Raw genomic sequence first — 71,762 nt, forward strand, 5'->3', positions numbered from 1 at the left:
ATTTAGGGTTTCTTTTTTTCTTTTTATTATGTTTATTTCATGCTCGGCGTGTGGACGTTTAATAGTATATATATATATATATATCATTTTACTATTTATGTTTATTTTCATTGTTTTTAAAATATTTAAGTCCAAAAGCGGACAAATGTTTTAGGTTCGGTGGCCGGTTGGGCGCAGCGATGGCCGGACAACCGATACCAGATGCGAGCGTCTGTTTTGCGGACAAACCGGACATCCGTTTGCAGTCACACGTTCGAGTTTACCTTAGGGCATGTTTGGATGATTGGCTCACATCTGGCTTGCACCTGCGATGCAGTTTTCAGCCCTGCAGAAAAAGAGAAAGGTCCACATTTCAACCTTGAACTAACCACTCGGTTTAATTTACAATCCTGAACTACGAAATCGACCAAAATACATCCCAAACTAACCCCAAGGTCCAAAACTCAACTCTCATCTTGGTTTTGAGTTGGTCAAGTGGTTTTGACCACAGTCAATGCTTATTGGACTGTTGATTGGGCACTCCAGATTTTTTTTATTAAAGACCTCTCGCTCCCTCTCTCTCTCTGCCAAAGGGTGCTGGACGTCAACGGCGGACGGCTGGAGCCGGCCCTTGTTGTTTCCGTCGCTGTTGTCCCAAGCTCCCGTGGTGCCCCTCCCGCCCGACCATCGACCAACTCCCCTCCAACTGCCATGCAGCAATGCCACCTCAGCGCCGCCAGCGCGAAGCAGCTCGGTGGCGAGGTCAACGGAGACCACACGGTGCAGTACGAGCACGTTAGCGCCCTTCAACCAGCACCGGACGGCAAGCTTGTATGGCTTGTCAAGGTCCACCCGTGGAGATAGCGTCCATGAGGACTCGCCGGAGTCGACGAAGACGATGCGACATCAGTTCATGAAATATACTAAAAGTAAGCCCCTTGGAGTTTTCGGTGGTATAGTATCCGAAACCGCGAACCAATCTGTGCTTGGATGTTTAGGATGACTGTGGTATCCCCAGTCCACCAGGATTCAAATCCTTATGCTCACATATTCTTGGATTTATTTCAGGATTTATGGCGATGCACATTAAGTGGGAGGAAATGTTCTCATTGACTACGAGGCGCTTGTGGTGTCTTTGTCAATCTCAAGATGATATATCGACTCAGTTTTTCGGAGGTGCTTATAGGGATAGGGTGTGCGTGTGTTCACGCTTATCAGCCTGAGTGTATGTGTATATATATAAGTGCTTGTGTCTGTACTATGTTCTAAAAAGATATAGAGGCATGGTAGAGCTCAGTGACACTCGACCATCTGATCAAAGATTCTTTGTGCCGTTGTCGAATTTGGGGCTGATTTGGTCTCAGTCGTCGGATTTTTACTCTGACTGCTCTCAGCCATCTTATAAACTTTGAATTGCACCTTTGTGTAATTTTTTTTAAAAATATAGGTGGGCTTTAGGCACATATAAATAATATTTTCCATCCATAGTTGTGAGGTGTATCCAAATGCCCGTGTCGTTCGCTCTATGGCGACATGGGCGGTTCCTGATCTACAGCCGCCGGTCTCCTCTCACCATCCAGGCCCCTCGCCGCCAGAAGAGGAGGCTGCCAGGCAAAGCCAAAAGCGGCGAACGATGGCGAGGACCATCTGCTCAGGGTGCAACATGCTCGAGGTGACTTTGTGGGGCACAACGAGTCTTGGTGGGCAGCGGCCATGGCCTGGTTGCATGGCTAGGTGGTGTTCCTGGTTGAGCACGGTGGCGTTTGGTGGCTAAGGGCTCCATCGTGGTGGATCTGCCTTCTGGTTTCTGATTGTGCCATGGGGGATCGGTTCTGGGGCGGTGACACATCAGTTCCGACGGTGTTGTCCTCTACTCGTTTCTTCCCCTTGCGCCCGTTCTTGGTGACCTCTAGTCTACGTTAAGTGGCGTCTGGGCTCCTTGACGGCAATCAGACCAATTCTCGGGACAGCAGTGGCGAGGTCGGCCGTGATAGCATCTATGTGTGACATTTCATGATCACCTCGGCTTGTGGCATTGGTCTCGCTACAGATTGTTGGGAATCGTTGCATGGAAAAACAAAAAGAAAATTATACGCACACGCAATGATCTATTCATAGAGATGCATAGCAATAAGGGGGAGAGTGTGTCTATATACCTTCATAGACCGTAAGCGGAAGCGTTAACACGGTTGATGTAGTCGAACTTCTTCACACTTCAACCGATCAAGTATCGAACGCACGACACCTCCGCATTCTGCACTCGTTCAGCTCGGTGACGTCCTTCGCCTTCTTGATCCAGCAAGACGTCGAGGTAGTAGATGAGTTCCGTCAGCACGACGGCATGATGACGGTGATGGTGAAGTGATCTCCGCAGGGCTTCACCTAAGCACTACGAAAATATGACCGGCAGTGTAAACGGTGAAGGGGGCGCCACACACGACTAGGCAATTTTCTGGTGTGTGCTAGGCGCCCGCTTCCCACATATATATATATATATATATATATATATATATATATATATATATATATATATATATATAGGTGGGAGGGAGGGAAGAGCAGCCATAGGACGCACCCAAGTAGGAGGAATCCTACTTGGAGTCTCTCCCAAGCCGCGCCCCCCTGCCATATATAACCGAGGGGGAAGGAAAGAGGGGGGAGAGGAAGGAAGTGGGAATCCTAATCCACACTTTCCTTTCCCTTCTCCCCTTTCCTTCTCCTCCTTAGGCCGGCCCATATGGGGGGAGCACCAGCTCCTTGTGGTTGGTGAGTTTCCCCTCTTGGCCCATAAGGCCCATATCTTTTGTCGGGGGTGCCCGGAACCCCCTCTGGTGACCTGATAAGTATCTGGTACCCCTAGAAACACTTCCGGTGTCCGAATACCATCGTCCTATATATCAATATTTACCTCTCGACCATTTCGAGACTCGTCATCATGTATATGATCTCATTAGGATTCCGAACAACATTCGGTCACCAAATCACATAACTCATATAATACTATATCGTCATCGAACGTTAAGCGTGCAGACCATACGGGTTCGAGAACTATGTAGACATGATCGAGATACTTCTCCGGTCAATAAGCAATAGCGGAACCTGGATGCCCATATTGGCTCCTACATATTCTACGAAGATCTTTATCGGTCGAACCGTTATGACAACATACGCAATTCCCTTTGTCCATCGGAATGTTACTTGCCCGAGATTCGATCATCGGTATCTCTATACCTAGTTCAATCTTGTTACCGGCAAGTCTCTTTACTCGTTCCGTAATACATCACCTCGTGACTAACTCGTTAGTTGTTTGCTTGCAAGCTTATGATGTATATTACTGAGAGGGTCCAGAGATACATCTCTGATACTCGGAGTGACAAATCCTAATCTCGATCTATGCCAACTCAACAAACACATTCGGAGATACCTATAGAGCATCTTTATAATCACCCAGTTATGTTGTGACGTTTGATAGCACACAAGGCATTCCTTCGGTATCTGGGAGAGTTGCATAATCTCATAGTCGAAGAAATATGTATTTGACATGAAGAAAGCAATAGCAATAAAACTGAACGATCATTACGCCAAGCTAACGGATGGATCTTGTCCATCACATCATTCTCCTAATGATGTGATCCCGTTATCAAATGACAACACATGTCTATGGTCAGGAAACCTTAGCCATCTTTGATCAACGAGCTAGTCTAGTAGAGGCTTACTAGGGACATGGTATTTGTTTATGTATTCGCACATGTATTTAGGTTTCCAATCAATACAATTCTAGCATGAATAATAAACCTTTATCATGAATAAGGAAATATAAAACAATAACTTTATTATTGCCTCTATGGCATATTTCCTTCAAAGATTGCAATCACCATTGAAAGGTCTTTGTGAGAGTTTCATCCCTGTAGATCTGGTGGATGACTTTGGTGGTGAGATGCAAGCTATGGACGAAGTCTTGACGCGGAGGGGTGGTTGTAAAGTGGCAATGATGTGTCACATGTAGTTGTTGGGATCAATGAAAAGTGGTGACAATAACACAATGAGTGACTAAGGTGGTGATGCTACTTGAGAACCCGATCTCGAGCTCCGGGGTGAAAGCCTAGGTCTGGCTCAAGTTGGGTATACTAGTCAATGACCATGTTTTATGTCGTTACCTTGTTCAAAGAATTGCTCTCAATGCTTGGTCTAACTTTTCAGCGTGAAAACCTAGATTATCGCATTGGGTTGTTGGATCTGGTGATGGTGGCGCCCCCTTCCTGAAGGCGTTGTTGTTGAAGAGCCTCGTCGTCCGTGTGGTGTCATCAGAAGGTCGGTGCAGTTATAGTTTGCTAATATCAGATCTGATCGCTTTGTTTTTCTCTTATTTCCTCGCTTACACATAACTTTGATCTTATGTGAATTTGCTATTTGCCAGCGTGTTTTTATGTGCGTGTGTTGGTGTTGTTGTGTGTGTCCTAACTATGCAAAGGACAGGTGTGTGCTGATTGTGTTTGTATCCTCTTGATGCTTCATTTTTGAGTCAATAAAATCCACCCTTTATCAAAAATATAAATAATAATTCCATAGAATTTCAAAGGTCCATGTGGAGTGTCATGACATGGTGGTTGGAAGTTTAGTACCAGCTCATGAGTGGATGAGAGTTGAGCCCCTTTATATGGGATTCTATTCCACATGTTATTAGAGCTTGAGAAGAGGAGTGGCTCCTGTGTGATCCTCCTCCGCCTGCCTCACCCCACAGACGTCGTGTTTCGTGAATGGGCTCAGCTCATACCTCATACTATGTCATGTGTGCGCTTATTTTTGCCATTCTGGAATGTATAATTAATTTGGCAATTAATTGCAAGTCATTGTCAGATACGCTACGAATCCGAGACATCGGATCACGGGGTTGTTACCGATTCGGGTGTGAGCCTAACCCCACGTCTCCCTACCCCGACCTCTTATATATTAGTGGGTCGGCAACCCTAGTCGTCACGCAGATCATATCACATCTGTTATACCTCCTTGTGCACAACCCATTGATGTCCGACGCTCATTGTTGATGCTTCTGCCTACACAGTTGTACGAGGGAGCACACCTTCGAGACTCTGCCTTTTGCGACCCTGCAGCGGGGAAAGGGTGATTAGATCTTTGGGGAGCGTCTCAGGCGCGACTGGTCGCTAATGTTCGTATATGTTCTCTACTTCGACTACATCCTTGACATTCCCGGCTTCGACATGGGTGAAAACTTCGAGGCCGCCAAGAAGAAGGCTATCGAGGATGTTGTCGCTGTAGTGGTGGTTTTAACCTGGATGAATCCGCTCTATGAGTAGAAGTAGCGCTACTGCTAAGTACTAGTACTAGTAGCACTATTATTGCTGGTTGTTGCCCTGCGCTACTACTAAGTAGGAGTGGCGTTCCTAAATTAGCCCGCGTTAATGCTAAGATTTTATCTATAAGCTTTCTCCTAGTAGTGTGGCCAACTGTTAGGTATGATCTCTTAAGCCCTCTGATGTTTATTCTTGTGTTAGTCGTACTAGTTGTTTACATGGATGAACCTGCTCTATGAGTAGTACGTTCTCACCTGGTAAGCTATCCGTATGAATCCATACCTAATAATAAAGTGGCTATTGTTTCTTGCGATACGTCACGGTAATTGCCCCTAAACTTGTAAAATACTACCCATCAATGCCACCTATAAGTGATAAAAAATGTTTCATACGGGGAAATTCCCAGCCTGGGCCGGCCCATGCAGTAGGGACCTCCTTTTTTAAAATAAAAGTAGGGACCTCATATACTGCGCTTTGCGCGCTGCAAGAAGACGCATCCCCCATTTGGGTCGGCCCAAGTCCGGGCGGCCTGTTTTTTAAATTTCGTTTTAATTTTTTATTTTTATTTTCCTTTTTTATTTTTTATACTTTAAACAATTTGGGAGTTCAAAAAAGTTCCGAAAACTGAAAAAAGAGAATTTTTAAATAAAATATTTAATAAATCATAAAATTTTAGTGGATTCAAAAAATGTTTGTGATAAAGACTGTTTTCTTATTCGAAAAAAATTCAAAATTTTGAAAACAAATGTTTGAGAGATCGAAAAATGTTCATGATTTTTTTAAAAGTCTGCGTATTAAAAAATGTTCATGAAATTGAACAAGATTTCGCCAATTCAAAAAATGTTCATGAATTGAAAAATATGCTATAAATTAAAAAAATCGTGACTTACAAAATATTTTATTCATTCATAAAATGTTCGCCGATTCAAAAACTGATCATGCATTTTAAAAAATGTTTATTAAATCAAAAATTGTTCCACAAATTTCCAAAAATATGTTTGTCCATTTTAGAAATGTTCGCTGATTTAAGAAAATTGTTAAAAAAATGTCCACAAATTTTAGAAAATGTTTGCAAATAGTATTAGATGTTCATGAATTCAAAAAATGTTCTTGATTTTAGAAAATGTTTGAAAATTTTTAAATGTGTTCATGAATTTTAAAAATGTTCACGATTTCAAATATGTTCATTAATTTAACAAAAGTTCATGATTTCACGAAATTGAGAGTGTTAGTGTATCTCGATGATGTAGCAAAATGTGATCATGGCCATTGGAGATTATGATTTTTTTTCTTCCGTTGCAATGCACGGGCCCTTTTGTTAGTTTAATATAATATTGCAATCATTATTATTTATTATGGATTAAATTAGTTGGAAAATCGCTAATTTGTCCAACATTTTCCTTATCCCAAGTTTTGTCATAGGGAAAGGTGTGACAGCTCCCGGGTGCAGGGGCACCCTCATGAACAGTAACTTCAAACAATATGAAAAGAAAATCAAAAAAATCTGAAATTTTGGGGGATCAAATATGATAAAACTTTTGATGTTTTTTGCAAATTTTCAGCCAGAAATAACACTCGAGGAGCCCTCATCAAAAAAACAAAACTACTGCTCAAAACTACACATAACTTTGAACACTGATTTTGTGTTTTTTTTGTGAGGGATCCACAAATGTTTTTTGATGCTAAAACTTTGCATGAACGTTGAATGTTTGATCATATTTGATCCCCCAAAGTTTCAGATTTTTTTGATTTGTTTTTCATATTGTTTTGCATTTACTGTTCATGAGGGTGCCCCTGCACCCGGGAGCTGAAAGTCCAGTCTCTTTGTCATATCACGTAACGGCATATATCTACTCCTACAATGGTATGGATTTCTGTACTCTTATCGTACTGTATAGGCATAGTTACTTGGATAGATAAACGGATTAATCCGTGATTAATTAACTTCATTCACATGCTCTCTAGCTGCAGATGAAACTTGCAGGAGATCGTTTCATTGATTAGCCTGATACTGCAGATCGGCTACTCGTTCTAGGAAGCTCCCCTCCAATTAACTTTGCACAACATGAACTATCCATTAACTCAAGTCAAATCTGACATGGTTTTTTAAGTCAATATATGCATGGCACGATGTTTCAGTGATAACCATGCATGTAAGTTTACTCCCACTATGCCACTATGGATATGGGATAACCCTAGAAGGAAGCAAAGGTGCAGGAAGTTGCTGGCATACAATGGACATTAACCAGTTTACTTTCAGCTGCCAAGTCGTCGCCTACTCGGTCAAACAAGATTAGCGTGATCGGAGCCGATCCGCTTGACATAAGAAAGAACCCACTAGGTCAAGTAGATGCTCGAACATACATTTGCAAGATCACCTCAATGCTATATATACCCATTCATTTCCATGGTCTACCATCAGCCGATCTCATCTAGCACTTGGCTACACTCTCACAATGGCTGCCATTAAGCTTGTGTCACTTAGCTTGGTTGTGCTGCTGAGCATTGGGTTAGCCAGCGCCACTAGGGTAGTTAGATACGCCAGCTCCACGGGGACAGGCTCGGGAGTGGGGAATGGTGGTGGCACTGTGAACGGTAGCGGTGGAGGGACTGGGAGTGGCAATGGGAATGCCTACAGTGGTAGTAGTGGAGCCCATGCAAATGCGGGAGGGGGCGGTAGCGGGGGTGGTGCGTCGCAGGATGGCGGCACCGGACATGGCGCTGGGTCCGGCGACGGCTCAAGCTCTAGCTATACGAGCGACGGAAGATATACCTATGGTGGTGATTCTTATGCAGGCGGTAATGGTGCCGGCAGCGGCGGCGGACAGGCAGCGGGCCCTGGTTCCAGCGGTTACGGAGCCGGTGGTGGTGCTGGTTCTGGCTCTAGCGCGGCAAGTGGTGGCTGGTACCCATATGCGAATGCCAATGCTAATGGTAACGGTGGAGGCACAGGAACTGGTCAGAACGGCGGCGGCGGTGGCGGCACAGGAGGTGGCAGCGGTAATGCTGGTGCATACCCTTAAGTTATCTTTGTCTATGTGATAGATCTGAAGATGGAGCCCAGACTTTCATGTTTTTTTTTTCTTTCTATTTGCACCTTGTGGCCCCGTTAGTTTGCGGCGTTTAAGTTCTTGTATGCTTTTTCATGTATACTAGTAGTATGGATGAATCAATAATGGGCCCCATCAACTTGTGTTATTACTCTTCGCTACCTCGGAATTTCCATTCATGTTTCTTGTCTCTATATATCAGACCGACAAATGAAGTGTTTCAGAAAACGGTTAAATACCTGGAATGCTGGAAACCAAGCCCCTTGCTCTAGTTGGGTAGAAGGCCGTTTTGGCTCTTGGGTGCATATGCTCCCTAATGAACAGTGAATTTAAAATAAATAGTAAATAAAATTAAAAAATTCTGAATTTATTCGTAGATGTTCTTGTTAGTGTAACAAGTGTGCTTGTCAATTTTCGTGTGAAATAGAATGACGGTGCTTCGTCGGTAAAAAAAGCAAAATAAATGTAACATTTGGAGGTAACATTTGTCGTTCGACTTGTGTTTTTTGCACAGATCAAAATACTTGGGCTATCCTCCTAAAAATTTGTAGGTAGCGTTTTGGTGTGACAATGGTCACATCTATTCTTTTCAAAAAAAAATACATTTGGAAAAAAAATTGATGGGCAGGAGCATATGCTTCCAAGAGCTGAATTGGATTTCCGTATAGTATACAGCTAAACGAAGAATATGAGGCCGTAATATTTCAGGGCGGAGGGAGTAAGTAGTTAGCAAAAGCGTAGAAAAAAATTTGTTTCGTGTGCGGGTTGAGAAGGAAAGGCCTCTGAATCAATCATTGCATTTCTTCGTGTGATATTTTCTTTGCTCCCTTGCTTGGGCTAGGTTGTACACGTCACACATACAAATACAAATTATTCACTACCAGCTATATCTTTGTAGGTTTACTCCATAAAGTTTTCCTATTTTATAGTTTTGTAGGGTGGGGGGCATATGTCCCCTATCCGTGATGTATGTAACACCCTGATAATCAAGCTACAGTAACCTCATCCTAATATGCCATGTCATTATGTCTCCTAGCCGTGACTTATTTTACATGGATCAAATGGGATGTTGACCCATGCCAAGTTCCACAAAGGGGTCTCATTCTCGATTTCGAAGAGGAAGGCATCCACGGGTCGGGCGGCACCTCTTGGCGTATTGGTACAAGAATGCAGCTTGCAAATACTTCTGCAGAAAAATGTATTCTCTATCAGAAACAATCTAACATGTTCAGGTAACTCATATATGGATATGATTAAGTACCTCCCGATGTGGGTGATGCGGAGGAGGAAGACCCAAATGAATAAGGCGACGAGGAGCACTAGGAAGCCTTCTTTCGGGTCACTCATGTAGACCCCAAAAATGAAGGAACAAATGATGCAAATGATGTAGAATATGCTGATAAAAATAATCCCTATCATGCCATCATTCGTCTTGTAGAATTTTTCATTCATTACCAACACCATTATAGCCGCCGCAGTGTAGAACGCCATCGTGTTCATCATCTTGAAATAATAGTATTTGTTGTTGAATTTGTTTTGCAATACAGATGCGCCCGTATCGTGTCCTTTGGGACCGTCCGTGTCATCTTGCCAATAGCCTCCTGGGGGGCTCATGCCGGCTTGGTAGGACGACGTCGCCACAAAAGACGCAATGACCAACACCAAATTGACCTTCTACTCTAACAATTTCCTCGGCCCGTCGACAACGTCATACCCTTGTTCGAGCATGAGCTCCTCAACATGGTCCTAACCAGTGCATGCACACAACAGCTAATGAACGTGACCAACTCATCGGCATGGATTACGTGAAAGAAAAGAGTTTTACTTGGGTTTAAAATAAGAAGTCGATAATGCAACCTATAATGGTAGTGAATGTTAAAATACCTATGAGTTAGTGGTGCCATTAGCATGAAGTAACGTTCTGCCATTAGCATGAATGACGTTGGATAATTAGTGCTTAGTGCTAGAATTCAGAAGGACTAGAGTCCTCTCTTGATTATCCATTATCTATTCATTTGTAACTTGTGTTGTAACTCAAGCTATATAAGCAGAGCTCTGGCTGGTGATGTGTATCACGGCTTAAACAGCAATACCTTAGTTTACATGGTATCAGACGCCATCTGACCAATGTCCACTCCTTCCTCCTCTCTCATGGCTTCCGTGCCAGCAGCCACCATCGTCGTCACCGCGCGTCTCTCCCGCGACAACCATCTCATGTGGAAGGCGCAATTCCTCACCTTTCTACGCACCTACAATCTCCTCGGCATCGCGTCCGGTGAAGAGATGGCCCCTGCTCCGACCATGGAACCGACCACAGGCACAGGTGATGGCCGCTCCACCACTCAGGTGGAGAATCCTGAGTACACAATCTGGTACCGCAAGGACCATACGATCCTCGGCGGCATCCTCGCCACCGTCAGTGAGGACATCTTGCCGTACGTCATGGCTGCGACCTCAGCGGCCGAGGCGTGGGGGCAGCTTGAGCGGATGTTTGCATCGCGCTCCCGTGCTTGCCTCGTTCAGATACGTGCACAACTAGCTGCTCCGAAGAGATGCGACATGACGGGCACAGACTACTTCAAGATGAATAAGACATTGGCTGACACACTTGCATCCATTGGACAGGCCCTTCATGCTGATGAGATAGTTTCTTACATGTTATCAGGCCTTGGAGCGGAGTACGAGTCCCTTGTCGACTCACTGAATGTGAAGCCCAATTTGACTCTTGATGATGTCTATGCTTCTCTTCTTGGCCATGAGCATCGTCATGAGCAGTACAGCTCAGATCTCCAGCTTGGCTCGAGCTCCTCGGCTAGCTACGCCGGTGTCGGCTCCAACCACTCCGCCAACTTCGTACGCAAAAACCCAGGACGTAGCAATCAAGGTGTACAAGGCCGCGGAAATTATGGTGGCGGTCGAGGCCGCGGCCACAGCATTGGCGGAAATGGTCGAAGCGGAGGTCGTGGCTATGGTGGCAACAACGGAAATGGTGGGGGTCAGCGCCCTACTTGCCAGCTGTGTGGCATAAAAGGGCATGTTGCCCTGAAGTGCCGCAAGCGCTTTGACTCCTCCTTCCATGGTGACGAGGAGCAGCACTCAGCGAATATCGTGGGAACTAGTGCCGGGTATCAGGTTGATCCTAACTGGTACTCGGACCCGGGCGCAACGGACCATATCACCAGCAACTTGGATCGCCTCTCCTTCCGTGAGCGCTACAATGGCAACGACACCGTCCAAGTTGGCAACAGAGCAGGTTTGCACATCGAACATATTGGTCAAAGTTCTATTAATACTTCCGCTGCTAAACCTCTTGTTCTTCGAAACATACTTCATGTTCCTCATATAAAAAAGAATCTCATCTCCATCCATAAACTTACCAAAGACAATGGTGTGTTCGTTCAATTTCACCCTCATTTTTTGTCATTAAGGATCAAGCATCGAAGACAAGCCTGCTCCAAGGCAGATGTAGAGCCGGCCTCTACCCTATTCTGCCATCCACCCTCCACCATGTCAAGGCGGCCATGCTTGCGTCGGTCAATAAAAAGCAATGGCATCATCACCTCGGTCACCCGTCGTCCCAAGTCGTTCAGTCAATTCTTAGTTTGAATAAACATCCGTACAGTTAGACTCATGATGCATCTGTCTATGATGCATGCCAACAAGCAAAGAGTCACCAACTTCCATATGGCTCATCTGATTTTTGTGCAAAATTTCCTTTGGAACTCATATATTCCGATGTATGGGGGCCTGCTACTATTTCAGTTGGTGGTTATAAATATTATGTCTCTTTTATCGATGCATTTAGCAAATTCACTTGGATCTATTTGCTGCGTGCTAAATCTGATGTTGAGGCAGTTTTTATTCGTTTTCATGCCCATGTTGAACGCCTTGTTAACAGGAAAATTCAATGCATTCAATCTGATTGGAGTGTCGAATATCAACGTTTGCATAAATAGCTTCAAGCTCAAGGCATTGCACACCATGTTTCATGTCCCTACACCCATCAGCAGAACGGCGCAGCTGAACACAAACATCGGCATATTGTGGAAACTGGACTCGCTCTTCTTGCTCATGCTTCCATGCCCGTTCACTTTTCGTATGAAGCATTCCTCACAGCTACCTTTATTATTAATCGTCTACCAACACGTGTCATAGATAATGCATCTACCATCGAGCGTCTTTTTGGCACCAAACCCGACTACACTATGTTGAAATCATTTGGTTATGCATGTTGGCCACATCTTCGCCCTTACAATTCTAGAAAACTTGCTTTCCGATCCAAAGAATCCATCTTTGTTGGTTATAGTTCACACCACAAGGGATATAAGTGTCTTATGCTAGTACTGGACGCATATATATTTCTCGTGATGTGGTTGTTGATGAAGGGGTTTTTCCATTTGCTCGTAAGTTTGAAGCTACGCTTGCACCTGCCAATTCATCAACACTCCCATACGTCCAACTTTTCCCTCCCATCACACATTCACCACCCCATGTTCCAACCCCAAGCAGAAGTACTAATAGTTCTAATGATCTAATGGCCAATGTGCAGTATGTTTCTTTTGATGTTCATGCAGATTCTGCTGCTGATTCGGCGTCAACGTCATCTGTGCCTCAAAGCATGGATCATGAAACAACAGTGGCTTCTCAACAAACATCGCGTGGATCTGCAGCGGCCGACTCTGACACTTATGGGTCGTGTCTTGGCTCAGATTCTCCCGCCACCTCGAGCTCAGGTTCTTCCGCGGCCGCTGACTCCGCGGCTCCGACGCCTCCTGTCCGGAAGCAGATGCGGCCGCACACTCGGTCTCAGTCCGGCATTGTCAAGCCGTACATCCGCACTGATGGCACCGTTACGTATGTGTGCACAACATCTTCAGACGACAACGTCGGTCCTACCAACTACACTGAAGCTGCACAGCATCCATCTTGGAAGGCTGCAATGGATGACGAGATGGCTGCTTTGCATCGGAATGAAACATGGAGTTTGGTTCCATTTCGTCCAGGACTCAATATAATTGATAGTAAATCGGGTTTTAAGCTCAAACACAAGGCTGATGGCTCTGTTGATCGGTACAAAGCTCGTCTAGTTGTTAAAGGATTCAAACAACGCCAAGGAATTGATTATGATGATACTTTCAGTCCGGTTGTGAAGCCCAGTACAATTCGTGTTCTGTTATCACTTGCAGTCACTCATCAATGGAGTATGCGACAACTTGATTTTCAGAATGCATTCTTGCATGGTGTGTTGACTGAAGACGTGTATCAACCGCGGGGCTACATCGATCAGCGGTTACCTCGTCATCTATGCAAACTTCAGAAGTCCCTTTATGGCTTGAAACAGGCGCCACGTGCATGGTTTTCCCGCCTAAGCTCTCGTCTTCTCGATCTAGGCTTCCGCGCATCGGCTGCTGATGTCTCTCTATTCATATTTAGGAAAGGGGGGCTCCACATGTATTTCCTCATATATGTTGATGATATTATTATCATCAGTTCATGTGATGCAGCCATTGGTCGTTTGCTGAATCAGCTTCGTCATGATTTTGCCATCAAGGATCTTGGAGTATTGAGGTACTTCCTTGGCATTGAAGTTCAGACTATTGAAGATGGTCTTGCTCTTTGCCAGCGCAAGTATATACCTGATCTTCTTAAGAAGGCCAACATGGCAAAGTCCAAGCCATGCATTACACCGATGGCAACAACAGATAAGTTATCCAAACAGCCTGGGACACCCTTGTCTTCATTGAGGCCACACGCTATCGCAGTGTGGTTGGAGCACTTCAATACCTTACACTGACGAGGCATGATATCTCGTATAGCGTAAATAAGGTCTGCCAGTTCTTACACTCGCCGACCGAAGCTCATTGGACAGCCGTGAAACGGATCCTGCGATATCTTCAGGGAACATCGTCATATGGACTCCTACTCCGGCTTCTCCATCCATGATGCTCAGTGCCTTCTCTGACGCTGACTGGGCCGGGTGCCCAGATGACTGACGATCCACCGGTGGCCATGTTGTTTTCCTTGGTGGTAATCTAGTTGCATGGAATTCTCGAAAGCAGCCTACTGTTTCTCGTTCAAGTACGGAAGCCGAGTACAAGTCCGTAGCAAATGCAACAGCAGAGCTTATGTGGATACAGGCGTTGCTTGGAGAACTTGGTATTCCAGAGAACAGACCGCCGTCCTTGTGGTGTGATAATATTGGTGCGACGTATCTCTCCATGAATCCAGTTTTTCATGCTCGCACGAAGCATATCGAGATTGATTACCATTTCGTGCGTGAAAGAGTTGCGAAAAAGGCATTTGAAATTCGGCATATCTCAACTCATGATCAACTCGCAGATATACTAACCAAACCATTGATGAGTCATCAGTTTGAAAGGTTCAGAAGCGATCTCAATGTGCTCCCCGCATTTCGATCGAGGGGGGATGTTAAGATAACTATGAGTTAGTGTTGCCATTAGCATGAAGTAACGTTCTACCATTAGCATGAAGTAGCGTTGGATAATTAGTGCTTAGTGCTAGAATTCAGAAGGACTAGAGTCCTCTCTTGATTATCCGTTATCTATTCATTTGTAATTGATGTTGTAACTCAAGCTATATAAGCAGAGCTCTGGCCGGTGATGTGTATCACGGCTTAAACAGCAATACCTTAGTTTACAGTGAACTACAGAGAACAAGTGCAAATAAAGTATAGATGTAGTTGAGGGCTGTCAGAACTAACTCTAGTTGCTCTTCGTCTGAGGAAAGCATGATGTACTCATAGATGTAGTCGACAGCGTTGTTCACTCCAGAAAAATTCGGCATTGCAGCCATTGCCGCGGGCAGAACGTCTTCTTAGCACCAGGATTACCGAGCGAGGGGCAGTGGACGATGGTGGACTCACAACCAGACCATATACATGAGGGTCAGAGGGGAATCGTCCGGCACAGTGAGGCAGTATGTTGTTGTATGGATCGGAAGTTGCCCCATATCCTTCCATCCGGGCATGTTTCCATTACAAAACCTATCAAATAATAGGAGAAGCATTTATTGGATAACCTGAGGCCCTATAACTTTTAATAGAAAAGGAGGATGCCCCCGGCCTCTGCATCTAGGTAATGCATACGGTCACTTTATTAATTATTCTCACAAGACCTTACAAAGTCATACAACAATAAGACTAAAGCCGTCGTCTAAGCAACAAATTATCGCTACATCTATCCAGTTGATGAAGGGGCACAAATAGTCTGGGCCTAATACCAAACAAACATCACAGCCAAGCCTAACATCTAAGACCTGAGACCCCAACCTAGCCACTTGCCAGGTCTAGGGCACACACTGGTCCGGCGTGCTCTCAGAGGCCGCCGCCGCCAACTGCCACCGCTCCATCTTCAGAACTATACTGATGCATCAACCTTGCTTGGTCCAGCTATCGTCACGCCACCACGGCGCCCAACGGCACCTCCTCCCTGCGCGCAAACAGCTGAACACGTCGCGGTCGTCACGGATACACCTCAACGCCATGCTGCCAAGTACCACCAGCGGACACAGCTTGAAGCCCTTGGAGGATCTGTCGTGCGTAGCACCTACCGACCAGGCATGACCAAGCGTAGCACCTGTCGGTCAGGCATGACTTGACATCTCCACCGAAGCTCCATGCAAGACGAAGCCGCTCCACCTCCTGCCTCTGATGACTTCCAGTGTTGCTCCACAAAACGATGCTCCCAAGAGAGAAACGACACCGCAGTGCTGCCATCGTCCGGTCTGGAACGCCAGATCCTAGGGTTTTCCCCGGAGCAATACGAGTGGGTTGACAGTACTCACATGACGATGCCTTCATCAAGGTAACAACGTGGAACGCCGCCATCGCCCGTCGTCATCTGGGTTTTCACCGGCAACTACGCCTCCCCGACTCACAGCTGGTGCCAGATGACGGATCCCAAGATCCGAACACCCAGCCTCAGGCTGACCACCTATGACGGAAGAGATGACCACCACCGCCGGCTGCACCGGTCAGAACAGATCTGATAGGAGGTGCCGCCGACGAGACCACCAGGCCCTCCACGCCGCCGTCGCCGATCTGAAGGCAGCATGCACGCCACCGCAGCCAAGCCGGCCGCCGCCGCCCGAAGGGCCATCCGCAGCGCCCAGAGCCCTGGCCTCCGCCGCGCCAAGCCATCGCCGTCCGAGGACGAGCCGGCCTCCCACCGCCTGCAGCCAACCGCCGCGCCGCAGATACCAGATCGGTCGCGCCACCACACGCCTTGGGGTCCGCCCCACCTCGGAGACGCGCGAGAGAGGAGATCCCCCGCCACCGCCGTTGGCCCCCAGGCTTAGCCTGGCGGCGTCTTCCGGTAGCGGCGGAGGGAGAGGAGGAGGGAGTTTGCAGCGGCAGCGGCTAGGTTTCTGGCCGCCCGAGTCGCCCTAGGGGGAGGACGACGTGAGACGATTTGTACTTATCAGTTATTGTTAAAAAAACAAGTACGAAGGTCCGAGGCCCCATAACTTAAACATCAAAAAAGTTGCCATTGTCCGTGTTTCTATATATAAAGTGTCCCTTGATTTTCTACCAAGATTATTCCAATTTGTTGGATCATAAATATGTATGATAAGAAGTGTTCTTCATCCAGACTACTAGATTCTATAGATAGAAGATAAATTAAAGGACGTGCATGATTACTCACAAGATTATCATCTGTGTTGATATTAATATTTTCTTCGTCATCTTGTTTAACAATAGTTTGCTTCCATGTCATCTAGAAATAAAATCAATTTCTATAATCACTGCCAGATGCATACTTCGGGAAGACATGATAACACGCAATGCTGAAAATAAATAAGAGAACTGCATCAGTTGTTTTTTTCTTGAAAGATCCAGCAATTGCTGGCTTTTCATTGCATTAGCAGGGAGCAGTGGAAAAGAAACAAATGGGGGTTCGGGTCCTAGGACCGGTTACAAGTAAAGTGGCCTACTCCTCACGGTGGATCCCAGAAGGGGCTCTGCAAACCAGTGGCTCCGGGCTGTCGCCAAAGCTCCATATTGCCCAGCAAGTTAGGAGGATGATGGTTTTTGCTCCCTTTCTGAAAGCTGCCGGCGTTGCTTCAACCATCCTCTCCATAATCTGAACCGAACTCGAGGTCTTCCAAGAGTCGCTGAGGAGGAGATTTGAGCAGTTTTCTCTACTTCCCACCGAGCTCCATACGGCCAGTGCGGTGGGGAAGCACCAGAACAGGTGGTGCACCGATTCCAAGCTCCGGACACAGAGTTGGCAGAAGTAACTGTTGGGCCAACCGCATCGTTGGAGGCGATTATTTGTACAGAGACAATCCTTGAGCAGCAGCGAAGTGAAGAACTTGATGTTTCCCGATGCCCATGTTCTCCATACGAGGTCGCATGATTCAGATCGAAGCCTGCCCTGAAACTGCATTGCATAGGCCGGTCGTGCTGTGTACTGACCCTTTGCTTCCTGATTCCACCGGATGGTGTCTCGAGTGCCTTGTTGAATACTGTGGCAGCAGCGGTGATCTGACGGTTGTCGGTTGAAACTGCATCAGTTGTGGAACAGCGCCACGCCGGTGCCGGCTACGCATCCAGTGAACGACAATATGAATAATGATATACCTCCGATCGATGATGTGTGTGTGCTTGCACTGCTACACAACGCTAGAATCTGAAGACGGATAGCAAAGCGGGGGGCGGCGAACTGAATATTACGAAGGAAATTAGAATTTTGGAGAAAACAGAAAAGGAGCACCGAGCGGGCAGCCGCGAATAGACGAAGCGTCGGCGGCCGGTGGGAATTTTTGCGTGAATACATGATGGAATAGCCGAATAGGAAGGGATCAATCAGACCCTTTTTTTACGTGGACAAAGGAAGGGATCGATCACTGCGCTGACTGCGTGCGTATTTACGCGTCTGCCTGCGTTTTGCATGCGTTCCAGCCCATAGAATTTTTTTCTGTCCATCTGACACGGCAAAGCGGTCCCTCGCAAAAAAAAAAAGACACGGCAAAGCGGTGAAAGAGGAGGTTCCCCACGTGACCGCTAAGGCGCGTGGGCACCTCCTCCACTGCCTTGGTGGCTGCAACGTCGGTGGCTCCTCTTCATCGCGGAGCATCGTGGCGACTGAGGAGAGGGTGGTCATGGAAGTAGAGCCATAGGAGTGCTGCAATGCTCCCCGCAAAAAAATAATAGGAGTGCTGCAACGCAGCAAATCCCTCGGCCTTCGTGAAGTCCTACGAGGGGCCGGCTTCCAACCCCGTGGAGGCCTGGGCCTACGACCGATCGCTAACCACCGCGGAGACATTCGCGGCGACATCGGCGCCTCGGCGGGGACCTCGGCAAGATTTCCTAGAGTGGTCACTCAGCAAGACCGCCGCCGCTGCCGGTAGGGGAAAGAGTCGGACTCCCTGGCAAGGGTCAGAGTTTTCCAAGGTGACCCCCGCACATCGCAGTAGGAAGAAGAGCATCAGCCCAGGCGGTGGCTGGCGGTGCTTTTGCGCCCTTCCAGCACTAGAAGGACCACTCCGATGACGACGACGATGAAGGCACGTACGGTGACGGAGGTGCCGCCGTCCAGCCCGGCCACACCTCTGAGGGCACCATGCGCCACAAGCCAATTTAGGTTTTTTTAGGTTTTATTAGTTGAATGGATGGAATATCGTCCGGTTTATGTACAATATATTGAACTCATTTCCATTTGAATGAACTCCATTGTTTTTGCATGGATTATGTTCAAATTTGTTTGTATCGCGGGCGTTTACGACGAGCGTTGGATGACCGACTTTGGTATCACTATCGGGGGACGCATGTCGACGGATAATACTATGTCCGTATTGAGGACCGACGTTTGGAGACGCCATGAGCCGTACTATTTGTTGGCATGGATGTGTGTAGTACGTACTCACCTGTAAAGCTATCAATGTGATTTTAATATTATTTTCATCATGATCTATTATGGATTAAATCAATCAGAAAATTGCTAATGTATCCAACAATTTCTTGCACCCACTAGGGTAGTTTTGCCTTGTCATATCACGTAGGGCATATATATAAAGAGGGCAGTGTCGCCGTGGTGGAATATATCTACAATGATACGGATTTCCGTACTCTTATTGTACTGTTGGAGTAGTTACCTGGACAGATAAACCGATTGATCCGTGATTAATTAATTTCAAGCTCGTACGTGTCCCCCTAGCTGCAGATGGAACATGCAGAAGATCGTTCCATTGATTAGCCTGATGCTGCAGATCGGCTACTCCTTCGAGGAAGCTCTCCTCCAATTAACTTTGCACAACATGCACTATCCATTAACTCAAGTCAAATCTGACATGTTTTCTAAGTCAATATATGCATGGCACGATGTTCTAGAGATAACCATGCATGTAAGTTTACTCCCACTATGGATATGGAGTAACCCTTGAAGGAAGCAAAGGTGCAGGAAGCTGTTGGCTTACAATGGAGATTAACCAGTTTACTGTCGGCTGTCAAGTCGTCGCCTACTCGGTCAAACAAGATTAGCGTGATCGGGAGCTGATAAACACTTGACATAGAAAAGAACCCACTAGGTTAGAGGCACAAGCACGGCTCCAACGTACATTTGCAAGATCACCTCAACGCTATAAATACCCATGCATTTCCATGGTCTACCATCAACCAATCTCATCTAGCAGTTGGCTACACTCTCACAATGGCTGCCATTAAGCTTGTGTCCCTTGGCTTGGTTGTGCTACTGAGCATTGGGTTAGCCAGCGCCACTAGGGTAGTTAGATACGCCAGCTCCACGGGGACAGGCTCGGGAGTGGGGAATGGTGGTGGCACTGTGAACGGCAGCGGTGGAGGGACTGGGAGTGGCAATGGGAATGCCTACAGTGGTAGTAGTGGAGCCCATGCAAATGCGGGAGGGGGCGGTAGCGGGGGTGGTGCGTCGCAGGATGGCGGCACTGGACATGGCGCTGGGTCCGGCGACGGCTCAAGCTCTAGCTATACGAGCGACGGAAGATATAGTTATGGTGGAGATTCTTACGCAGGCGGCAATGGTGGCGGTAGCGGTGGAGGACAGGCAGCGGGCCCTGGTTCCAGCGGTTCCGGAGCCGGTGGTGGTGCTGGTTCTGGCTCTAGCGCGGCAAGTGGTGGTTGGTACCAATATGCGAATGCAAATGCTAATGGTAATGGTGGAGGCACGGGAGATGGTCAGAACGGCGGCAGCGGTGGCGGCACGGGAGGTGGCAGTGGTAATGCTGGTGCATACCCTTAAGTTATCTCTATCTATGTGATAGATCTGAAGATGGAGCCCAGACTTTCATGTTTTTTCTTTTTTTCTGTTTGCACCTTGTGGCCCCGTTAGTTTGCAGCGTTTAAGTTCTTGTATGCTTTTTCATGTATACTAGTAGTATGGATGAATCAATAAAGGGCCCCATCAACTTGTGTTATTACTCTTCGCTGCCTCGGAATTTCAATTCATGCTTGGACTGATTCTTCAATGTGAAAACCTAGACTCTGGCTTTTGATGGTCGGATCCGGTGATGGCGGCGCTTGAACGTCGCTCCCTTTTTGAAGGCGTTTCTGTTGAAGAATCTCGTTGTTTTTGTGGTATCATGAGATAGTTGGTGCGGATATGGTCATTGTTGCAGATTGTCGGTCGCGGAATTGATCGCTTATGGGTTTTTTTACTGCTTGCTTAGGTATGGCTTTGGTCTTATATGACTTTGTTATTTGCCGGCAGCTTTTTGTGTGTGTGTGTTGGTGTTGGCTGTGTGCATCCTAGTTATGCAGAGTCTGGGTGTGTGCTCATTTTTATTGTATTCACTTGATGCTTCATTTTGAGTAATAAAATTCACCCTTTATCAAAAAATATCAGACCAACAAATGAAGTGTTTTAGAAAACGGTTAAATACCTGGAAACCAAGCCCCTTGCTCTATTGGATTTCTATATAGTATACAACTAAACAAAGAATATGACGCTGTAATATTTCGGAACGGGGAGAGTACGTAGTTAGCAAAAGCGTAGAAAAAAATTGTTTCGTGTGCGGGGTGGGAAGGAAGGCCTCAGAATCAATCACTGCCTTTCTTCGTATGATATTTTCTCCGCTCCCTTACTTGGGCTAGGTTGTGCATGTCGCGCGTACAAATACAAATTGTTCACCAACAGCTATATCTTTCTAGGTCTACTCCATAAAGTTTTCCTATTTTATAGTTTTTGTAGGGTGGGGGGCATATGTCCCCTAGCCGTGATCTATGTAACACCTCGATAATCAAGCTACAATAACCTCATCCTAATATGCCATGTCATCATGTTTTACTAAGCCATTTTGCCACTTGCTGAAAACCCCGTCCGTGTCATCTTGCCAATAGCATCTTGGGGGGCTCATGCCAACTTGGTAGGACGCCGCCGCCACAAAAGAAGCTATGACCAACACCAAATTGACCTTCTGCTCCAACCATTTCCTTAGCCTGTCGATAACGTCATACCCTTGTTTGAGCACGAGCTCCTCAACATCGAGCGAATGGTGTGCCATCCTCTTATCTGAGAACAAAAGTCGGCAAAATGACATCATTGCAATATCAAGCCTTCGGTTTTACATCTAGCGGCCATAATATTTTTGCTGTTATATTTTCCTTTGAGGTTCTCTTGCTGCTATAATAACTAGGCATTTATCCATGAAAAATGTTTACTAATGGGCTAACCAATCGAAAAATGCATAGGAGTGCTCGTCCTCGCCTAGTCACGGTATTACACACCGTCGCATGTCTCAAGATTTGGGATAGGATAGGCTCGTCGGTCAGACGACGTGCTTTAATGTTTCCAGCTGGCCCACATGTGTCGTCACGTTTTTTTTGAGCAACTGTAACCTTTATTAAATAGTGAGGTTTATAGGGATACAGATGATGGCGGGCAAAATAGTGAGCCACAAATGGCGCCCAAAAGAAAGGGAGGAAGCTGCTTTCGCAAGGGCATGAGCTTCTCCATTGTGCTCACGTTTCTCATGAACAAACTGAACTGATTGAAATGATCCAGCACAATGATTGATCTCCCTTAAATAGTAGCGTAGTGGTATGGTGCTGTCGACCCAATATTAGCAATCACTTCCAAGTAGTCCAAAGCAACGCAAACTGAAGTAAGGTTCAGATCAGCCGCCAGGGACAAGGCCTCATTACATGCATGAGCTTCAAGCGCAGCCGCGTCTGTTATACCATCAAACACCATGGCCGAGGTACGTGCCATGCTTGTATCGACATACCATTGCTGCAGCTCCTCGCGTACCACTCCTAGATAGGCCATGTAACATCCCCAGCATCACCCTAATGTGATCTCCTCTCAATCATGATAAGTCATCGTCATTGCAATGCTTGACCACAGTGGTGAAACATCTTATTTCAAAATCCTTATCTGAGTTCAAATTCAAATGCAAGTGGAATTAGAAGTTGCTCAAATATTGCTGCAAAAATGTTCATCATTTGTCAAAAATTCTATAACAAATGATTGTTAAGGAAAACAACATCACCATATACTACAAAATGGTCCTAAGCATTTTAAACAGTGCCAAAATAGCATTATTAATGCCTTTTCCATTATTGAAAACCCCATTTGGAATCAAAACTTGTCCATACTTGTTATGGCAGAGCACATTATTCCCTAGTAATTATTTTGGCCAGGCACACAATTTTACTAAGTCATTTGGTGGCTAGTTTAATTGCAAAAGCCTGCTGCCAAAAAAAAAGAAACAAAGCCCCCCCCCCACTGCTGAGCTGTGGCCCAGCTGGCCACCAGGCCACAACCGGCCCACCTCTCCCCGCTTAAACCCCCCCCCCCCCACGCCTCCTCGAACCCTAGCCCGATCCACCACCACGCCCCCCCACTTTCCCCACAATCCCTCGCTCCTCTCCCCCACCCCACGATCCGATCTGGATCGGGGGCGCCTCCAGCCCCGCCCGAGCCAGCGCCCCCATCGCGCGATGCCGTCGCCCGTCTCCCTCCTCCATGGAGCCCATCCTCGCAGCCATCGCCCGGTGTTGCCTCACCGTCGTCCTCCTCGCCCCTCCACTTCCTGAAGCCACGGCCTCGCCTCGTCATCGACCTCGACCCCGTCGTCCCTCGCCGGCGCCTCGACGCCCACCGCCGCCGCACGTCGTCCTCGTCTCCTCCTCGCCGGACGCGACCACGAACCCTTCCTGAGCCCACTGCCGCCTCCCTATGCTCCGCTGTGAGCCCCTCGCCGTTTCCCCTTTTCCCCTGCCGTCCTCCGTCACCGAGGCCGCGCCGGGCCTTGCGCTCGTCGCGTCCGTGCCCGTGGTCGCGTGCTACGCCCGAGCTCGCGCGCCCCGCATCGCAGTCCCTACGCGCCTGTGCCGCGCCGGCCACGCGCTGCCCTCCCCGGCGCGCTCACCGCGTCCCCGCAGCCCCAGCGCTCGCCGGCGTCGCCCTGTACCGCCGCCCTGCGTCGCCCTCCCGCTCCACCACAACTGCCTGCCCGTCTCCACCTAGCGCCGCGCCGCCCCTGCCTTGCAGCCCCGCCGCTGTCGTTGTTGCTTCGCCGCGCCGGCCGCGCCTCCTCGTGCCGCCTACCGTCGCCTCCTGCTGGCCGCCGCTCGTCGGCGCTGGCGCTTGCTGCCGTGGCCGGCGCCTCCCCAGCTGGCCTGGGCGCACGCCCGTTCGGGTGCGGCCCCGAACGCCAGCGCCCGTTTGGGCATCGCCTGCATCCGCCGCCCGGCGCCCGATAGACCCCTTTGGGCCTAAGACATGTGGGGCCCTGCCTTGGAACGGTTAAAAAAAAGTTTTTAAAAAATATATAAAATAATAAAAATAAAGTTAATTAATTAATTAATATAATTAATCATGTTAATTAACCTGTTAACTACATAATTAGTCTAACTAAATTTGTTAGTTTACTAGTCAGTCAATGACAGGGGGCCCCCACCCTCTGTTGACCAGTCAAACTTTGACTGGTCAACTGGGTCCCCTGGCCCACATGTCAGCCTCTGTGTACATTCTGTGTACACAAGGCTGGGTACCCATAGCATTTTTCCTATTAATTTTGAATTAATAATAATTTCAGAAAATGGGTAAAACTTTGAAAATTCATATATAATAAACCGTAGCTCGAATCGAAAAACTTTGTACATGAAAGTTGCTCAGAACGACGAGACGAATCCGGATACGCAGCCCGTTCGTCCGCCACGCATCCCTAGCATAGTGAACACGCAACTTTCTCCCTCCGTTTCATCTGTCCGAAAACGCGAAACACCGGGGATTCTTTCCCGGATGTTTCCCTCCTTCGCCGGTATCACCTCCTACCGCGTTAGGTCACACCCAGCACATCATATTGCCATGTTATGCTTTGTGGTGCTATGTTTGCTTTATATTTACTGTTTCTTCCCCCTCTTCTCTCCGGTAGACCCCGAGACCGATGATGCCGCTGTGATCGACTACGTCACCGACGACCCCCTCCTTGTCTGAGCAACCAGGCAAGCAAACCCCCCTTGAGCATTCCAATATCGCCCATTTCCTTCCCTCTCATGCTTGCATTAGAACTACTACTGCTTTCTGTATGATCCTACTCTGATGCATAGCCTGTTGTTGTTACCTGTTTTCATACCTTACCTGCTTATCCTAAACTGCTTAGTATAGGTTGGTTAGTGATCCATCAGTGACCCCCACCTTGTCCTTGTTGCCCCTGCTTCATCATTGAAGACCCGATCAACGGGATCAAAGACCAGGCCTCGACACCGCACATCAACCCCCCTAGTTGTACGACTACAGAGTTACCATCGAGTGCCGAGGATGGAACCTCTTACATCACTCCTGATGAGATCTCTATAGTGTAACTAACTGGTCGAGGTTATCGAGCGTGATTTCCTCCTTAACCACTTCCGATACGACTCTGTCGTGCAACCCCTCAAGTGTGAACCTCGAGGGTGGATCCTCTTACGTTCACCTTGATGATAACATCGAGTGGAATTCTTCAGGGGTGATTCCTCGGGTTTTCCCCTTGGTGTTAGACACACGGTTACTATGGTTACTATGACTTTACCCTGAGCCATGTTACTAAAGACGGGTCGTCCCCGAGGGGTACCCGCACGAGCTTAATAGCGAGTGATGTGGAGTCGAGCGGACCTGGAAGGTGCCCGCGAGATACTTACGAGGCGTGGCCGGGCATTCTTAGCCCTTGTCACAAGTACTCGAGACGGGGCGACGGGGTCACATCGATCGTGAGTCTCTGCTCGTTACCGCGCGTTCCTAATCCACTACGATTTGGATATTTGATCCGAGGGGCCTCTGGCCTGATAGCACTAACCATCACGTGGGCATAGTATGGGCGTTCTGCGTCGTATACATCAGCCAAAGCTTAATAGACGTTAGCGACTGAGCGGCGCGCGCCGGGTTGGACTGGAAAGCACCTACCTTGTTGAAGGAGGTAGCTAGGTCTGCTCACCGGCCGCGTTCGCAACGTGCAGGAGTTCCCGGGGAGATGGCCCATGACCCCTGGGCATAGGTTTAGTCCGTCGTGCTGGCCTCTCTTTTAAGCCTAGGTCGGGTTGCGGCGTATTGTTTGGCCGAGGCCGGGCATGACCCAGGAAAGTGTGTCCGGCCGGAGTTAATCAAGCGTGGTGGGTAAGTTGGTGCACCCCTGCAGGGAAGAAAACATCTATCGATAGCATGTCCTACAGTAACAGACACTTGGAGTTGTATCCCGATCGATACAACTAGAACTGGATACTTGAGGTGAGACATGGTGATGAGAATTGGATTGTGATGATAACTGGATAGTATGGCTCTGGGATTGCTTTCTCGCAGGGAGTCGAGAAAGGATCTCTGGCCGAGGTTGATAACATTACTGCTACTTTACTTTATGCTACTCTACTCCCTCCTGTTGCTGCAAGATGGTGGTTTCCAGAAGATGCTAGTCTTCGATAGGCTAGGCTTTCCCCTTCCCTTCTAGCATTCTGCAGTTTAGTCCACAGATACAACCCAACTCCTTTGATACAGATGCATACTTGGTTTAGATTTGATGTAAGTCTTGCGAGTACTTTGGATGAGTACTCACGGTTGCTTGCTACCTCTTTTTCCCCTATACCCGGTTGTTGTGACCAGATGACGGATCCCAGGAGCCAGACGACGCCATTGAAGACTACTACTCCCCGGAGGATGCCTACTACTACGTGAAGACCGTAGACGACTAGGAGTAGTTAGGAGGCTCCCAGGCAGGAGGCCTTGCCTTTTCGATCGTTGTTGCTTTTGTGCTAGCCTTCTTAAGGCACACTTGTCTAACTTATGTCTGTACTCAGATATTGTTGCTTCCGCTGACTCTTGTGTATTCGAGCTTATGTATTCGAGCCCTCGAGGCCCCTGGCTTGTAATATAAAGCTTGTATTATTTTAATTTGTGTCTAGAGTTGTGTTGTGATATCTTCCCGTGAGTCCTTGATCTTGATCGTACACATTTGCGTGTATGATTAGTGTACGATTGAATCGAGGACGTCACAAGTTGGTATCAGAGCCGACTGCCTGTAGGTCGCCCCCTTTCCAACTCCTTGGCCGAAGTTGAGTCTAGTCTTTGAAAAACTGGTTTACTAACATGGCTGTGTGGCTTACGGGCCCACGTCACCATTTGGTGGTATTAGGATCTTTTACTCCTCGTCTATACTCTGGGACTCTGTTCTCTCTTTTATTCGGGTTAAATGAATTTACTAACTACATTAGGATTCTCGTAACGACTTTCCCCGGAGAGCCCCTTCATTCCGGAAGATTGCCTGCTTCACGAGAAGGCTTCGAAGATACTCCCCGATCTACTCTCGAGAACTTGTGTTCATTTCTTTTGCAGTCCCTTAACACCGTTGAATCCTTATGGATAACTGTGTACCTCGCCGTTCATACTTCCATCCCGAGTTGTTCTTGTTATTACAAGATACCCGAAAGTATTCTCCGACTTTCGAGAATCCTTTTTCCGACTGCCTTGCAGCTCTTTTCCGCCTGAATGACCCTACGAATAATTTCTCACACTTACCGGGGATTCGTTCATCCCCAGTTGTTCATGTGTTTCACAAATGTCTTAAAAATGCTATTCAATCTTCCAAAAATCTTCAGCAGCCTATTTCTCTTGAAATTCTTGCCTGATTGCAGTAGGATTAATTCCATATGTCTAGCAATATGCTTTAAAATTCCTTGTGATTGTCATTCCGTTCCTATAGATTCAACATGTGTGTGAAAGCACGCAATTATCAGTTGATCCTTCTAAATTATCTTTCCGGCTCAGATGTCATTTTGAACATGAGCTGGTTCTCGACCAATCTATTTGTCATCGATTGTGCCCCTAGGTCAATTATACTTATCTATCCTTGATCAGAGATTAATTAATTAGATCCCCTGAATTGGAAATCATAATTCCTTTGCATTTAAGCTTTGGAATTATCATATATTTCCAAAATCCGATGCATCTGCATTATTTCTTCTTCTGATTGAATATCGACTCACATCAGCTCCGTTGTGGATCGTCGGATCCATTATTGGATTAACATCCGACAGTGTCCTTCATATTCAAAGAACCTCGTGAAGTTCTTTCCCAAATACATAATGCCTTTGGTAATTGTATCCTCTCCTTTTGTCAACCATGCTCTGCTTTCGAGCTGGTGTTGTTTAATTCTGAAGTTTGTGGAATAGGTTCCTGAGATGCCCCTATGGGTTGAACCTATGCCTCCCATAATCCGTTTGAACCCGAGAGTTTTAATGAGTCTTACTCTTTTGGTGTTTTGCCAGATATAATTTCAACACTATGACTTCATCGAAAACAAGAAGTGAATGGAAGGTTAGGCATTGAAGAAGTGGGAGTCGACCTTGAACTTTGTGTTCACGCCCATAGACACGATGTAGATCTTATCATTGAAGCTTCTCTTATAATCAAATGTTCCCTTGGTATTAGCTCATCTTGCATCTGTAAATTGATTCTTTGCAATCGTGGTTCCGACCTTATTTTCTCCTTGATTCCATTTCCCGGACAAGTTAAACTAATTGTCTTCTGCAGATCATTTCATCTGTCCAACCTCTATTCTGATTTACCCTCGAGTGTTACCCCTTGGTATCTCGGGAATATCACAGGAACTACATAACTTCTTATGAGTTCTTCATCGAACTACTATTGATCACCAATTCCAATATCCCCGGGTTCTGAGTGGTTGGTCACTCGAGAACACCGGTAAGTGTATCGATTCCGCACTCCCATTCGATAACTCTAAGTAATTTTCGTTGCTTACGAGTTTAATAATCCTTCCAATCATTCCTAGCCTGATCGGCTATATCCCTGTCGTGCTAAACTTTAACTGTGCTACCTAGTCCTTCTTCCCGGAGCACAACTTCCAACAATGAGCTAAGCTTACTTTGATCTTCCTCGTCATATCATTTCGCCTTGAACAACAAGCTTGATTTCAAGTTTGTATTGTACCCACGGTTCCAATAACCTTTCGCTTAATCATTCCTTTGACTTGATATCATCGCCGATCGATTACATCTTCATGAAATCTCTCGACAAATGTGTCGTGATCATCATCAACATTCTGATGCTCCTCCAGGATATCGATCGAATTCATGATGAGGAATACCATCCGTGCCCCTCGATGATTGGGCTCGACAACATTCTTGCCTTCCCCCCAACACAATTTTGTTCATATCATTTTGGCGTTACATCCTTTTGACCTGTCGAAGGATTGCTGCTGAACCCATCGGCCACATCCTCATCTTTTTCCTGATAAAATTGCATGAGGTTTTCTAGAAATTCTTGATGGATCCTTCGTATTCCCAAGGCCCGACCTTTACCTGATGGCCATGCCAATGCTATCTCAAAGCACGACTGTAGTACTTCGTGAAGGAAATATGTCCTAGAGGCAATAATAAAGTTATTATTTATTTCCTTATAATCATGATAAATGTTTATTATTCATGCTAGAACTGTATTAACCGGAAACATAACACATGTGTGAATACATAGACAAACAAAGTGTCACTAGTATGCCTCTACTTGACTAGCTCGTTAATCAAAGATGGTTATGTTTCCTAACCATGAACAATGAGTTGTTATTTGATTAACGGGATCACATCATTAAGAGAATGATCTGATTGACATGACCCATTCCATTAGCTTAGCACCCGATCATTTAGTATGTTGCTATTGCTTTCTTCATGACTTATACATGTTCCTATAACTATGAGATTATGCAACTCCCGTTTACCGGAGGAACACTTTGGGTACTACCAAACGTCACAATGTAACTGGGTGATTATAAAGGAGTACTACAGGTGTCTCCAAAGGTACATGTTGGGTTGGCGTATTTCGAGATTAGGTTTTGTCACTCCGATTGTCGGAGAGGTATCTCTGGGCCCTCTCGGTAATGCACATCACTTAAGCCTTGCAAGCATTGCAACTAAATGAGTTAGTTGCGGGATGATGTATTACAGAACGAGTAAAGAGACTTGCCGGCAACGAGATTGAACTAGGTATTGGAATACCGACGATCGAATCTCGGGCAAGTAACATACCGATGACAAAGGGAACGACGTATGTTGTTATGCGGTCTGACCGATAAAGATCTTCGTAGAATATGTAGGAGCCAATATGGGCATCCAGGTCCCACTATTGGTTATTGACTGGAGACATGTCTCGGTCATGTCTACATTGTTCTCGAACCCGTAGGGTCCGCACGCTTAAGGTTACGATGACAGTTATATTATGAGTTTATGCATTTTGATGTACCGAAGGTTGTTCGGAGTCCCGGATGTGATCACGGACATGACGAGGAGTCTCGAAATGGTCGAGACATAAAGATTGATATATTGGAAGCCTATGTTTGGATATCGGAAGTGTTCCGGGTGAAATCGGGATTTTACCGGAGTACCGGGAGGTTACCGGAACCCCTCGGGAGCTAAATGGGCCATGATGGGCCTTAGTGGAAAAGAGAATAGGCAGCCCTACATGGGCCGCGCGCCCCTCCCCTCCCTTGGTCCTAATTGGACAAGGAGAGGGGGCCGGCCCCTCTCTCTCTTTTCCCCCCTCCACAAGTCCTATTCCAACTACGATTGGGGGGGGGGGAATCCTACTCCCAGAGGGAGTAGGACTCTCCTGGCGCGCCCTATGTGGCTGGCCAGCCTCCCCCCTTTGGTCCTTTATATACTGAGGCATAGGCACCCTAGAGACACACAAGTTGATCCACGTGATCTTATCGTTAGCCGTGTGCGGCGCCCCCAGCCACCATAGTCCTCAATAATACTGTAGCGGAGTTTAGGCGAAGCCCTGCTGCTGTAGTGCATCAAGATCGTCACCACGCCGTCGTGCTGACGGAACTCTTCCCCGACACTTTGCTGGATCGGAGTCCGGGGATCATCATCGAGCTGAAGGTGTGCTAGAACTCGGAGGTGCCATAGTTTCGGTGCTTGATCGGTCGGATCGTGAAGACGTACGACTACATCAACCAAACGCTTCCGTTGTCGATCTACTAGGTATGTAGATCACACTCCCCCCTCTCGTTGCTATGCATCACATGATCTTGCGTGTGCGTAGGAAATTTTTTTGAAATTACTACGTTCCCCAGCACTTCGTTCATCAACAAGAACATTGGAAGCGCAATGCTGAATGTTTCTTCATCTATTACCCAAACACCGTGGTATGGGTAATATCATGATTCTTACCTCGCCCCCTTTAACTAAATGCTTTTGAACTTGCTGTCATATCATGTTTATCCCGCTCTGCTTCCCCTTGGGAAGGATATACTCCCAATTCTGGTGTGTAAACACATTTTCCTTCCATTGTTTTGTTTCACCTTTCTTGTAATCTAACTTGTCTGAGCAGAGATAAATCCCTGCTTCAGTAAGCACCTCGGTGTACAACTCTGTCAGTAAGACCTTGCTATTATTGTTGTTGGCATTTCGGTAACCACCGATGGACGAGAACTTTGCATATTGGTCCGCCTCGTTTCAATGAGCAGGAAAATAGTTCTCTTCGTCCCTCGCGCTTGGTACCGATGTTGTCGTCGACATAATTGACCGACTATCCTCTGACCTGCCTTCCCATCATGACCGTGCAAAATGTTAGCGCCTTCCTGCTTTTAACCCACATGGTGGGCCCATAACCCACAGTTCCACAGGATCGAAACCTGACTCTCCTATACAACCTTGTTCTAAGGTTATTTCTCATGCTTGGCTTCTTATGAAAATCACGAGCCGCCTTCCGAGAGGCGATCTATTCTGGTATCAGACGCAATACTTATTCCCATTGCTCTGAACCCCTTTCGCCCCCTTGTTTCAGGCAACAAGCAATTGTCTACCAGGTTGAAGCTTCTTATTGCACCTCACCTTGCTCTCGATGACTTTCTTGAATTTCAACTCGAGAGATGCCTCTATGCCACGTTCACTGACATAGTCCCCACATACCTATCTTGTGTTAAGCTCCGTCCTTCCCGAGTCTTCCCCTTACTCCACCACTAAAATCCCGGGACGAGATTTATTATAGTGGAGGAGATTTGTAACATCCCCAGCATCACCCTAATGTGATCTCCTCTCAATCGTGATAAGTCATCGTCATTGCAATGCTTGATCACAGTGGTGAAACATCTTATTTCAAAATCCTTATCTGAGTTCAAATTCAAATGCAAGTGGAATTTGAAGTTGCTCAAATATTGCTGTAAAAATGTTCATCATTTGTCAAAAATTCCATAACAAATGATTGTTAAGGAAAACAACATCGCCATATACTACAAAATGGTCCTAAGCATTTTAAACAGTGCCAAAATAGCACTATTAATGCCTTTTCCATTATTGAAAACCCCATTTGGAATCAAAACTTGTCCATACTTGTTATGGCAGAGCACATTATTCCCTAGTAATTGTTTTGGCCAGGCACACAATTTTGCTAAGTCATTTGGTGGCTAGTTTAATTGCAAAAGCCTGCTGCAAAAAAAAGAAACAAAGCCCCCCCACACTGCTGGGCTGTGGCCCAGCTGGCCACCAGGCCACAACCGGCCCACCTCTCCCCGCTTAACCCCCCCTACGCCTCCTCGAACCCTAGCCCGATCCACCACCACGCCCCCCCACTTTCCCCACGATCCCTCGCTCCTCTCCCCCACCCCACGATCCGATCTGGATCGGGGGCACCTCCAGCCCCGCCCGAGCCGGCGCCCCCATCGCGCGATGCCGTCGCCTGTCTCCCTCCTCCACGGAGCCCATCCTCGCAGCCATCGCCCGGCGCTGCCTCGCCGTCGTCCTCCTCGCCCCTCCACTTCCTGAAGCCGCGGCCTCGCCTCATCACCGACCTCGACCCCGTCGCACCTCGCCGGTGCCTCGACGCCCACCGCCGCCGCACGTCGTCCTCGTCTCCTCCTTGCCGGACGCGACCTCGAACCCTCCCTGAGCCCACTGCCGCCTCCCTACGCTCCACTATGAGCCCCTTGCCGTTTCCCCTTTTCCCCTGCCGTCCTCCGTCACCGAGGCCGCGCCCGGGCCTTGCGCTCACCGTGTCCGCGCCCGTGGCCGCGTGCTACGCGCGAGCTCACGCGCCCCGCATCGCAGTCCCTACGCACCCGTGCCGTGCCGGCCACGCCCGACGCGCGTGCCCGCTTTGCAGCCCTCCCCGGCGCGCTCACCGCGTCCCCGCGGCCCCAGCGCTCGCCGGCGTCGCCCTGTACCGCCGCCCTGCGTCGCCCTCCCGCTCCACCACAACTGCCTGCCCGTCTCCACCTAGCGCCGCGCCGCCCCTGCCTTGCAGCCCCGCCGCTGTCGTTGTTGCTTCGCCGCGCCGGCCGCGCCTCCTCGTGCCGCCTACCGTCGCCTCCTGCCGGCCGCCGCTCGTCGGCGCTGGCGCCTGCTGCCATGGCCGGCGCCTCCCATGCTGGCCTGGGCGCACGGCCGTTCAGGTGCGGCCCCGAACGCCAGCGCCCGTTTGGGCATCGCCTGCATCCGTCGCCCGGCGCCCGATAGACCCCTTTGGGCCTAAGACATGTGGGGCCCTGCCCTGGAACGGTTAAAAAAAGTTTTAAAAAAATATATAAAATAATAAAAATAAAGTTAATTAATTAATTAATATAATTAATCATGTTAATTAACCTGTTAACTACATAATTAGTCTAACTAAATTTGTTAGTTTACTAGTGAGTCAATGATAGGGGGCCCCACCCTCTGTTGACCAGTCAAACTTTGACTGGTCAACTGGGTCCCCTGGCCCACATGTCACCCTCTGTGTACATTCTGTGTACACAAGGCTGGGTACCCATAGCATTTTTCCTATTAATTTTGAATTAATAATAATTTCAGAAAATGGGTAAAACTTTGAAAATTCATATATAATAAACCGTAGCTCGAATCGAAAAACTTTGTACATGAAAGTTGCTCAGAACGACGAGACGAATCCGGATACGCAGCCCGTTCGTCCGCCACGCATCCCTAGCATAGTGAACACGCAACTTTCTCCCTCCGTTTCATCTGTCCGAAAACGCGAAACACCGGGGATTCTTTCCCGGATGTTTCCCTCCTTCGCCGGTATCACCTCCTACCGCGTTAGGTCACACCCAGCACATCATATTGCCATGTTATGCTTTGTGGTGCTATGTTTGCTTTATATTTACTGTTTCTTCCCCCTCTTCTCTCCGGTAGACCCCGAGACCGATGATGCCGCTGTGATCGACTACGTCACCGACGACCCCCTCCTTGTCTGAGCAACCAGGCAAGCAAACCCCCCTTGAGCATTCCAATATCGCCCATTTCCTTCCCTCTCATGCTTGCATTAGAACTACTACTGCTTTCTGTATGATCCTACTCTGATGCATAGCCTGTTGTTGTTACCTGTTTTCATACCTTACCTGCTTATCCTAAACTGCTTAGTATAGGTTGGTTAGTGATCCATCAGTGACCCCCACCTTGTCCTTGTTGCCCCTGCTTCATCATTGAAGACCCGATCAACGGGATCAAAGACCAGGCCTCGACACCGCACATCAACCCCCCTAGTTGTACGACTACAGAGTTACCATCGAGTGCCGAGGATGGAACCTCTTACATCACTCCTGATGAGATCTCTATAGTGTAACTAACTGGTCGAGGTTATCGAGCGTGATTTCCTCCTTAACCACTTCCGATACGACTCTGTCGTGCAACCCCTCAAGTGTGAACCTCGAGGGTGGATCCTCTTACGTTCACCTTGATGATAACATCGAGTGGAATTCTTCAGGGGTGATTCCTCGGGTTTTCCCCTTGGTGTTAGACACACGGTTACTATGGTTACTATGACTTTACCCTGAGCCATGTTACTAAAGACGGGTCGTCCCCGAGGGGTACCCGCACGAGCTTAATAGCGAGTGATGTGGAGTCGAGCGGACCTGGAAGGTGCCCGCGAGATACTTACGAGGCGTGGCCGGGCATTCTTAGCCCTTGTCACAAGTACTCGAGACGGGGCGACGGGGTCACATCGATCGTGAGTCTCTGCTCGTTACCGCGCGTTCCTAATCCACTACGATTTGGATATTTGATCCGAGGGGCCTCTGGCCTGATAGCACTAACCATCACGTGGGCATAGTATGGGCGTTCTGCGTCGTATACATCAGCCAAAGCTTAATAGACGTTAGCGACTGAGCGGCGCGCGCCGGGTTGGACTGGAAAGCACCTACCTTGTTGAAGGAGGTAGCTAGGTCTGCTCACCGGCCGCGTTCGCAACGTGCAGGAGTTCCCGGGGAGATGGCCCATGACCCCTGGGCATAGGTTTAGTCCGTCGTGCTGGCCTCTCTTTTAAGCCTAGGTCGGGTTGCGGCGTATTGTTTGGCCGAGGCCGGGCATGACCCAGGAAAGTGTGTCCGGCCGGAGTTAATCAAGCGTGGTGGGTAAGTTGGTGCACCCCTGCAGGGAAGAAAACATCTATCGATAGCATGTCCTACAGTAACAGACACTTGGAGTTGTATCCCGATCGATACAACTAGAACTGGATACTTGAGGTGAGACATGGTGATGAGAATTGGATTGTGATGATAACTGGATAGTATGGCTCTGGGATTGCTTTCTCGCAGGGAGTCGAGAAAGGATCTCTGGCCGAGGTTGATAACATTACTGCTACTTTACTTTATGCTACTCTACTCCCTCCTGTTGCTGCAAGATGGTGGTTTCCAGAAGATGCTAGTCTTCGATAGGCTAGGCTTTCCCCTTCCCTTCTAGCATTCTGCAGTTTAGTCCACAGATACAACCCAACTCCTTTGATACAGATGCATACTTGGTTTAGATTTGATGTAAGTCTTGCGAGTACTTTGGATGAGTACTCACGGTTGCTTGCTACCTCTTTTTCCCCTATACCCGGTTGTTGTGACCAGATGACGGATCCCAGGAGCCAGACGACGCCATTGAAGACTACTACTCCCCGGAGGATGCCTACTACTACGTGAAGACCGCAGACGACTAGGAGTAGTTAGGAGGCTCCCAGGCAGGAGGCCTTGCCTTTTCGATCGTTGTTGCTTTTGTGCTAGCCTTCTTAAGGCACACTTGTCTAACTTATGTCTGTACTCAGATATTGTTGCTTCCGCTGACTCTTGTGTATTCGAGCTTATGTATTCGAGCCCTCGAGGCCCCTGGCTTGTAATATAAAGCTTGTATTATTTTAATTTGTGTCTAGAGTTGTGTTGTGATATCTTCCCGTGAGTCCTTGATCTTGATCGTACACATTTGCGTGTATGATTAGTGTACGATTGAATCGAGGACGTCACAAGTTGGTATCAGAGCCGACTGCCTGTAGGTCGCCCCCTTTCCAACTCCTTGGCCGAAGTTGAGTCTAGTCTTTGAAAAACTGGTTTACTAACATGGCTGTGTGGCTTACGGGCCCACGTCACCATTTGGTGGTATTAGGATCTTTTACTCCTCGTCTATACTCTGGGACTCTGTTCTCTCTTTTATTCGGGTTAAATGAATTTACTAACTACATTAGGATTCTCGTAACGACTTTCCCCGGAGAGCCCCTTCATTCCGGAAGATTGCCTGCTTCACGAGAAGGCTTCGAAGATACTCCCCGATCTACTCTCGAGAACTTGTGTTCATTTCTTTTGCAGTCCCTTAACACCGTTGAATCCTTATGGATAACTGCGTACCTCGCCGTTCATACTTCCATCCCGAGTTGTTCTTGTTATTACAAGATACCCGAAAGTATTCTCCGACTTTCGAGAATCCTTTTTCCGACTGCCTTGCAGCTCTTTTCCGCCTGAATGACCCTACGAATAATTTCTCACACTTACCGGGGATTCGTTCATCCCCAGTTGTTCATGTGTTTCACAAATGTCTTAAAAATGCTATTCAATCTTCCAAAAATCTTCAGCAGCCTATTTCTCTTGAAATTCTTGCCTGATTGCAGTAGGATTAATTCCATATGTCTAGCAATATGCTTTAAAATTCCTTGTGATTGTCATTCCGTTCCTATAGATTCAACATGTGTGTGAAAGCACACAATTATCAGTTGATCCTTCTAAATTATCTTTCCGGCTCAGATGTCATTTTGAACATGAGCTGGTTCTCGACCAATCTATTTGTCATCGATTGTGCCCCTAGGTCAATTATACTTATCTATCCTTGATCAGAGATTAATTAATTAGATCCCCTGAATTGGAAATCATAATTCCTTTGCATTTAAGCTTTGGAATTATCATATATTTCCAAAATCCGATGCATCTGCATTATTTCTTCTTCTGATTGAATATCGACTCACATCAGCTCCGTTGTGGATCGTCGGATCCATTATTGGATTAACATCCGACAGTGTCCTTCATATTCAAAGAACCTCGTGAAGTTCTTTCCCAAATACATAATGCCTTTGGTAATTGTATCCTCTCCTTTTGTCAACCATGCTCTGCTTTCGAGCTGGTGTTGTTTAATTCTGAAGTTTGTGGAATAGGTTCCTGAGATGCCCCTATGGGTTGAACCTATGCCTCCCATAATCCGTTTGAACCCGAGAGTTTTAATGAGTCTTACTCTTTTGGTGTTTTGCCAGATATAATTTCAACACTATGACTTCATCGAAAACAAGAAGTGAATGGAAGGTTAGGCATTGAAGAAGTGGGAGTCGACCTTGAACTTTGTGTTCACGCCCATAGACACGATGTAGATCTTATCATTGAAGCTTCTCTTATAATCAAATGTTCCCTTGGTATTAGCTCATCTTGCATCTGTAAATTGATTCTTTGCAATCGTGGTTCCGACCTTATTTTCTCCTTGATTCCATTTCCCGGACAAGTTAAACTAATTGTCTTCTGCAGATCATTTCATCTGTCCAACCTCTATTCTGATTTACCCTCGAGTGTTACCCCTTGGTATCTCGGGAATATCACAGGAACTACATAACTTCTTATGAGTTCTTCATCGAACTACTATTGATCACCAATTCCAATATCCCCGGGTTCTGAGTGGTTGGTCACTCGAGAACACCGGTAAGTGTATCGATTCCGCACTCCCATTCGATAACTCTAAGTAATTTTCGTTGCTTACGAGTTTAATAATCCTTCCAATCATTCCTAGCCTGATCGGCTATATCCCTGTCGTGCTAAACTTTAACTGTGCTACCTGGTCCTTCTTCCCGGAGCACAACTTCCAACAATGAGCTAAGCTTACGTTGATCTTCCTCGTCATATCATTTCGCCTTGAACAACAAGCTTGATTTCAAGTTTGTATTGTACCCACGGTTCCAATAACCTTTCGCTTAATCATTCCTTTGACTTGATATCATCGCCGATCGATTACATCTTCATGAAATCTCTCGACAAATGTGTCGTGATCATCATCAACATTCTGATGCTCCTCCAGGATATCGATCGAATTCATGATGAGGAATACCATCCGTGCCCCTCGATGATTGGGCTCGACAACATTCTTGCCTTCCCCCCAACACAATTTTGTTCATATCATTTTGGCGTTACATCCTTTTGACCTGTCGAAGGATTGCTGCTGAACCCATCGGCCACATCCTCATCTTTTTCCTGATAAAATTGCATGAGGTTTTCTAGAAATTCTTGATGGATCCTTCGTATTCCCAAGGCCCGACCTTTACCTGATGGCCATGCCAATGCTATCTCAAAGCACGACTGTAGTACTTCGTGAAGGAAATATGCCCTAGAGGCAATAATAAAGTTATTATTTATTTCCTTATAATCATGATAAATGTTTATTATTCATGCTAGAACTGTATTAACCGGAAACATAACACATGTGTGAATACATAGACAAACAAAGTGTCACTAGTATGCCTCTACTTGACTAGCTCGTTAATCAAAGATGGTTATGTTTCCTAACCATGAACAATGAGTTGTTATTTGATTAACGGGATCACATCATTAAGAGAATGATCTGATTGACATGACCCATTCCATTAGCTTAGCACCCGATCATTTAGTATGTTGCTATTGCTTTCTTCATGACTTATACATGTTCCTATAACTATGAGATTATGCAACTCCCGTTTACCGGAGGAACACTTTGGGTACTACCAAACGTCACAATGTAACTGGGTGATTATAAAGGAGTACTACAGGTGTCTCCAAAGGTACATGTTGGGTTGGCGTATTTCGAGATTAGGTTTTGTCACTCCGATTGTCGGAGAGGTATCTCTGGGCCCTCTCGGTAATGCACATCACTTAAGCCTTGCAAGCATTGCAACTAAATGAGTTAGTTGCGGGATGATGTATTACAGAACGAGTAAAGAGACTTGCCGGCAACGAGATTGAACTAGGTATTGGAATACCGACGATCGAATCTCGGGCAAGTAACATACCGATGACAAAGGGAACGACGTATGTTGTTATGCGGTCTGACCGATAAAGATCTTCGTAGAATATGTAGGAGCCAATATGGGCATCCAGGTCCCACTATTGGTTATTGACTGGAGACATGTCTCGGTCATGTCTACATTGTTCTCGAACCCGTAGGGTCCGCACGCTTAAGGTTACGATGACAGTTATATTATGAGTTTATGCATTTTGATGTACCGAAGGTTGTTCGGAGTCCCGGATGTGATCACGGACATGACGAGGAGTCTCGAAATGGTCGAGACATAAAGATTGATATATTGGAAGCCTATGTTTGGATATCGGAAGTGTTCCGGGTGAAATCGGGATTTTACCGGAGTACCGGGAGGTTACCGGAACCCCTCGGGAGCTAAATGGGCCATGATGGGCCTTAGTGGAAAAGAGAATAGGCAGCCCTACATGGGCCGCGCGCCCCTCCCCTCCCTTGGTCCTAATTGGACAAGGAGAGGGGGCCGGCCCCTCTCTCTCTTTTCCCCCCTCCACAAGTCCTATTCCAACTACGATTGGGGGGGGGGGGGAATCCTACTCCCAGAGGGAGTAGGACTCTCCTGGCGCGCCCTATGTGGCTGGCCAGCCTCCCCCCTTTGGTCCTTTATATACTGAGGCATAGGCACCCTAGAGACACACAAGTTGATCCACGTGATCTTATCGTTAGCCGTGTGCGGCGCCCCCAGCCACCATAGTCCTCAATAATACTGTAGCGGAGTTTAGGCGAAGCCCTGCTGCTGTAGTGCATCAAGATCGTCACCACGCCGTCGTGCTGACGGAACTCTTCCCCGACACTTTGCTGGATCGGAGTCCGGGGATCATCATCGAGCTGAAGGTGTGCTAGAACTCGGAGGTGCCATAGTTTCGGTGCTTGATCGGTCGGATCGTGAAGACGTACGACTACATCAACCAAACGCTTCCGTTGTCGATCTACTAGGTATGTAGATCACACTCCCCCCTCTCGTTGCTATGCATCACATGATCTTGCGTGTGCGTAGGAAATTTTTTTGAAATTACTACGTTCCCCAGCACTTCGTTCATCAACAAGAACATTGGAAGCGCAATGCTGAATGTTTCTTCATCTATTACCCAAACACCGTGGTATGGGTAATATCATGATTCTTACCTCGCCCCCTTTAACTAAATGCTTTTGAACTTGCTGTCATATCATGTTTATCCCGCTCTGCTTCCCCTTGGGAAGGATATACTCCCAATTCTGGTGTGTAAACACATTTTCCTTCCATTGTTTTGTTTCACCTTTCTTGTAATCTAACTTGTCTGAGCAGAGATAAATCCCTGCTTCAGTAAGCACCTCGGTGTACAACTCTGTCAGTAAGACCTTGCTATTATTGTTGTTGGCATTTCGGTAACCACCGATGGACGAGAACTTTGCATATTGGTCCGCCTCGTTTCAACGAGCAGGAAAATAGTTCTCTTCGTCCCTCGCGCTTGGTACCGATGTTGTCGTCGACATAATTGACCGACTATCCTCTGACCTGCCTTCCCATCATGACCGTGCAAAATGTTAGCGCCTTCCTGCTTTTAACCCACATGGTGGGCCCATAACCCACAGTTCCACAGGATCGAAACCTGACTCTCCTATACAACCTTGTTCTAAGGTTATTTCTCATGCTTGGCTTCTTATGAAAATCACGAGCCGCCTTCCGAGAGGCGATCTATTCTGGTATCAGACGCAATACTTATTCCCATTGCTCTGAACCCCTTTCGCCCCCTTGTTTCAGGCAACAAGCAATTGTCTACCAGGTTGAAGCTTCTTATTGCACCTCACCTTGCTCTCGATGACTTTCTTGAATTTCAACTCGAGAGATGCCTCTATGCCACGTTCACTGACATAGTCCCCACATACCTATCTTGTGTTAAGCTCCGTCCTTCCCGAGTCTTCCCCTTACTCCACCACTAAAATCCCGGGACGAGATTTATTATAGTGGAGGAGATTTGTAACATCCCCAGCATCACCCTAATGTGATCTCCTCTCAATCGTGATAAGTCATCGTCATTGCAATGCTTGATCACAGTGGTGAAACATCTTATTTCAAAATCCTTATCTGAGTTCAAATTCAAATGCAAGTGGAATTTGAAGTTGCTCAAATATTGCTGTAAAAATGTTCATCATTTGTCAAAAATTCCATAACAAATGATTGTTAAGGAAAACAACATCGCCATATACTACAAAATGGTCCTAAGCATTTTAAACAGTGCCAAAATAGCACTATTAATGCCTTTTCCATTATTGAAAACCCCATTTGGAATCAAAACTTGTCCATACTTGTTATGGCAGAGCACATTATTCCCTAGTAATTGTTTTGGCCAGGCACACAATTTTGCTAAGTCATTTGGTGGCTAGTTTAATTGCAAAAGCCTGCTGCAAAAAAAAGAAACAAAGCCCCCCCACACTGCTGGGCTGTGGCCCAGCTGGCCACCAGGCCACAACCGGCCCACCTCTCCCCGCTTAACCCCCCCTACGCCTCCTCGAACCCTAGCCCAATCCACCACCACGCCCCCCCACTTTCCCCACGATCCCTCGCTCCTCTCCCCCACCCCACGATCCGATCTGGATCGGGGGCGCCTCCAGCCCCGCCCGAGCCGGCGCCCCCATCGCGCGATGCCGTCGCCTGTCTCCCTCCTCCACGGAGCCCATCCTCGCAGCCATCGCCCGGCGCTGCCTCGCCGTCGTCCTCCTCGCCCCTCCACTTCCTGAAGCCGCGGCCTCGCCTCATCACCGACCTCGACCCCGTCGCACCTCGCCGGTGCCTCGACGCCCACCGCCGCCGCACGTCGTCCTCGTCTCCTCCTTGCCGGACGCGACCTCGAACCCTCCCTGAGCCCACTGCCGCCTCCCTACGCTCCACTATGAGCCCCTTGCCGTTTCCCCTTTTCCCCTGCCGTCCTCCGTCACCGAGGCCGCGCCCGGGCCTTGCGCTCACCGTGTCCGCGCCCGTGGCCGCGTGCTACGCGCGAGCTCACGCGCCCCGCATCGCAGTCCCTACGCACCCGTGCCGTGCCGGCCACGCCCGACGCGCGTGCCCGCTTCGCAGCCCTCCCCGGTGCGCTCACCGCATCCCGCAGCCCCAGCGCTCGCCGGTGTCGCCCTGTACCGCCGCCCTGCGTCGCCCTCCCGCTCCACCACAACTGCCTGCCCATCTCCCCCTAGCGCCGCGCCGCCCCTGCCTTGCAGCCCCGCCGCCATCGTTGTTGCTTTGCCGCGCCGGCCGCCCCTCCTCGTGCCGCCTACCGTCGCCTCCTGCCGGCCGCCGCTCGTCGGCGCTGGCGCCTGCTGCCATGGCCGGCGCCTCCCATGCTGGCCTGGGCGCACGGCCGTTCGGGTGCGGCCCCGAACGCCAGCGCCCGTTTGGGCATCGCCTGCATCCGTCGCCCGGCGCCCGATAGACCCCTTTGGGCCTAAGACATGTGGGGCCCTGCCCTGGAACGGTTAAAAAAAGTTTTAAAAAAATATATAAAATAATAAAAATAAAGTTAATTAATTAATTAATATAATTAATCATGTTAATTAACCTGTTAACTACATAATTAGTCTAACTAAATTTGTTAGTTTACTAGTGAGTCAATGATAGGGGGCCCCACCCTCTGTTGACCAGTCAAACTTTGACTGGTCAACTGGGTCCCCTGGCCCACATGTCACCCTCTGTGTACATTCTGTGTACACAAGGCTGGGTACCCATAGCATTTTTCCTATTAATTTTGAATTAATAATAATTTCAGAAAATGGGTAAAACTTTGAAAATTCATATATAATAAACCGTAGCTCGAATCGAAAAACTTTGTACATGAAAGTTGCTCAGAACGATGAGACGAATCCGGATACGCAGCCCGTTCGTCCGCCACGCATCCCTAGCATAGATAACACGTAACTTTCTCCCTCCGTTTCATCTGTCCGAAAACGCGAAACACCGGGGATTCTTTCCCGGATGTTTCCCCCCTTCGCCGGTATCACCTCCTACCGCGTTAGGTCACACCCAGCACATCATATTGCCATGTTATGCTTTGTGGTGCTATGTTTGCTTTATATTTACTGTTTCTTCCCCCTCTTCTCTCCGGTAGACCCCGAGACCGATGATGCCGCTGTGATCGACTACGTCACCGACGACCCCCTCCTTGTCTGAGCAACCAGGCAAGCAAACCCCCCTTGAGCATTCCAATATCGCCCATTTCCTTCCCTCTCATGCTTGCATTAGAACTGCTACTGCTTTCTGTATGATCCTACTCTAATGCATAGTCTGTTGTTGTTACCTGTTTTCATACCTTACCTGCTTATCCTAAACTGCTTAGTATAGGTTGGTTAGTGATCCATCAGTGACCCCCACCTTGTCCTTGTTGCCCCTGCTTCATCATTGAAGACCCGATCAACGGGATAGAGGACTAGGCCCCGACACCGCATATCAACTCCCCTAGTTGTACGACTACAGAGTTACCATCGAGTGCTGAGGGTGGAACCTCTTACATCACTCCTGATGAGATCTCTATAGTGTAGCTAACTGGTCGAGGTTATCGAGGGTGATTTCCTCCTTAACCACTTCCGATACGACTCTGTCGTGCAACCCCTCAAGTCTGAACCTCGAGGGTGGATCCTCTTACATTCACCTTGATGATAACATCGAGTGGAATTCTTCAGGTGTGATTCCTCGGGTTTTCCCCTTGGTGTTAGACACACGGTTACTATGGTTACTATGACTTTACCCTGAGCCATGTTACTAAAGACGGGTCATCCCCGAGGGGTACCCACGCGAGCTTAATAGCGAGTGATGTGGAGTCGAGCGGACCTGGAAGGTGCCCGCGAGATACTTACGAGGCGTGGCCGGGCATTCTTAGCCCTTGTCACAAGTACTCGAGACGGGGCGACGGGGTCACATCGATTGTGAGTCTCTGCTCGTTACCGCGCGTTCCTAATCCACTACGATTTGGATATTTGATCCGAGGGGCCTCTGGCCTGATAGCACTAACCATCACGTGGGCATAGTATGGGCGTTCTGCTTCGTATACATCAGCCGAAGCTTAATAGACGTCAGCGACTGAGCGGCGCGCGCCGGGTTGGACTGGAAAGCACCTACCTTGTTGAAGGAGGTAGCTAGGTCTGCTCACCGGCCGCGTTCGCAACGTGCAGGAGTTCTCGGGGAGATGGCCCATGACCCCTGGGGCATAGGTTTAGTCCGGCGTGCTGGCCTCTCTTTTAAGCCTAGGTCGGGTTGCGGCGTATTGTTTGGCCGAGGCCGGGCATGACCCAGGAAAGTGTGTCCGGCCGGAGTTAATCAAGCATGGTGGGTAAGTTGGTGCACCCCTGCAGGGAAGAAAACATCTATCGATAGCCTATCCTACGGTAACAGACACTTGGAGTTGTATCCCGATCGATACAACTAGAACTGGATACTTGAGGTGAGACATGGTGATGAGAATTGGATTGTGATGATAACTGGATAGTATGGCTCTGGGATTGCTTTCTCGCAGGGAGTCGAGAAAGGATCTCTGGCCGAGGTTGATAACATTACTGCTACTTTACTTTATGCTACTCTACTCCCTCCTGTTGCTGCAAGATGGTGGTTTCCAGAAGATGCTAGTCTTCGATAGGCTAGGCTTTCCCCTTCCCTTCTGGCATTCTGCAGTTTAGTCCACAGATACAACCCAACTCCTTTGATACAGATGCATACTTGGTTTAGATTTGATGTAAGTCTTGCGAGTACTTTGGATGAGTACTCACGGTTGCTTGCTACCTCTTTTTCCCCTATACCCGGTTGTTGCGACCAGATGACGGATCCCAGGAGCCAGACGACGCCATTGAAGACTACTACTCCCCGGAGGATGCCTACTACTACGCGAAGACCGCAGATGACTAGGATTAGTTAGGAGGCTCCCAGGCAGGAGGCCTTGCCTTTTCGATCGTTGTTGCTTTTGTGCTAGCCTTCTTAAGGCACACTTGTCTAACTTATGTCTGTACTCAAATATTGTTGCTTCTGCTGACTCTTGTGTATTCGAGCTTATGTATTCGAGCCCTCGAGGCCCCTGGCTTGTAATATAAAGCTTGTATTATTTTAATTTGTGTCTAGAGTTGTGTTGTGATATCTTCCCGTGAGTCCTTGATCTTGATCGTACACATTTGCGTGTATAATTAGTGTACGATTGAATTGAGGGCGTCACAGGCCACCATCAACTTTTAATTTCACTTCCCCACCCATTGGAGGGAGCCACTTTGATCTCATGGCTGTAGCAGTCCCATGTAAAATCCTCGGATTAAGCTGCAGGTTCCTGCTTTTGACATGCAAGTCCCGGGCTGGTGTATGAAGCTCGACCAAGGCTAGGTCCTCCAGGAACTTTGTGATGAAACAAGAAGTACTAATGGGGCTCTGGTACTGATTATCATGTATAGCACGTCGTCTCGCCCACCAAATTGCCCACATTGTTACGAGCACTCGTGTAATCTCTCTCGCTGGGAGTGTGTCAATGAGCCAAAACATCCAAAGTCTAGCGTCCTCCGACCGGTTAGAGATAACGACTGAAGTTAATTCCTCATAATCTAGAGCCCACACACACCTTGCCATATGACAGTCTAATAAAGAATGTCACCAAGTGTCGACCGATATGTTGCATATGGAGCATGCGGGGGAATCAGCCATCTTCCTGTGATTTCGGACCTCACCAGTAGGGATCGAACAATTTGCAAGTTGCCACGCAAAGACCTTCACCTTGGATGGTATGTTCAAACTCCAAAGCTTCTTCCAAGATCGACGGTCTTCTTCTGAATGTGAATGTCCCGGAACGTGCTCTAACTAGTCCGTTCGCTGCTGTTTGGTAGAAGCTAGCAGCCGATAGGCTGACCGCACTATGAATATGCCCTTCCGCTCGTAATGCCAGGACCAAAAATCTTCCTGGACTCTTGTACTCAGCGGAATATTAAGGATCGCCTCTTTGTCCATAGCGAAAAATTGCTCATCTAGGACAGCACAATTCCAAGATGACGTGGTATGATCAATCAAGTCAAAAACCTTCTCTGGCGGGTTGGGAGTGTTGGAGCATACAGGTCGCAGTTTGTGATCCCGTGGGATCCAGTTATCGTGCCAAATATTCATGCCGCTGCCGATCCAATCCTCTTAATAAGTCCCAGATTGAGAGCTTCTTTCCCTTCATATATGGACCGCCAAACCTGAGAAGGATTCTTCCCCAATTCTGCCTCCAGAACAGTGCATGAGGGGTAGTAAACCGACTTGAGTATTCAAGCACTGAGGGAGTCAGGCTCCTACAATAGCCACCAAGCTTGGCGAGCCAGTAATGCCAGGTTGAATAGCTCAATGTCGCGGAACCCCATGCCTCCCATATATTTTGGTTGTGACATGATCTCCCACGAAACCCACGTTGTTTTCCTCTCACCCTTCCTAGACCCCCACCAAAATTTCCCAAGTAGTCCAATAATATGATTACATAAACCTCGTGGAAGCTTGAAGCACGCCATAGAGTAAGTCGGGATTGCTTGGGCTACCGATTTGATAAGAACCTCTTTACCTCCAGCTGAGAGTGCCTTCTCCATCCAACCGTGAACCTGTTTCCACATGCTGTCCTTGAGATATTTAAAGGACCCCTCCTTAGCTCTTCCCACATCAGAAGGGAGTCCTAAGTATTTCTCTGAAAGTTTTTCATTTTGTACATTCAAGACCTGCATAACCTCCTTTCTCAAAAGATCAGAACACCCCTTACTGAAGAAAATAGATGACTTGTCTTTATTTGTACGTTGTCCCGAGGCATCACAATATTTCTGCAACAAAACATCCACCCACTTGGCCATCTCAGGTGTAGCATAAAAAAGAGCAAGCTATCATCGGCAAACAACAAATGATTAACTCATGGGGCACTAGAGGGCACCTGAATACCATGAATGCTCCCATTCGGACTAGCAGATTTCAGTAAACATGAAAGTCCCTCGGCCGCCAATAAAAATAGGTAGGGTGAAATGGGATCCCCCTGTAGTATTCCCCGTGTGGGTTTGAACTCTTCCAGTTTACCTCCATTAAACATGATAGAAAAGGATACGGATGTGACACACCTCATAATAGCCTCCGTAAAACGTGGACTAATTCCCAGCTTCAGCATCACTACCTTCAAATACACCCACTCGAGCATATCATACGCCTTCATCATGTCCAGTTTCAATGCACAAAATCTGTTTCCCTTTACTTTCCTTGTTTTCATATAGTGTAAACACTCATAAGCAGAGATAAAATTGTCAGTGATAAGTCGTCCTGGTACAAATGCAGACTGTTCCTCAGAGATAATGTCGGGAAGAATGAGTTTGAGTCGGTTGGCCAGTACCTTTGATGCAATCTTGAAGATCACATTGCAGAGACTGATCGGTCTCCTAAGTTTTTTGGACTCGAGATCTTGGGAATAAGAACAATGAACGTCTTGTTTATCTCCTCCAGGGAATCATCGCCACTAAGAACATGCAACACCATATTAGTTACCTCATGTCGCACAACTCCCAGTGCCTCTAAAAGAAGTGTGCAGGAAATCCATCGAGCCCAGGGGCCTTTGTAGGAAACATTTGGAAGAGTGCTGATTTCACTTCCTCCTTGCAAAAAAGGTGCATTAAGTTGACTGTTCATGAGATCACTAACCTTCGTAGGTATGTGTGACAACACTTCTTCCTTGCCTATAGTATTTTTGAAAGCGTATAATTTCTCATAGAAACTAGTTGCCATGTCTTCCATCTACTCATAGTACCATCAGCCCTTTGGAGCTCACTGATGCGATTTTTTGCCTTGCGCACAGTTGCTTTTTTGTGAAAAAAATTGTATTACTATCGCCCTCTGCCAGCCATTGAATACGAGCCCGTTGACGCCCCATAACTTCCTCTCGATAACATAATTCTACCATGCGAGCCTCTACATCTTTTTCATCTTGGTCCAGGCCAACTCTCGATTGTATTGTTCGTAGCTCTTCCAATCTACGTCTCAAGTGCCTTAGTTCTGACCGAACTGAACCAAACGTGTTGTGACCCCAATGCTGCAGTTTGGAAGCTAGCTGTGTGAGTTTTTCTGCAAACCCGGATAATGAATGCGCCCTTCCAGTAGCCCTCCATGCATGTTCTACAACTGCGGCAAACCGGCCATCCCTCTCCCACATGCATTCGTATCTGAAAAGGGCGTTGGGCTGCCCGAACACCTGCATCCACTCGGCCGGTTTCCAGCAAGATAGGGCAATGGTCTGACTTAACTGCTATTAGGTATTCCCAGCTAGCAAAGGGAAAAAGTGATGACCAACATGTCGTTGCAAGGGCTCTATCCAGCCGGGCACGACAGTAGTGCCCGCCCGCGACCTTCTTTTCCCATGTCCAATCCAAGCCTCTATACCCCAGGTCATCTAGAGCACACACATCAACCGCATCCCTGAAAACATCCATCTGCGCACTATCACGCTCATTAGGGCCCATCTGCTCCTCTTTCCTAAGGATCCCGTTAAAATCACCAATGCAAACCCACGGCAGGGTACTTTCTCCTCTCAATCGCCTCATAATGTCCCAAGTCTTGTAACGGAGACTTCTATTTGCCTCTCCATAGAAGCAAGAAAGGCACCATTGATCTTTACCTGGTTCCTTAACCCAGGCATCCACACGATACTGTGAAAAATTCTTTATTGAAACATCTAGGGAATTCTTCCAAAAAATACAAATTCCGCCACTGTGGTCACTACTTCCTACTCCGAAACTGAAATCAAAACCTAATGAAAAACGAAGACCTTCAACTCGATTCTTTGGTAGTTGCGTTTCAAGTAAACAGAAAATCGGTGAACTCCCTCTCCACGAGACCGCGGAGCTCTCTGACCGTCGCGGGATCGCTAATCCCATGACAGTTCCAGCATAGGGAATTCATTGGGCCTGGCGGCGCTCCGGCTCGGAGCCCGCCAATAATGCCATCTGGTTGTTCTTGTTCGATGAGACCCCTTTCTTTGCCTTCTTTTGCTCTTTTGGTGAAACGTACACCGGCAGCAGCGACGGCGTGCCACTGGCCTGGCTGATGGAAGGCGCCAACTTGTCTACATCTTCCCTTGAAACTGTGTTGACCAAAGTCAGATCACTGCTAGCCTGCAACCCCTTCCCTATGTGATCCGCCACTCCTGGCACCGTAGCGCTAGCTAGCATAGCCGCGTTAAGGTTACGACGCGCAGCTGGCTCTTCAGCACCCCTTGCCGTTCTGGAGGGTCTAGTATGTTTTAGTGGACTGGTAACATCATCGTCTAGCTTTTCTCCAGTATCCAGCCTGGCTTCCTCGGATGACCTTTTGCGCGAGGGTGACCTCTGGCGAGGCGGTGGATCACCTCGGCCAGTCCTGCCAGCCCTCCCACGCCCTCCTGACCTACCACCACGGGTACCTTGGCTTCAAACTTGCGGTTCCTACGCTGTTTCCTTTCTCTGAGCTAGCATCCAGCCCCCCCCCCTCGTAACCCCCCGAGAATCAAGCTACAGTAACCTCACCCTAATTATGCCATGTCACCACCAAATTACTGAGCCAATTGTCATTTTATTAAAATCAAAGTCAAATTCAAATTTAAAATACAAGTCAAATTATTATTTATTCAAATGGTAAATAAAAAATGTTCATTAGGTTGAAAATATTCACCACATAATTTTCTTGCATTAACAAACAATTTTGGAGATGTTTAAAATGCCCCTAGGAATAATAACAGTGGACCAACAATCAATTAGTTAACCTTTTCAATTTCTAAATAGTTAAACGATCTGAAACGGTTTGAAACCTTTGGTGCAGCCCCAGGGTGTTTCCCTGTATTTGTGTGACAAGTTTCATATTAAAAAAAAATTAATTGCTATCCAAACTAAATAGGAAACAGTAGTAGTTTTTGTTACAGAAATGTAAAATAGGAAAATGGCACTATGCACTTAGGCCTAGCAATGCACAGATCTTGGCCCAACCCAACAACCCGCCTCTGTATCTCCTTCCTACTGCTCACAGGATCACGTTGGATGCGTGTGCGCCGTCCATGGCGCGGCTAGCGCACGCGTCCGTCATCCGGCGACCCTCCTCGCGGGTTAAGAGCATCCCCGAACCCCCGCGAACCCTAGATGCTCTCCCCCTCTTCCTCTCGTGCCGCTTCTCCCTCACAGCACGAACCCGAGCGAAGCCGTCGCCGTGTCGTCGTGGTCTTCGTGGCCATGGTCATCCCCCAGCGACGACAAGATGTCTAGAGGAATCGTCGTCCTCTTCTCCGTCGACTTCAACCACCGGACCAAGCTGGGAGGCCCTCGCGCGTCGCCATCGAGCTCATCTCCGCTTCTGCATCTCGACGGCCGCCGTCGACAATTCGTTTGATCCGGTGCCACCCCGAGCCTGCTGACCCTCATTGCCGCACCAATGTGAGCTCCTCCCATGTTTCCCCCTCGCCCCGGTCTCGATCCATCGTCGGAGTGCGTCCCCTGCCCATAGCCGTAGCCGTCGTCCGTCGAGGCCAGCGCCCGCGCGACTCGCGTCCGCCCCACCCCACGTCGTGACCACCTCGTGCCCGCGCCTCGCCTTGCCTCCCTGCCGCGCTAGGCCACGTCCGGGCCTCGTTCGCCCCTGTGCCTGGCCAAGCCCGCAACCGTCCCGCGCTTATCCTCGTCGCGCCCCTGCACCTGACACCGCGGCCGTCGGCGCCGCCGACTGCTGGCCGTGCCCGACGCTGCGGCCCTGCCCTCAGCGCATACGCGCCACCCCGTCGCTTGCCGCCCAGCGCCCCGCTGCTCATCCCGCATGCCGCTCTTCCTCTAATGCTTCTTGCCGTTCCTGCTGCCGCTGCTGCTGCGTGTTCTAGCTGCTGCCGCTGCTTTGGCTTCTGTCACTGCTGCTGCTCTTAGTTCCTGCTGCCGCTGCCTTTGCTTGCTTGCACTACTACCTCCCGCTACTTTGCTGCTGTTGAGAATGGCCATAGCTGCTGCCTCTACGCCCATGTGTGTTGACCATGGTCACACAACCGTGGCACAGCCACTGAACGTGAGGCACGGCTGTACCAATGGCCGGCCTAGTTAATTAGGAGTAGGCTAGATTAGGGGCTAATTAGTACTAGTTAACATTAGTTGCTACCCTATGAGATGTGGGTCCCATTTAATTAGGTTAGTTTATTTGTTTAATTAGTCAAATGTGTAGATGACATGTGGCCCCTTCTAGATTATTTTAGTCTAGCTACTTTTATTAGCTCTTGGGACACTTACATATGTGTCCTTTGACCTAGTTGACCAGTCAACATGCACTAATCAACTGCTATTGACCCTACTGACTGGACCACCCCTGACCCCGCTGTCATACACAGTGGCTAGCTGCTGCTGTGTATAAAAGTTATTACACCATTTTCATTCGAATTTATTAATTAAACTAAATTCAAAAATTGTTTAAAACTTTGAAAATTAATATAAAATAAACCGTAGTTTGGATGAAAAAACTTTATACATGAAAGTTGCTCAGAACGACGAGACGACTTCGAATACGTAGACCGTTCGTCCGCCACACATCCCTAACATAGCGAACACGCAACTTTCACCCTCTGGTTCATCTATCCGAAAACGCGAAACACTGGGGATACTTTCCTCGGATGTTTCCCCCCTTTGCTGGTAGCACCTAGAACTGCGTTAGGTCATCCCTAGCATCTTGTATTGCCATGTTATGCTTTGTGATGCTTTGATTGCCTGTTATTTATTATGTTCCCCCTCCATTATTTTTTTACGGTAGGCCCCGAGACCGCGATTGAACCAGCGATCGCCTACTTCACCTTCGAGGGTCCGTTTCTGTCTACAAAGCAACCAGGCAAGCCCCCCCTTTGATCACCACATATCGCTTACCCTTCTCTCTACTTCTTGCATTAGAGTAGTGTAGCATGTTACTGCTTCCGTTAATCCTATCCTGATGCATAGCCTGTCCTTGCTATTACTGTTGTTACCTTTACCTGCAATCCTAATGCTTAGTATAGGATACTAGTTTATCATCAGTGGCCCTACATTCTTGTCCGCCTGCCATGCTATACTATTGGGCCGTGATCACTCGGGAGGTGATCACGGGTATATACTTATACTTATATACATACTATACAAGTGGTGACTAAAGTCGGGTCGGCTCGTTGAGTACCCGCATGTGATTCTGATGTGGGGGTTGAAGGGGCAGGTGGCTCCATCCAGGTAGTGGTGGGCCTGAGTTCCCGACGGCCCCCGACTGTTACTTTGTGGCGAAGCGACAGGGCAGGTTGAGACCACCTAGGAGAGAGGTGGGCCTGGCCCTGGTCGGCGTTCGCGGTTACTTCAAGATAACACGCTTAACGAGATCTTGGTATTTGAACTGAGTCTGGCTACTGGCCTATACGCACTAACCAACTACGCAGAAACAATTATGGGCACTCGACGTCGTGGTATCAGCCGAAGCCTTTGTGACATCAGCGACTGAGCGGCGCGCGCCGGGTTGGACTGGAACACCTACTCTTGTATAAGGGAGGCTAGGTCTGCTCACCGGCTGCGTACGCAACGTGCATGTGTGCAATGGGCGATGGGCCTAGACCCCTACGCGCATAGGATTTAGACCGGCGTGCTGACCTCTCTGTTGTGCCTAGGTAGAGCTGTGACGTGTTGATCTTCCGAGGACGAGCATGACCCAGGCAAGTGTGTCCGGACAAAGGGGATCGAGCGTGTTGGGAAATGTGGTGCACCCCTGCAGGGAAGTTAATCTATTCGAATAGCCGTGATCTCCGGTAACAGGACGACTTGGAGTTGTACCTTGACCTTATGACAACTAGAACCGGTTACTTAATAAAACACACCCTTTCAAGTGCCAGATATAACCCGGTGATCGCTCTCTAACAGGGCGACGAGGGGAGGATCATCGGTTAGGATTATGCTATGCGATGTTACTTGGTGAACTTACCATCTACTCTCTTCAACATGCTGCAAGATAGAGGTGGCCGGAAGCGTAGTCTTCGAAAGGACTAGCTATCTGTTGGGGAACGTAGCATAAATTCAAAATTTTCCTACGTGTCACCAAGATCTATCTATGGAGTCATCTAGCAACGAGGGAGGAGTGGATCTACATACCCTTGTAGATCGCGCGCGGAAGCGTTCAAGAGAACGGGGTTGATGGAGTCGTACTCGTCGTGATCCAAATCATCGATGATCCTAGCGCCGAACGGACGGCACCTCCGCGTTCAACACACGTACGGAGCAGCGACGTCTCCTCCTTCTTGATCCAGCAAGGGGGGAGGAGAGGTTGATGAAGATCCAGCAGCACGACGGCGTGGTGGTGGAAGTAGCGGGATTTCAACAGGGCTTCGCCAAGCGCTGCGGGAGGAGGGAGATGTGTCATGGGAGGGAGAGGGAGGCGCCAGGACTTAGGTGTGGCTGCCCTCCCTTCCCCCCACTATATATAGGGCCAAGGGAGAGGGGTTGGGGGGGCGCAGCCTTGGCCCTTCCTCCAAGGAAGGGTGCGGCCAGGGAGGAGTCCCACCTCCCCAAGGCACCTAGGAGGTGCCTTCCCCTTTTAGGACTCTTCCTTTCCCTTATCTCTTGGCGCATGGGCCTCTTGGGGCTGGTGCCCTTGGCCCATACAGGCCAAGGCGCACCCCCTACAGCCCATGTGGCCCCCGGGGCAGGTGGCCCCACCCGGTGGACCCCCGGGACCCTTCCGGTGGTCCCGGTACAATAACGGTGACCCCGAAACTTGTCCCGATAGCCGAAATAGCACTTCCTATATATAATTCTTTACCTCCGGACCATTCCGGAACTCCTCGTGACGTTCGGGATCTCATCCGGGACTCCGAACAACTTTCAGGTTACCGCATACTAATATCTCTATAACCCTAGCGTCACCGAACCTTAAGTGTGTAGACCCTACGGGTTCGGGAGACATGCAGACATGACCGAGATGACTCTCCGGTCAATAACCATCAGCGGGATCTGGATACCCATGTTGGCTCCCACATGTTCCACGATGATCTCATCGTATGAACCACGATGTCAAGGACTTAATCAATCCCGTATACAATTCCCTTTGTCTAGCGGTACGATACTTGCCCGAGATTCGATCGTCGGTATCCCGATACCTTGTTCAATCTCGTTACCGGCAAGTCTCTTTACTCGTTCCGTAACACATCATCCCGTGATCAACTCCTTGATCACATTGTGCACATTATGATGATGTCCTACAGAGTGGGCCCAGAGATACCTCTCCGTCACACGGAGTGACAAATCCCAGTCTCGATTCGTGCCAACCCAACAGACACTTTCGAAGATACCCGTAGTGCACCTTTATAGTCACCCAGTTACATTGTGACGTTTGGCACACCCAAAGTATTCCTACGGTATCCGGGAGTTGCACAATCTCATGGTCTAAGGAAATGATACTTGACATTAGAAAAGCTTTAGCATACGAACTACATGATCTTGTGCTAGGCTTAGGATTGGGTCTTTGTCCATCACATCATTCTCCTAATGATGTGATCCCGTTATCAATGACATCCAATGTCCATGGTCAGGAAACCGTAACCATCTATTGATCAACGAGCTAGTCAACTAGAGGCTTACTAGGGACATGGTGTTGTCTATGTATCCACACATGTATCTGAGTTTTCTATCAATACAATTCTAGCATGGATAATAAACGATTATCATGAACAAGGAAATATAATAATAACCAATTTATTATTGCCTCTAGGGCATATTTCCAACAGTCTCCCACTTGCACTAGAGTCAATAATCCAGTTCACATCGCTATGTGACTAACACTCAAGGTCACATCCCCATGTGACTAACACCCAAAGAGTTTACTAGAGTCAATAATCTAGTTCACATTACCATGTGATTAACACTCGATGAGTTCTGGGTTTGATCATGTTATGCTTGTGAGAGATGTTATAGTCAACGGGTCTGAATCTTTCAGATCCGTATGTACTTCGCAAATTTCTTATGTCATCTTGTAGATGCAACTACTACGCTACATTTGGAGCTATTCCAAATAACTGTTCTACTTGGAGCTATTCTAAATTGTTGCTCCATTATATGTATCTGGTATCTCTACTCAGAGCTATCCGGATAGGTGTTAAGCTTGCATCGACGTAACTCTTTACGTCGAACTCTTTATCACCTCCATAACCGAGAAAATTCCTTAGTTCACTAGTTACTAAGGATAACTTTGACTGCTGTCTAGTGATCCACTCCTGGATCACCTTTGTACCCTCTTGCCAGACATGTGGCAAGGCACACATCAGGTGCGGTACTCAGCATGGCATACCGTATAGAGCCTATGACAAAAGCATAGGGGACGACATTCGTCCTTTCTCTTTCTTCTGCCGTGGTCGAGCTTTAAGTCTTAACTTCATACCTTACAACTCAGGCAAGAACTCCTTCTTTGACTGATCCATCTTGAATACCTTCAAGATCATGTCAAGGTATGTGCTCATTTGAAAGTACCATTAAGCGTTTTGATCTATCCTTATAGATCTTGATGCTCAATGTTCAAGTAGCTTAATCCAGGCTTTCCATTGAAAAACACTTTCCAAATAACCCTATATGCTTTCCAGAAATTCTACATCATTTCTGATCCATAATATGTCAACAACATATACTCATCAGAAATTCTATAGTGCTCCCACTCACTTCTTTGGAAATACAAGTTTCTCATAAACTTTGTATACACCCAAAACTTTGATCATCTCATCAAAGCATACATTCCAACTCCGAGATGCTTACTCCAGTCCTTAGAAGGATTGCTGGAGCTTTGCATACTTATTAGCATCTTTCAGGATTGACAAAACCTTCCGGTTGTATGACATACAACCTTTCCTCAAGAAAATCGTCGAGGAAACAATGTTTTGACATCCTATCTGCAAGATTTCATAAATAATGCAGTAATTCATCGCTTCTCCATAGCTCGTAGGTTCATTATTGTCTAGCAACATGACTTCCAAGACAGGATTATGTACCACTCTGAAGTAGTACGCATCCTTGTCATCCCACGAGGTTTGGCAGTGACTTGATCTGAAGTTTCATGATCACTATCATAAGCTTCCACTTCAATTGGTGTAGGTGCCACAGGAACAACTTCCTGTGCCCTGCCACACACTAGTTGAAGAGACGGTTCAATAACCTCATCAAGTCTCCACCATCCTCCCACTCAATTCTTTCGAGAGAAACTTTTCCTCGAGAAAGGACCCGATTCTAGAAACAATCCCTTATTGCTTTCGGATCTGAGACAGGAGGTATACCCAACTGTTTTGGGTGTCCTATGAAGATGCATTTATCCGCTTTGGGTTCGAGCTTATCAGCCTGAAACTTTTCCACATAAGCGTCGCAGCCCCAAACTTCTAAGAAATGACAGCTTAGGTTTCTCTAAACCATAGTTCATACGGTGTCATCTCATCGGAATTACGTGGTGCCCCTTTTAAAGTGAATGTGGTTGTCTCTAATGCCTAACCCATAAACTATTGTGGTAATTCGATAAGAGACATCATGGTATGCATCATATCTAATAGGGTGCAATTATGATGTTCGGACACACCATCACACTATGGTGTTCCAGGCTGTATTAGTTGTGAAACAATTTCCACAATGTTTTAATTCTGTGCCAAACTCGTAATTCAGATATTCATCTCTATGATCCTATCATAGATCTTTTATCCTCTTGTCACGACGATCTTTCAACTTCACCCTGAAATTACTTGAACCTTTCAATAATTCAGACTTGTGATTCATCAAGTAAATATACTCAACATCTACTCAAATCATCTGTGAAGTAAGAACATAACGATATCCACTACACGCCTCAGCACTCATTGGACCGCACACATCAAAATGTATTACTTCCAACAAGTTGCTTTCTAGTTCCATTTTACTGAAAACGAGGCTTTCAGTCATCTTGCCCACGTGGTATGATTTGCATGTCTCAAGTGATTCAAAATCAAGTGAGTCCAAACGATCCATCTGTATAGAGTTTCTTCATGCATATCTACCAACAAACATGGTTCGCATGTCTCAATCCTTTCAAAAATGAGTGAGTCCAAAGATCCATCAACATGGAGCTTCTTCATGCGTTTTATACCGATATGACTTACGTGGCAGTGCCACAAGTAGGTGGTACTATCATTACTATCTTTTGGCATGAACATGTGTATCACTACGATGGAGATTCAATAAACCATTCATTTCAGGTGTAAGACCATTGAAGGTATTATTCAAATAAACAGAGTAACCATTATTCTTTTTAAATGAATAACCGTATTGCGATAGACATAATCCAATCATGTCTATGCTCAACGCAAACACCAATCTCGATGGTAGAGCGAGCGTGCGATGCTTGATCATATCAACACTTCCAACACATATCGTCAGCTCACCTTTAGCTAGTCTCCGTTTATTCCGTAGCTTTTATTTCGAGTTACTAACACTTAGCAACCGAACCGGTATCTAATACCCTGGTGCTACTAGGAGTACTAGTAAAGTACACATCAACACAATGTATATCCAATATACTTCTATCGACCTTGCCAGCCTTCTCATCTACCAAGTATCTAGGGTAATTCTGCTCCAGTGGCTGTTCCCCTTATTACAGAAGCACTTAGTCTCGGGTTTGGGTTCAACCTTGGGTTTCTTCACTAGAGCAGCAGCTGATTTGCCGTTTCATGAAGCATCCCTTTTTGCCCTTGCCCTTCTTGAAACTAGTGGTTTCACCAACCATCAACAATTGATGCTCCTTCTTGATCTCTACTTTTGTGGTGTCAAACATCGCGAATATCTCAAGGATCATCATATATGTCCCTGATATATTATAGTTCATCACAAAGCTCAAGCAGCTTGGTGGTAATGACTTCGGAGAACCATCACTATTTCATCTGGAAGATCAACTCCCACTCGATTCAAGCGATTGTTGTACTCAGACAATCTGAGCACAAGCTCAACAATTGAGCTTTTCTCCCTTAGTTTGTGGGCTAAGAAAATCGTCGGAGGTCTTATACCTCTTGACGTGGGCACGAGCCTGAAATCCCAATTTCAGCCCTCGAAACATCTCATATGTTTCGCGACGTTTCAAACCCGTCTTCGGTGCCTCAATTCTAAACCGTTTAACTGAACTATCACGTAGTTATCAAAATGTGTATGTCAGATGTTCGCAACATCCACAGACGACGTTCGAGGTTCAGCACACTGAGCGGTGCATTAAGGACATAAGCCTTCTATGAAGCAATGAGGACAATCCTCAGTTTACGGACCTAGTCCGCATAATTGCTACTATCAACTTTCAACTAAATTTTCTCTAGGAACATAACTAAACAGTAGAACTGAAGCGCGAGCTACGACATAATTTGCGAAGACCTTTTGACTATGTTCAGGATAATTAAGTTCATCTTATGAACTCCCACTCAGATAGACATCCCTCTAGTCATCTAAGTGATTACATGATCCGAGTCAACTAGGCCGTGTCCGATCATCACGTGAGACGGACTAGTCAACATCGGTGAACATCTTCATGTTGATCGTATCTTCTATACGACTCATGCTCGACCTTTCGGTCTCTTGTGTTCCGAGGCCATGTCTGTACATGCTAGGCTCGTCAAGTTAACCTAAGTGTTTTGCATGTGTTCCGAGGCCATGTCTGTACATGCTAGGCTCGTCAACACCCGTTGTATTCGAACGTAAGAATCTATCACACCCGATCATCACGTGGTGCTTCGAAACGACGAACTTTCGCAACGGTGCACAGTTAGGGGGAACACTTTCTTGAAATTTTAATGAGGGATCATCTTATTTACTACCGTCGTTCTAAGCAAATAAGATGTATAAACATGATAAACATCACATGCAATCAAATAGTGACATGATATGGCCATCATCACTTTGCTCCTCTTGATCTCCATCTTCGGGGCTCCATGATCATCATCGTCACCGGCATGACACCATGATCTCCATCATCGTGTCTTCATGAAGTTGTCTCGCCAACTATTACTTCTACTACTACAGCTAACGGTTAGCAATAAAGTAAAGTAATTACATGGCGTTGTTCAATGACACGCAGGTCATATAATAAATAAAGACAACTCCTATGGCTCCTGCCGGTTGTCATACTCATCGACATGCAAGTCGTGATTCCTATTACAAGAACATGATCAATCTCATACATCACATATCATTCATCACATTCTTCTTGGCCATATCACATCACATAGCATACCTTGCAAAAACAAGTTAGACGTCCTCTAATTGTTGTTTGCATGTTTTACGTGGCTGCTATGGGTTTCTAGCAAGAACGTTTCTTACCTACGCAAAAACCACAACGTGATATGCCAATTGCTATTTACCCTTCATAAGGACCCTTTTCATCGAATCCGATCCGACTAAAGTGGGAGAGACAGACACCCGCTAGCCACCTTATGCAACTAGTGCATGTCAGTCGGTGGAACCAGTCTCACGTAAGAGTACGTGTAAGGTCGGTCCGGGCCGCTTCATCCCACAATGCCACCGAATCAAGATTGGACTAGTAACGGTAAGCATATTGAACAAAATCAATGCCCACAACTACTTTGTGTTCTACTCGTGCATAGAAACTACGCATAGACCTAGCTTTGACACCACTGTTGGGGAACGTAGCATAAATTCAAAATTTTCCTACGTGTCACCAAGATCTATCTATGGAGTCATCTAGCAACGAGGGAGGAGTGGATCTACATACCCTTGTAGATCGCGCGCGGAAGCGTTCAAGAGAACATGGTTGATGGAGTCGTACTCGTCGTGATCCAAATCACCGATGATCCTAGCGCCGAACGGACGGCACCTCCGCGTTCAACACACGTACGGAGCAGCGACGTCTCCTCCTTCTTGATCCAGCAAGGGGGGAGGAGAGGTTGATGGAGATCCAGCAGCACGACGGCGTGGTGGTGGAAGTAGCGGGATTCCAACAGGGCTTCGCCAAGCGCTGCGGGAGGAGGGAGATGTGTCATGGGAGGGAGAGGGAGGCGCCAGGACTTAGGTGTGGCTGCCCTCCCTTCCCCTCACTATATATAGGGCCAAGGGAGAGGGGGGGGCGCAGCCTTGGCCCTTCCTCCAAGGAAGGGTGCGGCCAGGGAGGAGTCCCACCTCCCCAAGGCACCTAGGAGGTGCCTTCCCCCTTTAGGACTCTTCCTTTCCCTTATATCTTGGCGCATGGGCCTCTTGGGGCTGGTGCCCTTGGCCCATATAGGCCAAGGCGCACCCCCTACAGCCCATGTGGCCCCCGGGGCAGGTGGCCCCACCCGGTGGACCCCCGGGACCCTTCCGGTTGTCCCGGTACAATATCGGTGACCCCGAAACTTGTCCCGATAGCCGAAATAGCACTTCCTATATATAATTCTTTACCTCCGGACCATTCCGGAACTCCTCGTGACGTTCGGGATCTCATCCGGGACTCCGAACAACTTTCAGGTTACCGCATACTAATATCTCTATAACCCTAGCGTCACCGAACCTTAAGTGTGTAGACCCTACGGGTTCGGGAGACATGCAGACATGACCGAGATGACTCTCCGGTCAATAACCATCAGCGGGATCTGGATACCCATGTTGGCTCCCACATGTTCCACGATGATCTCATCGTATGAACCACGATGTCAAGGACTTAATCAATCCCGTGTACAATTCCCTTTGTCTAGCGGTACGATACTTGCCCGAGATTCGATCGTCGGTATCCCGATACCTTGTTCAATCTCGTTACCGGCAAGTCTCTTTACTCGTTCCGTAACACATCATCCCGTGATCAACTCCTTGATCACATTGTGCACATTATGATGATGTCCTACAGAGTGGGCCCAGAGATACCTCTCCGTCACACGGAGTGACAAATCCCAGTCTCGATTCGTGCCAACCCAACAGACACTTTCGGAGATACCCGTAGTGCACCTTTATAGTCACCCAGTTACGTTGTGACGTTTGTCACACCCAAAGTATTCCTACGGTATCCGGGAGTTGCACAATCTCATGGTCTAAGGAAATGATACTTGACATTAGAAAAGCTTTAGCATACGAACTACATGATCTTGTGCTAGGCTTAGGATTGGGTCTTTGTCCATCACATCATTCTCCTAATGATGTGATCCCGTTATCAATGACATCCAATGTCCATGGTCAGGAAACCGTAACCATCTATTGATCAACGAGCTAGTCAACTAGAGGCTTACTAGGGACATGGTGTTGTCTATGTATCCACACATGTATCTGAGTTTTCTATCAATACAATTCTAGCATGGATAATAAACGATTATCATGAACAAGGAAATATAATAATAACCAATTTATTATTGCCTCTAGGGCATATTTCCAACACTATCCCCCTCTTATTCCGGCATTCTGCAGTTCAGTCCACATATGATACCCCCTTTTTTCAATTTGATACCAATGCATACATATGTAGTGTAGCTCCTTGCTTGCGAGTACTTTGGATGAGTACTCACGGTTGCTTTGCTCCCCCTTTTCCCCCTACCTATACCCGATTGCTGCGACCAAACATTGGAGTCTAGGAGCAAGACGCCACCGTTGACGACGACTACTACTATTCGGGAGGTGCCTACTACTACTTGCAACCCGTTGGCGACGACCAGGAGTAGTTTAGGAGGATCCCAGGTAGGAGGCCTGCGCCTCTTTCGATCTGTATCCCATTTTGTGCTAGCCTTCTTAAGGCAAACTTGTTTAACTTATGTCTGTACTCAGATATTGTTGCTTCCGCTGACTCGTCTATGATCGAGCTCTTGTATTCGAGCCCTCGAGGCCCCTGGCTTGTAATATGATGCTTGTATGACTTATTTTATTTGTAGAGTTGTGTTGTGATATCTTCCCGTGAGTCCCTGATCTTGATCGTACACGTTTGCGTGTATGATTAGTGTACGATTGAATCGGGGGCGTCACACCCCCACTGCTTGTATTTTGCTTCCCAAACTCCGTCACCACATTCCTCATGGTTATGGCCCATCATTCCGCAAACTTGGCAGAAGTAAGGAATCTTTTCATACTTGACCGGGAGCATACGCCGCCCTTCACCGGCGATAGTAAGAGGCATAACCCTCGTGAGAGGTTTGGCTACTAGCACCCTCGCATGAACTCTGACATAATCGCCTTCATAAAACAGCCTAGGGGACAGATGCACCTCTTTGACACGCCCAATTCGGCGAGCAAGTTGATCCACTATATCTGGATCACGGTACATATCAGGGATCCCGTGAATCTGCGCCCAGACATACAAACTATCGAACACCACTGAAATAGGATTTGTTCTCCCATCATAATCTTCTACAAGCAACCCCATAACTCGGAACAACCAAGGGCCGCCATGAACGACCCTTTTCCAGTCGCCGAGACAATACATCTGGAACACGAAGAGATTATCTCATGCTTCCCTGTATTTTGGGACATGTGCTAATCCCCTGTGACGACCCGAAGATGATCGAATCACACTCGAGGGAAAAGGGGATGCGATTTTAGCGAGAACAGATGGAAGCTTTCTTGCGGGAGAGGAAAGTTCAGAGTACAGGAAGAAGCAGAAAGTGATCACACCACACACGCCACTCGCCCACGCAGGGGCTGGCTAAATATCACTCGTCTCGCGGGGCCCACTGATGACCTGGCCTAGCGATGACTTGTCCCTTGCTTCTCTATTCGTTGCTCTGGTCCACCGTGGCACTTGCAGGTGCAGGTGTGACATCTCCCCCTCCATCAGAAGGAGCGTCACCTGGCGCTCCGGTTGCTCCCTGTCAGATCGTCGCTGCCGTAAAATGGAGCTTGAGGGTGTTGTAGTCTTCCCATGTTGTGGCCGATGGTGAAGACGAAGACCAGTGCACGTGCAGTTGCACCAGAGCGGAGTTGCCTCGCTTGACCATGCGCCTGTCCAGGATCTCGACAGGTGCCGTCTCTGTCAGGGACAGGTCCGACGGCTTGGGCAGCTCGGCGAAGACAAGTGTGTAGTTGGGCGTGTAAGGCTTCAGCTGGGATGCGACTGTCCAGCGGAAGGATCAGCTTGTAGGCGAGCGTCCCGATCTTGGCATCCACCTTGAATGGCCCAAAGAACTTGTAGGCGAGTTTAGTGCAGGGGCGATTGACGATGGAGGACTGGGCGTACGCCTGCAATTTGAGCAACACCTCCTCGCCAACCTGGAAGCTTCGCTCCGTGCAATGGCGATCCGCTTTCTTCTTGAAACGGTGTTGAGCTCGAAGCATCTGCTCGTGGAGGCGCGTGGTGTGCGCGCCCCAGTCCCATTGCGTGTTCTGTCCGTCCGTCTGGGGGTGGTAAGCCGTAGAGTACAGCAGCTTGGTGCCCGCGGCCGCGAACAGCTCACACCAGAGCGCGCTGGTGAAGACACGGTCGCGGTCCGAGACGATCGAATTGGGCATGCCGTGGAGCTTGACGACATTGTCCCAGGATGCGCGCGCTACCTTGGTGGCATTGAAGGGATGTCGAAGAGGGATGAAGTGGGCGAACTTGGTGACGCGATCCACGACCACCATGATGGAGACGTACCCTTCCGACGTCGGTAGTCCCTCGACGAAGTCCATCGTCAGCTCCTGCCATGGTGCTGTGGGAACGGGCAGGGGAGCCAGGCGGCCAGCCAGTAGTGCTCGTGCTTGGCCTGCTGGCATACCATGCACTGCTTGACATACTCATCCACGTCGCACTTCTGTCCCGGCCAAATGAAGAGCTTTTTGACATGCTGGTGAGTGGCGGTGATGCCCGAGTGGCCACCCACCCCGCTGTTGTGGAACGCGCTGATGAGCTTGGTGCGGAGCGCCGTGTTGCTGCCGATCCAGAGCCAGTCCCCGCGGCGAATCAAGCCCTTGTGCAGCTCAAACCCCTCCTTGTCTGGACTGTGGATGGCGAGGCGGGACAGCATCTCTTGTGCGGTGGCATTGGTCGCATACGAATTGGCGACCTCTTGTACCCAGGCCAGTTGGCAGAGGGAGAGCGCGGCCATGCTCAGAGCAGCGCCCACCCGGGACAGGGCGTCCGCCACGCCGTTCTCTGCTCCGCGCCTGTACTGAAATCAGGGGCGGAGACAGGGGGGGGGGGGGCGAGCAGGGGCTAGACCCCTGCCAATCACTCGCCCCCCTCAACGGTTTGTAGCAGGCTATGTAGCAAATGGCCGTAACTAATTGCATCATTAGCCCATATAAAAATTATTCATTGATCCAGCCGCACCGAATTTTGCCTCTGCCGCCGTGGCCCGTGGGTGTCGGCGTTCGGCGTTTAACATTGCTGCGGCGGCCATATATCCACTGGTCGCCACGATGACAACTCCGTCCACCAGTCTACACTATGGTCCGCTGTCCGCATACGACCAGATGCAGTCGGATCAGATCAGAAGAATACAGCTAGAGGCCGGTGACTATTAATTATTACTCGTATCTTCTTTCCATTTTTTGATCCATGGCATTGCATTTGTCTGGTCAATTAGCATTGCATTTGCGCATTTTTGGATCCATGGCATGAGTTATTTGACGTGTCACAGTGGTGGTTTTATTTATTTGTTTTGTAGTCTTTTCAGTTAACAACGGGGTCAATTACCATCAACTTGCCCATTTTCTAGCTGGGTGTTTGCAATCATCTAGAGCTAAAAATCTTCTCTTAACTTACCGATTTGACGGGTGGATAATTCCAAACAAGAACTACTTACATACTTAATGGTTTATACATTTCTATGGTTAGTCATAAGTCTTCCAGTGTCAGCCACAACAACTGAACAAACTATTTTCTCTATGAAACTAGTCAAGACACGTTTTTGAAACAAAACGAATATGATTTTCGTCGACATTGCATGATTGCCTATATTGGTAAGGAAATAGCAATTCACATTATCAACTTGTAATGCTGGTGGTCATTCTAGAGCTCAATTTAAGTCAACAGAAATGTAACATTGTTTTGTAATTTCAAACGGATGTTTATATGATCTCTCACCAAAGCCACCATGAGACCTAATATATTGTGATATTCCATGACTTCTACGAACATTAGCTTTTCGACCCCCTCATATTCAAATCCTGGCTCCGCCCCTGCAGCGCGGCTCTCTCTCTCTCTCTCTCTCTCTCTCTCTCTCTCTCTCTCTCTTCTTTATGTCAATTTCCTGTCATCACCACAAGGAACCGAGCAACCGAGCGAAGCACAGTGGACACCATGCTGGACAAGAGAATAATGGAGCAAATAAAGCCAAAACGCCATAGTTTCATAGCTAGGGAATCTCAAAAGGAACAGCAGTGTCCTACGACACCAGCCCATATTGCTGCACTCTTTAGTTTACCCGTTTGTCCAGTGTCGAACCAAGGCCAGAAATCCCCACCTCGATGCCCATGGCATGCAATTGGCACGCCCAATTGGTGTTGGTGTTGTACATCATCACAAGGCCGCGGATTAATCAAGCGAAAATCGCGATGGTGTTGTACGGGTTTAGCACCGTACCGCATTGTAATCGTGACATTGCAGTTGCAGAGTGGTCGTTGCTATAAAAGCAAGCAGGCAAACACACATTCAAAATGACCATGGATAGTGACGGGGTAGATGCTTCTCGCTGAGAAGAGGCGCTCGCTCGGCAGCTAGCGTTGCTCGTGGGTCTGCATGCACATCTGCATGCGATGTGCATGGCCGGCGTACGTGGCGGGACCCAATGCGTGTCAATTCATGTGAAAAAACAGGAGTCGCGTCGATGGCCCTGTTTGGATACTCTAACACAGTTAGAGTTAGAGTTATTTTCTAACCCACTCTAATCCAAATAAGCACCTCTTCACCGGAATAGTTGAATTAGATGGAACTAACCCACTCTAACCCTCCCTATTTGGATACTTTTAGGTTATGTGAACCTCCAACTAACCCAAACTAGCTCTAACCCCATGATCCAAACAGGGCCGATGTCGACATAAAACACCATGGCCACATGCCTAGCTCTTGTAGGTATAGTACAGAGAAGAATCTCGCCTCTCTTTAGAGCATCTCCAACAGCCGCGTCGTAAAATTGTCCATTTTAACGCGCGCGCAATCGGTAGAGTGGCTCCAGCGGGCGCGTAAAAACCGCGTGTGCGGCACATCTAGTTCAACACGCGGGCCGAAACTCCATGGCGCACTGCTTATTTGCTGCGTCCGCTTCCACGCGTTGGACTCTCGCGCGCTTGCTCGCAACTCGACCCCCCATCCAGTCGCGGCGCCGCCGCCGCCCGCGCCACCCAGCGACCGTTCCGGCGCTTTCCCGGCCTATCCCCGCGCCGCGGCGGCTTCCTCCGCCCCCTCTAGTCACCGCCGCCCCTCGTGCGCGTCCGTCCTCCGACGAACAGCGTCCGGGCGCTCGCTGCCGCTCGGCGCCCGCAAGGTGTTTGATAAAACGCCTACAAGGTATGTATTGCTCAAACTTCATGAATTTGGTGCATGTTGATTGTAGTTTTTATAGCATAGTATTGAACAGTGTAGATGAGTTTGTCGTATGATTCTTCCGAAGAAGAATTTGATATGGAAGAGGAGGATGATCTTGCAATGATCCTCGCTATGCACATCAATAAAAAACCAAAGCACGGTGGTTCCGCTATGGGTTGGCAGAAAATTTGGAGGGATAGGATCGATGCCCACAACTGATTGATCAGGCATTATTTTGCGGAGAATCCCACATACCCCGAGTCATATTTTCGTCCCCGTTTTAGGATGAGCACCGAGTTGTTCAGGCGCATTGCAGAGAAACTAGTGAGCCATGAACAATTTTTTCAACAAAGGAGGAATGCCGCCGGAGAGCTTGGGCATAGCACCTTTCAGAAGGTGACAGCTGCTTTGCGTATGTTGGCATACGGTATCCCGGTTGATCTAGTTGATGTTCACTTGGTTATGGGTGAGAGCCAAGACATCATGTGTGTCAAGCGCTTCGCGGTCGGAATTGTGCAAGTGTTTGGCCAGGAGTATTTGAGATCTCCCAATGCCGAAGACGCCGCAAGGCTATTGGAGATGAACAAAGCTCGCGGCTTCCCTGGTATGCTTGGCTCAATAGATTGCATGCATTGGAGTTGGAAGACTTGTCCAAAGGCATGGCATGGGCAATTTCACGGCCAAAAAAAGGGTTCCACAATAATTCTTGAAGCGGTGGCCGATCAAGAGACTTGGATTTAGCATGCATTCTTTGGAATGACTGGATCTTTGAATGACATCAATGTTGTCAACCGGTCACCACTGATGAATAAGATTGCAAATAGCGATTTGCCACCGGTGCAGTTTGTAACAAATGGCCGTACATACAACTATGGCTATTATCTAGCGGATGGTATCTATCCAAAGTGGCAAACCTTTGTGAAGCCGTTGAAAAAGCCGGAAGGTAAGAAAAATCTTGATTTCCACAATGCTCAGGCGGCGGCTAGAGAAAATGTGGAGAAAACTTTTGGGATGTTGCAAGCCCAATTTGCTATTGTGAGAGGACCGGCTAGATTTTGGGGTCAAAAAATGCTTTGGTACATCATGCACGCTTGTGTGATCATGCACAACATGATCATTGAGAATGAGCGTGGTCAAGATATAGACTACTCTCAGTATGAGCTGTTGGGACATCCCGTGCGAGTGTGACGGAGGGCTGAAAGGATGGCCCGTTTTGTTGCCTCCTATCATACCATTCGACGTCCCGCAGCGCATGATGATCTTCAGAAAGATCTCATTGAGGAGTGGTGGGCATGGAATAAACGACAAAGAGCATCATGATTTGTGCGTTCGATATTGTATTGTTGAACTATTTGTTGTGTTTTGAGTTGTAATAACGAAATTGAACTATTTATTGTTGATTTTTTTTGTGCTTGAGCTTTTTGCTTCTGTTTTGAAATGCACATGTTGTTTATGTGAGAGTCGCGCGCGCTGCATTTTTACGCGCGTAGTTATTTTAGCGCGGCTGCTAGAGCCAGCGCTGCCCGCCGTGTCAAACCAGACGATGAACATACGGCAAAGTAATTTTTAGCGCGCGGCGTGTTCGACGGCTATTGGAGATGCTCCTACGGGCACGGCACGCGCCAGTTGAATCAAGGCCACAAATTTCTCACCTCGATCGATGCCATGGCAATTGGCGCCGTAAAATTCAACAGCGCATGCAGTTCCATGGTTGAACAGAAGAGCAGCGACGCACGTTATCTGACAAAGGTATGTGAAACTCAACCAATGCTTGGTATAATACAGTACTTAAGAGTGGCACATCAGAGATCTCACTCCTTGTCTGGGCACCTTCCTTGCTTGCTTCCGCCTATAAATAAGTGGCCATCTCATCTTCCTTGCTTGTCTCGCAGACAAACACGCCAGTTCCACGACTTCCTCGCGCCACTCTTTCTCGGTCCGCCGGTCTCCTCCGGAGAGCTCGCCCTCACCACCACGCCGCCGCCTCCTGGTCGCTGGACTGGACGACGCCTCCGGGAAGCTCCTCCCGCCTCCACGCCTAGTCACAGGTTCCTTCCTTCTTACCCCGCTTCTTTTTTTTTCAAATCGGCCGGCGAACTGGCGCCCATCCACGGGGTGGTGCTGGTGCATGCTCTCTCTCGCTCCACACGACCCGACCACGGTCTCTCGCTCTCTCCACAGGACCCGCCCACACGGTCTTCCCGGCGAGCAGCGGCGGCCAGCAAGCCCACCCAGGCGTCGAGCCCTGCCTCTTCCTCTTTGCTTGCTCTTCTACGTCTCGCATTTCCTATCACTGACTAACTTCCTACGACCAAACAGGCCGTGAATCCAACGCCGGTCGAAGATGTCGTCGCATCCAGGCGACCTGCAGCTCATGGACGGCCCAGTGCTCATCCAGCACGGCGACAAGGACGACCTGCTTATCGACGTCCCGGAGCCCGTCCAGCAGGACGACGATGACGACGACAAGGACCACCTGCTGCTGGCCCGGACCAAGAGGTGGATAAAGGAGATGCAGGTGGGGCTGATGCTGGTGGCGACCATCCTGGCGTCGCTGGCCTACCTGTCCGTCCCGTACCCCCCGGGCGGGTTGTTCTGGAGAGAGGACAAAGCCGGGCCATACCCATACGGGCACGACGCCGGCGACCCGGTGCTGCCCGGCCATCCCATTTTCAAGTCGCTTAGCACCGTGGCCTTCCTGACCTCACTGCTGCTGGTCTCCAGCGAGTGCTTCTACCGAACGTGGGACAGGGTGGCAGGGCTGCTGCTCCTCGCTCTCCTCGACCTCGCCTGCCTTGTTGGCGCCTACGTTGTCGGCGCCAGTCCGAATGGCTGGGGCTGGTTCATCATCGTCGTATTCCCCTGCACCGTCGTCGCCTGCAGTTTCCTCTTCTTCTCCGTCCCCTTCATTAAACGTCTGATATACGCCCAAATCGATCACGTTGCCTGGTTTCTCTATGATATATACATAGCGCTGCAACGTTTCTACAGGGTAATATGGATGCTACTGCGGTTCCTGCGTCGTCTCGCCAGGCTCTGGTGGTGACCAGAATGGAGAGAGCGGCAAGGAGCGGGCGCTGTGGGTCATCTTCCGGCCATTCCTCGCAGATCAAGTCGTAGGCATCGTTCGCTGCTAGTAATCTACATTATTCTCTGGCTCGGCAATGGCTCTAGGATTAGTGCAATCGTATGTTGTCGTAGTAGGATCTAGTCCATGTAGCTAAGAAGCGAATGTCTGTCTGTACGTAGATGATCAAGGGTGCCACCCCGGTCTGTTTTAGTGGTTATTATTGTACCGTACGATGTTGGCTTCAGCAAATGTCCGTCGTAGAAGAACGAGTAAAATGCATGACTAGCTTTAACAAATAAGCAATGTTGTGTTGGAGATGATTCAGTATTGATGATAATAGCTAGCTAGCTAGCTAGCTAGTGGCCGATCTTTTGTACTCCCTCTGTAAATAAGTATCAGAGCGTTCAGATGTGTTTACTATTTTACTGTGCACTGCTGGGTTCAGCGGTGCAAATGGCCCGGTGTAGAACAATGGCACCAATATATAGCTACTGTTTACTGTTTTCGCCTCATAATTAACATGAGTTCTCCTTTCGCTCTCTCTCCTAACCTGCAAATTTGGCATGCCTTCTCTCTCCAGTCTTTGCATGCAGCATAAAAAACTCGCCATGCACACACAATCTCTCTTCACCTTTCACTACCTCGCCATCACTCTCTGTCTTTTACTTCTCTCCTTTTTTTTCCCTTCAATTCCTGTTTCCTGACATGCGTTCGTTTCTGTTTCCTGACTAGCTTTTGATCACAGAGTGCTCCGGTTAATTTTGCCATGACAATTGGCACGCCCAGTTGTTGTTGGTGCTGTACATCACCACAAGCCAACAGATTAATCAAGCGAAAATCACGATGAGCTGCACTGTTTTGTTATCGTGACATTGCAGAGTGGCCGGAGACTGGTTTTTCTACCGTGCATGGTGGATCCCGTGCATGTACCCACCGTTCCATTGTTGTGTCGGGATGTGTGCCAGCAGAATATGTAAATCAATTAAATATACTTTTTACTTATTGATGCAACGTTGACACCCGACACAATGATTTCTCTTTCATAACATTTCATCACGTGATGTTCCCTAGTTTCAACAACGAAGTCAGATTTCTCAGCAAGTCAGCCCCATCTAAATTTTAATTTATATTTTGTTGAAACAATTGTTTTTATTCAATAAGATCTTCAAAACAATAGTACTACCGAATATGTTTTTTGAATATTATTTCTTTAAACACTCAAATGTATTATTTTTATATGGACATTACTTTTTTTAGAGGTTCATCATGTTTCATACTGCACTGTCAAATATGTATCCTGTAAATTTGATTTTTTGTAATATGAGAATACTAATGTTCTGTTATGCTTATCATGGTTTTGAACATCTCATACAAATTTAATCATGTTTAAATTTGTCGAAACATATTCAATATTGGGCTTGTTTCGAAGATATAATCAAAAGGAAGATCCATGTTCAAATGGACTATTTTTCTTTGATTTATTTTATCATATATAGCTGTCCCAAGTTTAGGATTGAAAATAAAATGCATGTATTGGTGAGTCGGAGAGATAACTCACTCTGTGTGCATGCCGTGTGAGAGGAAAAAGAATGAGAGAGAATGTGGAAAAATTAGTACAGCATTTACTCTAGAGAATAAAAAAATACTACTAGTCAGTTTGCATGCCTCCTAATCTTAAACCAAGTTGACGGTTGATTCACGCACGGGAGAACTGCTTTTCTCAGAGTGGCCGTTGCCATAAAAGCACCAACACGAATTCAAATCGTGAATGCTGCTGCCCCCCCCCGCCCCCCCCCCCCCCCCCCCCCCGGTTTTGACCTGGTCAACCGAAGTGTATGATCTCTTCATTCCTCTCCTGTTTTATCCTTGTGTTAGGGCATCTCCAACATGGACCCCAAAATGCCCGCAAACGTCATGACCGATGTGTCCGAACGTAGTTTGCCATCAAACACGGTATTCCATTGGTCCGCGGACGCGTTTGATTGTTCGATATCCCGCACCGGATGCAAACCAGGGGGAGCCTTGTGGACGTCCGGACCGCGGCTATGTACGGGTCTGAAACCCTGGTCCCACCCATAAACCTCTTCGCCTGAAAAACTCTCTCCACGCAAAGCGGTTGCTGTGCATTCATGCCGACCAGCGTCGCTCCAAAGTAGAAGAGACTCCATGACATTGATGCCGGTTTGAGTGACGTGGCCAAACGAGTGGG

General features: G+C 47.9%; 5 protein-coding genes across 5 annotated transcripts; 4 read left to right on the forward strand and 1 right to left on the reverse strand.

The window, feature by feature from the left end:
* Positions 1-7,692: 7,692 nt before the first annotated feature.
* On the forward strand, positions 7,693-8,489 carry LOC125525440 (uncharacterized). Its single transcript, XM_048690449.2, has one exon. The coding sequence runs from the start codon at positions 7,748-7,750 to the stop codon at positions 8,312-8,314; it is 567 nt and encodes a 188-aa protein (XP_048546406.1). The 5' UTR covers positions 7,693-7,747; the 3' UTR covers positions 8,315-8,489.
* Positions 8,490-10,468: 1,979 nt separating this feature from the next.
* Positions 10,469-15,923, forward strand: LOC147960627 (uncharacterized). Its single transcript, XM_087533448.1, has 5 exons — positions 10,469-11,594; positions 12,240-12,437; positions 12,916-13,411; positions 13,832-14,003; positions 15,750-15,923. The coding sequence occupies exons 1-5, from the start codon at positions 10,469-10,471 to the stop codon at positions 15,921-15,923; spliced, it is 2,166 nt and encodes a 721-aa protein (XP_087389574.1).
* A 4,036-nt stretch (positions 15,924-19,959) lies between these two features.
* On the forward strand, positions 19,960-20,752 carry LOC125525441 (uncharacterized). Its single transcript, XM_048690451.2, has one exon. It carries the CDS (start codon positions 20,011-20,013, stop codon positions 20,575-20,577), a length of 567 nt encoding a protein of 188 aa, XP_048546408.1. The 5' UTR covers positions 19,960-20,010; the 3' UTR covers positions 20,578-20,752.
* Positions 20,753-62,822: 42,070 nt separating this feature from the next.
* LOC147960628 (uncharacterized) lies at positions 62,823-63,647 on the reverse strand. Its single transcript, XM_087533449.1, has one exon. The coding sequence runs from the start codon at positions 63,645-63,647 to the stop codon at positions 62,823-62,825; it is 825 nt and encodes a 274-aa protein (XP_087389575.1).
* Positions 63,648-68,378: 4,731 nt separating this feature from the next.
* On the forward strand, positions 68,379-69,863 carry LOC125524871 (uncharacterized). The gene is made up of 3 exons (XM_087536929.1): positions 68,379-68,531; positions 68,803-69,424; positions 69,475-69,863. The coding sequence occupies exons 2-3, from the start codon at positions 68,828-68,830 to the stop codon at positions 69,601-69,603; spliced, it is 726 nt and encodes a 241-aa protein (XP_087393055.1). The 5' UTR covers positions 68,379-68,531; positions 68,803-68,827; the 3' UTR covers positions 69,604-69,863.
* Positions 69,864-71,762: the final 1,899 nt, after the last annotated feature.

This window comes from Triticum urartu, chromosome 7A, assembly GCF_056163025.1.
Source record: "Triticum urartu cultivar PI428250 chromosome 7A, HENAU_Tu73, whole genome shotgun sequence".
Taxonomy (NCBI): Eukaryota; Viridiplantae; Streptophyta; class Magnoliopsida; order Poales; family Poaceae; genus Triticum; species Triticum urartu.

Bases quoted from the DNA above. Each gene is read 5' to 3' on its own strand.
- LOC125525440 (XM_048690449.2), top strand. From the start codon at position 7,748: ATGGCTGCCATTAAGCTTGTGTCACTTAGCTTGGTTGTGCTGCTGAGC.
- LOC147960627 (XM_087533448.1), top strand. From the start codon at position 10,469: ATGTCCACTCCTTCCTCCTCTCTCATGGCTTCCGTGCCAGCAGCCACC. The intron at 11,595-12,239 runs GTTTGCACATCG...CCTTGTTAACAG, and splicing joins CCAAGTTGGCAACAGAGCAG to GAAAATTCAATGCATTCAAT. The intron at 14,004-15,749 runs GCAAAGTCCAAG...TGCTTGGTCCAG, and splicing joins TTCTTAAGAAGGCCAACATG to CTATCGTCACGCCACCACGG.
- LOC125525441 (XM_048690451.2), top strand. From the start codon at position 20,011: ATGGCTGCCATTAAGCTTGTGTCCCTTGGCTTGGTTGTGCTACTGAGC.
- LOC147960628 (XM_087533449.1), bottom strand. From the start codon at position 63,647: ATGGACTTCGTCGAGGGACTACCGACGTCGGAAGGGTACGTCTCCATC.
- LOC125524871 (XM_087536929.1), top strand. From the start codon at position 68,828: ATGTCGTCGCATCCAGGCGACCTGCAGCTCATGGACGGCCCAGTGCTC. The intron at 69,425-69,474 runs GTTGCCTGGTTT...ACGTTTCTACAG, and splicing joins TATACGCCCAAATCGATCAC to GGTAATATGGATGCTACTGC.